The following is a 65,637-nucleotide window of genomic DNA, read 5'->3' as shown; positions in this document are numbered from 1 at the left end:
CAGCTGCTGCTGGTCGCTCGGATGGGGTGCATTAAAGTAGGAGGCTTGCTGTGCACTGCTGCTGGAGGGATGCCAACTCACACTAGAAGTGCTAAGTGAGTTTCTTCTTAGGATCTCCCATCTTCCTATTTCTTGCCAGTGTTTTCCATTGGTGGAAGCTAACTGAGAGCCAGCTGACGAGAGAGTCTGAGAAATAGGTGTGACTCCTAGCTCCAGCCTTATGGTGTGGTGTCTAAAAAAGCGGGCTTGAAGCTTGTAGGCAACAGAGAAATCACTGGCAAACGCATCGTGTGTTTAAGCATAATAAAGTAGAACTTTGGCCTTTAGGGATTTCACACCTACAGTTTCAACTGTACCATCAGCAGCCCACCACTCCGTAACATATTGTAATCTGTAGTTTTCTTTTTCTTTTCTTTTCTTTTTGTTTGAGACAGAGTTTCACTCTTTCACCCAGGCTGGAGTGCAGTGGCACAATCTCAGCTCACTGCAGCCTCTGCCTCTTGGGTTCAAACCATTCTCCTGCCTCACCCTCCCAAGTAGCAGGGACTACAGGCGTGTGCCACCATGCCCAGGTAATTTTTGTATTTTTAGTAGAGATGGGTTTCCCCATGTTGGCCAGTCTGGTCTTGAACTTCTGGCCTCAAACGATCCACCCGCCTCTGCCTCCCAAAGTGCTGGGATTACTGGTGTGAGCCACCGCCCCGGGTTAGTAATTTGTATTTTTTTTTTTTTTTTTTGAGACGGAGTCTCGCTCTGTCGCCCAGGCTGGAGTGCAGTGGCCGGATCTCCGCTCACTGCAAGCTCCGCCTCCCGGGTTTACGCTATTCTCCCGCCTCAGCCAATTTGTATTTTTCTTAAGGCACTAATTCAAATCACGTTCCATTAGGTGGATATGCTGAGTGACGTGGCTGCTAAACCCAGCACCCTTGTTCCAGTGAAGTTTTCTCTGCTCTTGTTAGCAATGCTTATGAAGTGTCTAACATTTTTGTGTGTTGGTGATGGAGGTGAGGGAGGAATGAGGAACTCCGAGAAGGTGTGGAGCAGTGGCTCAGCTCTAAAATCGGTGAGTTCACTCTACATTTCATAACAGAGCTTCCAAGAGAGTGGTTCATGGATGCGTCTGGTCAATATGATGAACTGAATTTGTTGTCATGAATTATAAATTAGAAAATTTCTCCCTAAAATTGGGATTTTAACTTTTTTTTTTTTGCCTGAAAAAATTGAAAGATTCAGTAATATTGGGCCCACATTCCCTCAAGAAAACAATTTGCTGAATCTGGTAGTGGACAGAGACACCTGTCAGCCCCCAGGGTTCCACTTTCCCTCATTTAGGCCTTTTAATCTACCTGTCTCTTCCCTTTTGATATCTAGATTGCAACCCCTACTCTACAAGTAAAAAGAAAGTGATTCATGACATTATTTTAGTGAGTACCCTGGAAAGTACAAACATTGCCTTTTCTGTTGGAAATTTTATGTTCTCAGGGGTCCATCCGTTAGGATTCCCTTGGATACAAATGATAGAAACACAATTTGAACCACCTGGGCAAAAGTGACCTAATTGGCTTTTACAACCAAAGTACCTAAAGACAGTGGTGGGAGTTGACCCCAGGGATGGCCAAAGCCAGAGACTCCAACAACTTCGTTTTCTCAGACTGGCTTCTGCACAGGGCTGGAACGATGGATGCCTGTGTTTCTCTTAAGTGGATAGAAAAAGGATCTCTCCTAGTAACATTGAGAAAAAAAAAATGCTGGAAAAAATCAATCGAATGCCCAGCTGGTGTCTTGTGCATGTCTCTGAACCAGTCTCTAGAGGGGAGGGTGGACGCCAGGACTGCCCACCTGTGTCAGTTCCTCTTCCTGGCAGGGAAGTAGGATCTACTCTTTTCAAACCAGGTGAGCAGAAGAGGGAGGAACAATTTCCTCAAATGAAGGCGTATTCGGTTACCAGAAGAAGAAGGTAGACAGTCTGGGCAATATAGCAGAACCCCATCTCTACAAACAAATTAGCTGGGCATGGTGGTGTGTGCCTGTGATCCCAGCTACTTGGGAGGTTGAGATGAGAGGATTGCTTGAGTCTGGGAGGTCTTAGGCTGCAGTGAGTCATGATTGCAGCACTGCGCTCCAGCCTGGGTGACAGAGCGAGAAAGAAAAAACAAAAAAGGAGGCAGAGATAATAAATGTCTACTCTCAGGGGTATTCAAAAATTGGAGCTGTCATGATCTGATTGTCTTCCTCGTACATTGTGCAGACCTTCCACTATGGCCACAGCCTTTGCACTATGACTGTATTCCCACCTTTTGCACTCTGACTTTGTAGCTCCTTCCATCAAGAGTGACTTGCTTTGGCCAGCAGACTGCTGTCAACAGGCAGTGAAAGTGACACCTTGCCAGTTCCAAGCCTAGCCTCAAGAAGCCTGTGCCCATCTGTTCTATCTCTTGGCAGTTTTCCCAGCTTCCAGGTGAACATGCCCCAGGCTAGACTCCTGGAGGATGAGAGACCACGTGGAGGAGAATCAAGGTGTTTCAGCTGAGGCCATGTTAGACCAGCCAGCCTCACTCAAGCTAACTCAGCAGCTTATTGAAGATGCGTGGGCATTCCCAGGCAAAATGAGGCCAGCTGAAGGAAGCCTAGCATGGCCTAGACAAGAAGAACCACCCAGTTGACCCAGAGACTCCTGAGCAATGATAAGACTACATTCTGGGAGTGTTTGCTATTCAGCAATAGCTAACTGACATGTCAAGCACTTACCCTGCTGTGTATTAAACAGCCTCTAAAAGTTGAATAGAAAAGAGAAGCAGATATTTACATTGCTTATTCTTCTGTGTGTTCAGACAGAAGCTACTGAGCATTATCATGCAAGAGAACAGACTTTTTTTTAAGGTCATGGCTACTTCTCGATAGGAACATATTCATTGAGAAATGATTTAGTGGTAAAGATAAGTGATTCTGAAATATCATAAACTACACAACATAACAATGGTAGGATACAGGTACCCAAGAGAGTAAAATTGTACCATGAGAATGGAAGAGGAAGGGCATCGCAGGGAAAAACAAGCTGTTCTTAGCTATGAGCATCTTTCCCCGAATTACCTCATTCAGTCTCTTCAAGTTTCCACCTTAAGTCATATACTGCAATACGAAGGGCTATGCACTTTGTATTAAATAGCGCCTTTTAAAAAATGCATTTCTCCTTGCTTATGCTCATAGACATTTCTTCACATGTTTCTACTTCTGCGAGGGAATAAAAGATGAGAGAGGACCTTAAAGAGAACCAGCCCATTTGGTTAAAGATTAGTAGCTCTGTGAAAGGATTAGTAGAAGGAGTCGACTTTATCTTTCACTTCAAATTTCCAAACCGCCTGTTCTCTGCTGTCTTAGTAAAGGTCACAGTTGATCATAAAAGAAAACAACCTGCAAAAAAGTTTAGGGTAATTGTGAACATGTTTCTGATATTCATCCTTACCGAAAATTTCCAATAGGCAAGATAAAGATGTAAAAAAAAAAGATCTGCTTTTTCCTCCATAGGAAGACACTTATCAGTTTCTTCTTAGATAACTGGAAACAAATGTTTTTAAAATTATTACTCTGTCTTTCGTTTTCTTGCCTCCAATGTAGGCCATCTGGGTCATGGCCCAGTTAGGTGGGTGGTTGCATGTTCTATGTTTCCTGGCCTCTCATTTCTGGAATCAAGTTGGTGTGAGTACAATTCTTTTTTTTGTTGTTTTTTTTGTTTTTTTGTTTTTTTCCATCTAGCATCACATGGATGATCTGAAGTTCTGAAGGTCATATTCTTCTAGTCCATTCTCGAGACTGAGGAAAATCCCTGCTGCTTTGAGACAATAGCCCCTAGTCAGGTTCATAGCATGGAGCGGGTACTGGGGGATGGGGTAGGCAGAGCCCTTGCCTTAAAGGAGTTAGAGATTGCCTGGCACGGAGTCAACAGGAACGCGAGCATGAATGTGCGCCACAGTGAAGTGACATAGCTTGATTAATTGTTGCTTTTATAGTACTATTTGTAGGGATGCAAGAGAGAGTAATGCCCCTACAGCTGCCCCACGGCAGAGCAGCCCTGCTTGGCCCTGTGTCTTTTCAGACAACCCAGTCCTTCCATAGCAAGGCCGTTTAGCTGATGTCTTGGACATTGTATAGAGAAGGCCAAACAGGATTTGCATGGATAATGGTAATGCAGAAATTTAGGTACGGTACTTACTTCACCAGCACGGGATGAATGGCCTCATTCCTTAGAAACAAATGGATGAAGAGAGCAGTTGACTTGCCTGGGGCGGCACAATCAGCGGGTGCTGAAGCCAGAACTTGAATTCAGGGATCTGCAACTTGAGTCCAGGTGCTGAAGCTTCGTCCCACACTGTCCCTCGACTCTCAGGAGGCTCTGTTCACACCATTCTCACATAGGGAAGTTAATAAGACAGAGCTTGTAGAAAGAGGTGACTGGTAAGTGGACCAAACAAAAAACCGAATCAAATCCAATCAAAACAAAACAAATTGCCTGGGTGCGGTGGCTCACGCCTGTAATCTCAGCACTTTGGGAGGCCAAGGTGGGCGGATCACTTGAGGTCACAAGTTGGAGACCAGCCTGGGCAACATGGTGAACAAAAATTAGCCGTGCGTGGTAGTGAGCACCTGTAGTCCCAGCTACTCAGGAGGCTGAAGTGGGAGGATCATTTGAGCCCAGGAGGTCGAGGCTGCAGTGAACCGAGATCGCTCCACTGCACTTCAGCCTGGACCACAGAGAGAGATGCTGTCTCAAAAAAGAAAAAAACAACAAACAACAAACAAACAAACACACAAACCCCAAACAAAACAAAACCAAAAAGCAAATCTAAATCAACAAAACCCCTAAGAGTCTTTCCCCCATCCACGTCAGCAGTCTCTGTGTGGTCCACCAGATGGCAGTAGCTCCACATAGTTTTTCTCTGTTCTCGTTCTGTCCTGCAGCCACTGAGTACACGGGAAGGGTTGTTTTGTGTTACAGTGTAAGGCAATCTGATCACAGTTCCCCCTCACTTCTCCATATTTTGTATTAACTTAAACTCAGAAAATCAGTTAAGGCTACATAAACGCTCTAAAAAATGATAAAACAATGACTTCTCCTTCTCCCTTGCTAGAAGGTAAGGCTGTCCCAGGTGCTCACATGAGGGCATATGTGTGCACACACACACTCTGCTACATCCGCCCCCACACCTGCCCTCTCCGTGCGTGACACACTTCTGCTCGTCCACACAGGCCCACACCAACCCACACATATCCACCCCCAGTATCCACTCCACACACCACACAACCCGCCCCATCCACCTCCCATCCACATTACACACACACACACACACCTTGCTACCCCGTGACATTACAAACCACAATCACTTCTTCAAGAAGCCCTTACAATCCCCTGAGACTATAAGGTAAGTAGAGAAGTTTTTCTGTACCTATGTCATTAGTGTCATTCCTGAAGCTTTCCTAACAATATTAAAAGCTACTGACTTTTTTTCTTCTTCTTTTTTTTTTTTGATGAAGTCTTGCTCTGTCACCTAGGCTAGAGTGCAGTGGCATGATCTCGGCTCATTGCAACCTCCGCCTCCCGGGTTCAAGCGATTCTCCTGCCTCAACCTCCCGAGTAGGTGGGATTACAGCCCACCGCCGCGCCCAGCTAATTTTTTGTATTTTTAGTAGAGACAGGGTTTCACCATACTGGCCAGGCTGGTCTCGAACTCCTGACCTCAGGCGATCCACCCCACCTTGGCCTCCCAAAGTGCTGGGATTACAGGCATGAGCCACTGTGCCCCACCTAAAAGCTTTTGGCTTTTTAAAAATAGCCACACTCCAGGACCTCCAAAACCTTAAAAAAATCTTCCCCAAAATCCACTGAAAAAGAGTACTTATCTTACCCATTCACAAACCTATGTCCACTTTCCTAAACAATTCTTCTGTTGGCATTTCTTTTATATCTACTCTTACAACTCCAGTTCCCACTGAGCTCTCAAAGTAGCTATCTATTTCTTAGTAAAAACCACATGTCAAAGTACCCAATAAATTCAAGATCTCGAACTTCAAGTATCTTCCTAGAAGCAGAATTTTCAACTTCCAGTCTTTTCTTCCTTCATGGAAGCACCATCTACTGGCTGTAGCTGGTATTGCAGCTCAGTTCTAGTTAATGCCCAACCCCCGAAGAAGCAACAGAGCTTCTTTTATAATTATATGATCAGGGTATAAAGAGTGATACTATTTTTATTACAAAAATAGGTTCTAATTTCATATTACATCATGTTCCATGAATCTAATTACACGTTTTATTTATTTGTTTAGAGATAGGGCCTCGCTCTGTCGCCCAGGCTGGAGTGCAGTGGCACAATCTTGGCTCATTGCAACCTCCACCCCTTGTGCTCAAGTGATTCTCCTATCTCAGCCTCCCGAGTAACTGAAGCTACAGGCATGTACCACCATGCCGGACCAATTGTGTGTGTGTGTGTGTGTGTGTGTGTGTGTGTGTGTGTGTTCGTAGAGACGGGGCTTCACCATATTGCCCAATCTGGTCTCCAACTCCTGAGCCCAAGTGATCCACCCACCTTGACCTCCCAAAGTGTTGGGATTACAGGCATGAGCCACTGCACCCAGCCTCTGATTACACATTTTAAGTCATTGTATTTAGCCATGGAGCGGCTTCCTTCCTGGTCACCGAGGCAGCACGTGCATGTTGGGGTGACGTTTATTGTTTCTGTAAGTTGTACCAAAACATCTACTTAACCTTTTACATTTGTGCCATTCCTTCACATAAAGACATATGGTACCCCCTCCCTATCAAATATTTATCTTACCCCACATATTTTATATTATTTAAATTGGGGCATCTCTTACACCCAAATTTTTGCTTTTATGAAACTCTGTCTTTGATAATATAATAGATGCTAATGGGGGAAATAATGTACATTTTGGTGAAAATTGTTCTAAGGTCAAATTTTCAGGATTGATCTATTTCATAATGTAGGCATTGTTTATAAGTCACAAAATAAGCCTATTTCTCTTTTTTTAGACAGAGTCTCTCTCTGTCACCCAGGCTGGAGTGTAGTGGTTCGACCTTGGCTTACTGCACCCTCCACCTCCCAGGTTCAAGCGATTCTCCTGCCTCAGCCTCCCGAGTAGCTGGGATTACAGGCACGTGTCTCCATGCCCAGCTAATTTTTGTATTTTTAGTAAAGACTGGGTTTTGCCATGTTGGCCAGGCTGGTCTCCAATTCCTGACCTCAGGTGATCCACCCACGTGATCCTCCCACCGTGGCTGGGATTACAGGCATGAATCACTGTGCCTGACTTGGCTTTTTAGGTTTGTTAAAAATTGCGACTGATCAGGGACAGTCCCAGATAGTGTTAATCCCGTGAATACCTTCATTCCATCTCTATCAATATCTGTTTCTTATATTAAAATCTTATGAGATTTTGTTCTGTAACCTTGGAAAGAGAAATAAATTTATTTTGGAGAAGAAAATCTGGGCGGAAAAGTGGGGAAAAAAGAGTTGGGAAGAAAGAGGAAGAAAAAGCAAGCAGTGTTTAATATAATGATCGCCCTGGCTTATATTTGAACTCCCCTGGAGAGAGGAATGATGACTCGAAGTTATGGAATTATTTTATAAACGCACACGTTGATAAAACCTTTCAAAAGACACTTTGTGATTCTCTTGGCATAACAGAGCTGCCTTAGTGACCAGATGTCACAAAGTGATACAGAGCCAGAGAAAGTCATTTTCATCCATGATGCAAGGAACGCAGCATTTTGACAACCCAGTTGGAAAGTGGAGCTCCCATGGAAGAAACATGTCTTCTAGAGGCTGTGTAACCACTGCATTCTCCAGATGGGCACTGGCAGTGCCGGGGCTTCCCACCCAGAAGGTCCATGTGGTGGACAAGGACAAGCGACACCCAGAGCCACGACTTGAAAGAGGGAGGCTGCTTCAGGCTGACTTCCCTCGACAGACTGGTTTATGGACACGTGCAAGGACCTCTCTTTGGGAACCGTCCGAAATGACAGGAGAGATACAAGAAGGTCAATGTCTGAAAATCCGACCAAATAGGCTTAATCCATCGTGATTTTGTTTGTTTTAAAAAAATAAATCTCTATCTATATGTGTATATATACATATTTTAAATACATATATATTTAAATACATATATATCTGTATTTAAATATATATGTATATATATGCATTATATATATACATATATGTATTTAAATACATACATATTAGATACATATATGTATTTTAAATACCTCGTTAGGTATTTAAAGTACGTACAAGTATAAAATAAATATAGGTATTTGAAATATATATAAAAGTATAAAAAACATATATGTATCTTAAATACCTAATGAGGTCTGGGATAGTTGGGCAATGTCTACTAGCTTAACTAACAGCGTCAGTGATAACCCTCGTTATCCATGGTAAGAAGCGAGTGGGTATAACACGGATAATTAGTACGTCCAGAGGAAATGGAGAGGGCATAGAACCCGCTTGAGCTTCTATATTCCAATTACTTCCGGGATTGTGTGGATAAATAACATGGCTGTAAACAGGGGAGAGGGGCTGAGAATATTTTAAAACCCATGTTTGGAGCTGACTGATTGGTTCTAGAAGTTACTAGGGCATTGATCAGGGTTAGTGGGGCGCTTGGCTGATTGCTTTTGCAAAGCACACGTTAGTTTTCACACTCGCATGTGAAACGTCTAAAGCCATATCAGAATTGAGACAGGAAATGAAAGGTGATAAAACCACAGCCCCCCACTCCAGCTCCGCTCTGCACAGCTGCTCTGCTTCTTCACACAGGCCGACTTCAATGGAAGCTCGATGCGTGCAGAACTGCCCAGGGACCTGGCCTCTTCACCTCTCATCACATTTTGAGGTGGGCAACACCAGCTTTTGAATCAGGAAGCAATTTGAAAATCAGTCATGTTTGGATCCCTCAGGCCTGGTTTCATCTGATTAATAAGCTCTGCTTTCAAAGCTCCCCCTGGACAGTCTCCCTCCCCAAACCCACTCTCTAAGTGTCTGCAAGCCGACTCCGCGGCTCCCTTTTGAGCAGGTCCGGCAGTAGGAATCGGGCAGCCTTACCCAGAAGGACTAGCCCAGCATCGGCTGACCTTGCCAGGAGGAATTTATTTCTCCAGCTTGAATTTCCTTCCTGCCTACCTTAGGCCTTTACTGCTGGCCACGCTCCCCTTTGACCACCCAGAATAAATCTCCCCTGCATCCCTGACAGCTGCCGATTTGGCTTCTTTCTTATTTTTTTTTTTTTTAATTGAAAGTAAACCTTCAAAGTGGCCCCGCCACCTGAGAAGCTGGGCTGAGCGTGGCAGCTGGGCAGTGAACCTGAAACAGCGGCGCGGCGTTTCACCAGGTCCCCTCCCGCTCAGGGCAGAAATCATGGGGCTTTGTGGGCTGCCTGGGCCGCTTAGCTTTCAATTTAGCTTTTGCATTAGAAAAAGGGAATATGGACATGGGTCAAATGATTGTGGAGTGATTTTGAAAGTAGCTATGTAACAGGCGAGAGACGGGGGCAGGGGGAGGTTTGATTTGCAGGCAGAATGCAAGTTTATTTATAAGAGAAATCTAGGGGTGTCTTTGTGCTTTCCTGTTAGACTATTGGAAGCACTTTGAAGAAGGAAATAAATTTTAAAAAGCATATTCAAATTTAACAATCAGTCTTTAACACCGGTAAGCGACAATGTACAGGATGGCACAGAGAGGATCAAGATTGCTAGAGTTTTCTTTTAGGGTCTTCTCCTTAGTTACCTTGTCATTTTAAGCTGGTCACTTCAACTCTCTATATCTTCCCCCAACACATTTGATTTTTGTTTTGGAAAGTTTTAAATATTCAGAAAAGTTGAAAAAATAATATAACAACTTCATATCCACCACCTAGTTTCAACAATGGTTAACATTTTTTTTTCCATATTTGCTTTGTTTTTATCTCTATGTGTACACACACACACACACACACACACAGACACATTTGCTCAAACATTAGAAAGTAAGTTACAGGCAGCACGATAGTGTACCCCTAATTAAATACCCTAGCATGCATTTCCTAATGCGAACATTCTCCTTAATAACCCCAACACAATGATCACACCTAAGATAATGAAAAAGAATTCCCTAATAGCATCTGATATCCAGGCCATATTAAAACCTCTTCAAGTGATTCAAAACTGTCTTTGGTAAGTATTTTTGGTTTGAACAAGGAGCCAATTAAGTTTCACCCATTACATTTGGTTGTTGTCTTTTTAATCTCTTGCTCTCTGATCTTTCATTGAGGTGGAACCTACATACAAAGGTATAACCTCAAATCTGTACCTTGATGAATTTTTACATACTTATGTAAAAATTGTGACCCCTATATGACCACCAACCAGGTTGATATGTGGAATATTTTCATTGCCCCAGAAGGTTGCCCCAAGCTGTTTCTCTTGGGGCAACCTCTGAATGCCACTGAATTGTACCCTTTAAAATGACTAAGATGGTAAATTTTGGTGTGCATATTTTACCACAGTCAATATGACCTCTTCCCCATCTCCTAGAAGAGGCAAGGATATGAAACAACTGAACCTCCCAGATCCTTTGGCTGAAAGTGCAAATTGGTTGAACCACTTAGGAAAATTGTTGACAGTATTTAAAATCCTTCAACAGATACTAATTCTATGAACCAGTAATTCCTCTCCTCAGTCTACACCGCAGAGTTGCACATGCCATCAAAGACCCTTGCAAGAATGCTTACAACAGCTTTATTCACAATGTCCCCAAGCTGGAAAAGTCACAGATATCCATCAACAATAAAATAGATAACTGAATTGTGGCATATGTATATACAAAGGAATGCTACACAGTAACAGAAGGAAAGAGATATTGCATCTTGCAATAACATAGATGAATCTCAGACATGTTGAGTGAAAGAAGCTTGATACAAGAGCACAGACTGTATGAATCCTTGTAGGTGAAGGCCAAAAAGAGGCATAAACTATCATCAACTGTGACTGAAGTCTTTAGACTCCTTTAATTAATAATCACCATGTTTTTTTCCCCCCACGATATTTTCTCTTTGGAGAAAGTAGATGAGTTGTTTTGTAGAATATGCCACATTCTGGATTTGCCTGATTATTTTCTCATTGAACTTGACCCTTCACAACTGGGGACCCATGAGAGGATTGAGGGGTATTGTCCTAAGGCACTCATTTTAGGTCGTGAAGTAACTTCTATCCCATGCAACTAGAATGGTACTAGTTATGTTCCATTCTTAGGAGAACTGACAATCATCACTCAACTCACTTTCTGTGGATCCATAGTTCAGCTGAGGAACTAGTTGAGAAAGGCTTACTGAAAGATATTAAGGCTCAATTAGAGTCAAGTCATTTTGGGCAAGATTATTTTACAGTCGGTACCATTTACTTCCTACTGTATCATGCCGGGAGGCATTTAACATCAGGTTGTTAGACCATCAGTGATGTGGTTGTGGAGTTTGATCGTTTGGTTAAGGTGGTGACCACCTCAACCACTTCACTGTAAAGAATGTTCTCCGTGGTCTCCATGGTTTAACAACCTTATTTGTCAACATGCAGCACTCATAGGTCAGTATCTCCTTTTTGATGGAATGGTTTATTCCCAGCAAATTTAACTGCAAGGTAAAATTCTTCAAAGAAAATTGTTATTTCATCTACAAGAGCTTCACTCTAAAGTAGGAATTTCATACCATAAAAACACAACCGTAATAACACATTTATAATCTTTAAGGTTTTTAGGTAACATCAAATGAATTCACTTCTTACTTGAGATAATCTGATAAATGACATTTATGACATTAAAACTGCTTAGATTTAGTGATTTTGCATTTATATACATTTAGTGTGATAAATATTATGATAAAAATAGTGTTTAAATCATTGGCAGAAACTAAATTAAAGATTTCATGTATATACGTAGATCTTGGAGCTGGAAGAGATGTATTTCAAAGCATTCTGTAGTAGAAAAAATAACTCAACTCACTCTTGTACTCTAAATTAAAGGAGGGAAAGTGGTTTAAGCATGATTATCAACAGATTTCATGGGAAGAAAATCATGTAAAGTGACTTAGATGGGTTTTAGTGCATAATAATCACACCAATCCAGAAATTTCATGGAGAAAACCAAGGATCACATCCCTGAGTAATCATAGCCAACCTATTCCAAGTCTTGACATGCTTGAGGCAGATTAAAGATGGACACAGATTGGTTGACAATCTTTCTTTCCAGAGATTGGGTCCATGTCTCCTTTCCTGGGAGATTGTAGGCCCTGTAAATGCTTTGACTGAGAGCATACATTACAGGCGAAGATGTGCGCATTCCTGCACCCAAGTCGTTAAAGACTGGGAGCTAACTCTTCCTATCTTTTGAAACACCCACTTCTGGAACCTAGCCATTGTGCTGTAGAAAGTCCCAGCAGCCCTGGGGAGGGGTCCATGTGGAGAAGAACTCAGACCCCTAACTCACATCCCTGACTGAGATCCCAGCTGATAGCTGGCACCAACTTGCCAGCCATGTGAGGGAACCATTCTTGGAAGTGGATCCTCTAGTCCTCGTTGGGCCACCTCAAATGATGCTTTGTGGAGCAGAGGTGGCCATCTCTGCCAAGCCCTGAACATAATTGCAGATCGTGGAGTAAAATAAATAAGTGTTCTTTTTCTTTCTTTTCTTTTTCTTTTTTTTTTTTTTTTGAGACTGGGTCTCGCTCTGTTGTCCAGGCTGGAGTGAAGTGGCACGATCTCAGTTCACTGCAACTCTGCTTTCGAGGCTCAAGCGATTTTTGTAGCTTAGCCTCCCAGGTAGCTGGAATTACAAGCATGCACCACCATGGCTGGCTAATTTTTGTCTTTTTAGTAGAGATGGGGTCTCACCATATTGGCAAGTCTGGTCTTGAACTCCTGATCTAAAGTGATCTGCCCACCTTGGCCTCCCAAAGTGCTGGGATTACAGGTGGGAGCCACCACGCCTGGCCAAAATGAGTATTATATCTTTACTACCTAAGTAATTTCTTAGGTAGTAAAGATAATGCAACAATCTTTATCTGTTATATGGTGATAAACCTACTTATCTTGTATACACAGAGAGGGTAAAATACAATAGCATATATAAAAGTGGTTTTCAAACTATAAAGCAATTCTATGCCAATGTAAGGTGTAAGTCTCTGCAAAAATCAATAGAATAGAAGGATTCTGTAAATATTACTGATCTGAAATTGGCATATTGCTCTAATTTCCGTGGAGCCCACCTCCTGAAGTTGGAAACAGTACCAGTCCCTTTTTTTTTCCTGTGATAAAATATGCATCACAAAATTTACCATCTTAGTCATTTTAAATGGTACAATTCAGTGGCACTCAGTCCATTCACACTTCTGTGCAACCATCACCACCATCTACCTCCAGCCATCCAGTTCCTTTTCATAACAGGAAATACATCTTCGTAACAAGTATGATTTTCCATTCTAAACTGGAAGTGAAGCTAAATCATCTCAGCATCGTGCATGAGAATGATACTTTAAAGAATGAGACCATGTACGCTAAAGACAGGTTTTCTGAGAGACTCTAAGGAATGGCAGCCCACTATCTGCAATCGAGTCTGAGAACGCTCTTCTTCTCAGAGCTGGTCCCGGACCCTGAGAGCTTCAATTACTCATGTCAGCATGGGGATGGGGGAATATTTAGAGAGAAATGAGCTCTTATTAAAAAGGGCCAAGAGAGCAAGTTTTCAAAGCTAGAACACTCCAGCAAAACCATTTCATATATAAGCAGGCCCTCTGGAGTTAGTACACATATCTGCACCTGGACCCCACCTGGACATAATTAGTTTCCCTGAGCTCAGAGCAGAGCAAACACTAAAGAAAATGATGTCAAAAAATGGAGCAATCTGTCATGATCTGTGTTGCACAATTAAAGCAGTGTGCGTTCTGTAAGAATGATGTAACACAGATGACACAGTATTCGGATAGTCAGAACTGGAAAGCCATCTGGTTATGTTCTGCTTTTTAGCGATGATGTCTGTTTCTTGAATTGTGCTGTATGCCTTGGGATGGGTATCACAGAAAGAAAAGATGAAATGCTCTTGGTTGATCTGTAGGAAGATCTTTTATCTACTTGAAAATGAACACATTCTATGGTCAAATCTTTTAAAGTCCCAAAAAGCAGAATCCTCAGTGTGTAAGAATCAAAATGTAAAGCAGCCAAGGACTGAATAGACCCGCAAGTCACAGCTGCACGGTGGTTAGTGTGCCATGAAACAAATGGGAAATGTATTCTGCAGATAAATGTAAGCCATTTCTCTCGCTCTCCTCCTGGGCCCTAAATCCCCGGGCTAGCACCCCATCTCCTCTGCGGTGTGTTCATCTTAGCAGACTCTACACCGTCGTCCTCCTGCTACGAGCACACAGATTGAAACTAGGTCAGTGTTCTCCTCACTAGATGATTTTAATATTAAGTCAGTGCTTATTGACCCACAATGGAGTGCCTAGAAATTCTAGTTTCTTGGGGTCACACAGTAATCACTAGAAATAATTTATGAACGAATCCAGAAAGATAGGTTCATGAGGCTGGGTGTGGTGGCTCACGTCTGTATTCTCAGCACTTTGAGAGGCTGAGGCAGGTGGATCACCTGATGTTGGGAGTTCAAGACCAGCCTGGCCAACATGGTGAAACCCTGTCTCTACTAAAAATATGCAAATTAGCCAGGTGTGGTGATGGGCGCCTGTAATTCCACCTACCTAGGAGGCTGAGGGAGGAGAATCACTTGAACATGGGAAGTGGAGGTTGCAGTGAGCTGAGATAGTGCCACTGCACTCCAGCCTGGGCGACAAAGTGAGACTCTACCTCAAATAAACAAAACAAAACAAAAAAAGGAAAGATAGGTTCGCAGTCAAGGTAAAGGTAAACTGATTATTAAAGTTCACTAAGGTGAGGCAGAGGGATTGGGGTGTGTGAGGCTGAGCTGCATTCATTGCGAAGCTCTCCTTCCCTTCCAGGGAGGGTACCTCACGCCCACCTCCACCACAGCACTGTTAACTGCCTGCCCCTGGGGACTGCCTTCCTGAGGGCTCAGGTTCCGTTTCCGGGAGCATTGAATGGAACTGTTACTTCCCAGCCTCCAGCTAAGTGCTTGCACAGTCCTTATTCACAACTGTGGGGGAGAACTTGAGCTCCAGTTCAGAGATAACGGGATAGGTCAAAGAGAGAACATAACGTTGATACCAGGCCAAATGATGGGACAGGACTTCAGGTGCTGGGACTTCCTGAGGGTGCTCTCCCTGGGAATCCCCCGGGAGTGAGGACACCCAGAGAAGGACGGGAAGGAGCTGAGCGAGTGAGGTCTCAGGTGGAGTCTACCTTGGCCGGCTGAGGGTGGAGGGCTGCGGAGAGGGTCTCTGGAACCCAAATCGGACTAAAGAGTTGTGCAACTTGGGCAAAGGAGTCAGGCTTTTGTACCCCAGAATTAGCCATTATCAAAAGGGGATGGGGCACTCCCGGGGTTCATGTCACCTCCCAGGCTCATAGGTCAAGAAGCTGTGAGTTAGCAAAGATCGCAGGTGAGGGCCCTTACCAAGGGGCTCTGGGTGGGGCACCCAGCGAGTCCACCAAGGCCTTGCTGCCAAGGAGTGGGGACACCTGATGTGAGCCCAGATGTACTGACGTCACTATGCCCTCCCTGATCCTCCGTCCTCCCCAAGTCTCATTGTCCTGCTATCTTCACCAATCCTGCCTCTCCCAGCCCATGTCCCAGTAACTAACCCATCAATCCATGTTTGCTCAACAACTTAGAGGGGAGACAAATAAATCTGTGCTAAATAAAGGGGCACATTTTGTGGGAATTTAGGAGAAAGAGAAATTACTTCTAACTAGAAATCGGGGGTGTGTGACACAGAAACCAGGGATGGCCTCACAAAAGAGTTGCTTTTGAAAGTTGAGCAGGTGAGGAATGGGCAAAAGAGAATGTCAGGCTGGGAAAAGGCACATGGGCAGGAGACATGGTGGCATATTTGGGAAACGATGAATAAACCTCGAGGCTTAGTTTCAGATATTTGGTAGCACCCCCTGGGAGATGGGCCTGCAGACATTGCCTGGGTCAGATCATGGAAACTTGCAACGTATTAAGGGATTAAAAGGTCATTCTTCTTCTTCTTTTTTTTTTTTGAAACAGAGTCTCACTCTGTCCCCCAGGCTGGAATGCAGTGGTACCATCTCAACTCACTGCAAGTTCCACCTCTTGGGATTCAAACAATTCTCCTGCCTCAACCGTCTGAGCAGCTGGGATTACAGGCGCCTGCCACCGTGCTCGGCTAACTTTTGTATTTTTGGTGGACATGGGGTTTCACCATGTTGGCCAGGCTGGTCTTGAACTCCTGACCTCAGGTAATCTGCCTGCCTCGGCCTCCCAAAGTGCTGGGATTACAGGTGTGAGCCACCGCAACTGGCCTAAAAGGTCATTCTTTTAAAAAATACACTTTTATTCTTAAGCTTTTCTGTATTTTCAAATTCTCTGCAAATTGAAAAAAAGAGAAATGTACATTTACGTCATAATTGGGTGAAGGTAGATGGTTGACTCTCATAGGTGTTGGTTCAGAACAGTTAAGAAGGCTCCTTCTGTACCGGAAGTGAGGCTCAAGCAGGAGTTTATTCTGAGTCAGTGGAAATCATGCAGACCTTCCAGAAGGGAATGATGTAATTGGAAAGCATTTTTAGATATTGTGTGGCAGTCGTTTGAAGAAAGAACTGGAGAGATGGGGGATGGACACCTGGGAGTACATTTTTTCAAGCAAGACATCACAGAGGGTGAGGCCCAGTGACAGAGATGACAGATATTCAAAGATGGAGTAAAAGAGGTTTAGTGATGGGATATAAGCAATGAAACAGGAAGAATCGAATTTGGGTCTGACATTTCCTGGACGCAAGATCAGGAGGATGTTGGCACCATGGCTTAGTGGGGAAACTAGGACCAATTCTGGAGGTATATTAGCATGATGAGTTTGGTTTTAGATGGGTTGCGTATGACATAGGGCTAGCAATTCAAAGTGAAGATATCTAAAGAAAGATGGAAGTGACTCAAGTTCTGAACATGATCAGCCATAAGTGCGGCATGAGGAAGACCTAGGAACAGAGGAACAGACAGATTGACTGTGGAGAAGACACAGAGCCAAGCAGGATGTGGCCTGCAGCCCAAACCCTGTGGAATCCCTACATTCAAGGACCAGGTTGAAGAGACGCCATTGACAGGAACTGAGATGAAGTAGTATTCTAGAAGTCAAGTGAGGAGGAGGATTGAGGAAGAGGTTGGTTAAAATTCCGTAAGTGAAGTATGGAGTGTGACTAGCATTGCCAGGCAAATTATAGAAAGCCCAGTTCAATTTAAATTTCAGATAAACAATGGAATTTTTTTTTAGTGTAAGTGGCATGCAATATTTGGGACATACTTATGCTGAGGATACCCTAATATTGCATGGGACATACTTATGAATAAAATATTGACAAACACAATAAAATAATGAATAAAAATTGTTTATCTTAAAGTCAAATTTAACTGGGCATCCTGCATTTTTGTTTGTTGAATCTGACAATCCTAACTATGACTTGAATTGAAGGATGTCTTTAGTGAACTCGGTAGAGTGTTCCAATGAGCTCGGTTCACCTAACCCCCTTTGTACTTATGAACAAGATGACAGGAGCCTTACAACAGGGGCCTGACTTATCACTAGTCAACTCCAGGTGCCGTTGCCAGTATGTCTGTCTACATTTCTTTCTCTATTTTGCTGCATCTTTACCCCAATGCCATCATAGCCATTCTGAGTTCATGGCTTCATTGGTCTTCCTTCTTGGTTTCTAGACCCCATTCAGCCCTGCACAGTCCTCTTTTGCTCCATGTTCCCTGTTCCAGGGGGGTTGCCCAGTGGAAACACCAGACTGCAAAGCTTTAAGAAGTCTGTATGAGATGAGCAACTGGAAAAGGTTCTTTGTGAAGAATTTGTGTGGTGAAGAGCTGGAATAGCGACTTGAGGGACAGAAGCCAGTTGAGAAAACTCAGGATGTTTGTGGCTTTGGAGGGAAGAGATAAGGGAGAAAGGATGACGAAACTAGTGCGGGCCTAGCACCTGAGAAGGGTGGAGGCAATGAGGAGAAAGGAGTTTTGAAGGAGAGGGGTACCTCCTCCAGATAGCAGGAGAGGAGGCAGGGAGAGAAGAAAGATAAAGACACATTTTGATGGGGAAGAGAGGGGTTTTTTTTTTTTTTTTTTTTGAGACAGAGTCTTGCTCTGTCACCCACGCTGGAGTGCAGTGAGTTGATCTTGGCTTACTGCAACCTCTGCCTCCCGGGTTCAAGCGATTCTCCTGCCTCAGCCTCCTGAGCAGCTGGGATTATAGGTGTGCAGCACCACTCCCAGGTAATTTTGTATTTTTAGTAGAGGCAGGGTTTTACCATGTTGGCCTGTCTGGTCTTGAACTCCTGATCCCAAGAGATCCGCCCTCCTCGGCCTCTCAAAGTGCTGGGATTACGGGCATGAGCCACTGTGCTTGACCAGGAAGAGAAAGATTTGAGGAGCCCACGTGAATTGCTTTTCTCAGTGATGGGGAAATCAACATTATTGACTCTGATATTGGGTTGGTGTGGGGTTGGGAGTTTGAAAAGGTGCACATATTTTGATTCTTCCTAGCCCCATTTCAGAGCTAGTGCTTAAGAATCCGCTCTGGTATTCATCTTCAACTTTGGGAAACTTCCTTATACATATAAAATACATTAACTGTAAGGTACTCATACTTTATTGCCACCTGTGGGTGACTCCCCAGTGCACTTGATGTTGTCCCTTAACAGGAACCAATGAGCATACTTGCAAGTGGGAAGGATCTGTTTGACCTTAGGGTCCCCAGTGCCCTCTGAACATTTCAGGGCATAATATGAGACCACTGAAAAATGTCCGTTATTAAAGTGGACCTAGATTAAGTTCCTTGAAATGTGGTGATGTCAATTTATTTTCAAATCCAAAATGGGGCCGGGCACAGTGGTTCACGCCCGTAATCCCAGAACTTTGGGAGGCCGAAGTCGGATTCTCTGAGGTCAGGGGTTCGAGACCGGCCTGGCCAATATGGTAAAACCCCGTGTCTACAAAAAAATACAAAAGTTAGCTGGGCGAAGTGGCTCATGTCTGAAGTCCCAGCTACTCAGGGGGCTGAGGTGGGAGGATCACTTGAGCCGAAGGGCAGAGGTTGCAGTGACACCAACATCGTGCCAGTGCACTCCAGCCTTTTCTTTTCTTTTTTTTTTAAAGGTTAAAATATAAGATTTCATGTTATATATATTTTACTACAATTTTTAAAAATACTGTAATAAACCAAACCCATTGAATCATACACTTTAAATGGGGGAATTGCATGGTTTGTGAATTATATCTCAATAAAGTTGCTTATACCTTCGGGACACTTTTCCTTAACTCTGTATTCAGGCCATAGGGCACCACGAAAAACCAGTTGAACTGGAAACATAATCAAGTGTGAATTATTGGGGGGAGGGAGATAAATACAGCTGAAGAGATTCAGACAATTAACTCAGAACCTCAACATGCTTAAGGGGCTGAAGGCCATGAGCTATGGCAGAGGGAGACTGCACAGTTCAGAATTGCATGAGCCCAGGAGCTGCGCACAGGGTTACTATACTGGAAGGCTGTTTATGCTAGCCTAAAGCTCTTCAGAGACAAGTCACCATGTGTAACAAATGAAATAGGCTTTGATTTGAGGCTACGGATGGCCACATTTTGGGTATCACCCTGACCTTTCGCTGGCCTGGAAAACAGCAATGTGAATCTGAGTTGAATCAGATGGGCCATTCCATCCTGCTTCTCTGAGTGAGGGTGCGTTTGGAATGGTGGGTGATTGATTTTTTTTGAAATGTGCATTTGGAGTTCCAGGAGTGGTCATCCAGAGGGCCCACAGTGTCACTGGAGAAGACAAAACCATTCATCCATTCAGCAGCCACACAAAGCAGCCTACACCAAGAAAACAACAATACGTCCCCCAAACAGATCCAACAGCTGCTCATCAATCTGGTGCAAGCTGCAGGTTGCCTGACTAAATTACTGTCGAATAGGCAGACGAGCACAATTTGTCAGTCAGCATTGAGTTTAAATGAGCAGAGATGCACATAAAGCCAGCAATGCAATTGTAATTAAGAATTATAGGCATCAAGTTTCAATGAGTGCTTTCTTAAGGTAGCAATGACCCAGCTCTAAGGAGCATATGGGAAATCCAGAGCAGAATTGATCTCAGGGAATGGTCTACCCTCTACAATTGAAACAATTCTTCATGTATGAAAGCGATGTGTAAATGATGGAGAATCTATGAGAGCTCAGGCTCTAGTTTTCCTATTTACTTTAAAAAAACGTATGCAGCCGAGCATGGTAGTCCACACCTGCAATCCCAGCACTTTGGGAGGCCGAGGCAGGCAGCCCACTTGAGGTTAGGAGTTCGAGACCAGCCTGGCCAATATGGGAAAACCCTGTCTCTGCTAAAAATACAAAAATTAGCTGGGCGTGGTGGTGCGTGCCTGTAGTCCCAGCTACTTGGGAGGCTAAGGTGGGAGGATCACTTCAACCCAGGAGGTGGAGGCTGCAGTGAGCCGAGATTGCACCACTGCACTCCAGCCTGGGCAACAGAGTGAGACTCTGTCTCAAAAAAAATTATATCAGACATATTAAAGAGTGAATAATAATAACAATAATAATAATAAAGTGAAGTGATACTTCTGAACACACCACCTAGATTAAGAAAAAGAACATTTTTTTTTTTTTTTTGAGACGGAGTCTCGCTCTGTTGCCCCGGCTGGAGTACAGTGGTGCAATCTTGGCTCACTGCAAGCTCCGCCTCCCAAATTCACGCCATTCTCCTGCCTCAGCCTCCCGAGTAGCTGGGACTACAGGCGCCCACCACCATGCCAGGCTAACTTTTTGTTGTTGTTGGTTTTTTTTTTGGTAGAGACCAGGTTTCACCGTGTTAGCCAGGACGGTCTTGATCTCCTGACCTCGTGATCTGCCCACCTCGGCCCCCAAAGGACTGGGATTACAGGTGTGAGCCACTGCGTCCAACCATGTTGATTTGTTTTAATGGTGGTTGCAATACCTGTGAGAAGTGACATCCACCTGGATGCTGACTCGAATGGAATTTCGTAACTGTTGGGTACTGACCATGAGTTGGTGTGGGGGCATACAAGGTTGAACAAGACATAGGCTTGCCTCGTAGTGTCTGCAGCCTGGAAGGGGGAAGAAACTGATAACACAAAAAGTTCCACGTCTCATGAATTCGTGGGAAGAGGAGAGGTGTCACAAGACAGGTATGCAGTGCTGCAGAGGTTTGGAGAGGTTGGATCAGGTTGGGGTGTGGAGGGTGGGGAGGGAAGGAGTTCAGAGAACCTTTCCTGAAGAAGATAGCGTCTGAGCTGCCATTAAAGGTGAGCAGAAGCTGCGTAAGCTGAGAGAGGGTGGGAAACAGGGCATTTCCAGTGGAGGGGCTTAGCGCAAGCAAAGACAACAAACCCTCAGGCCTGTAAAAGAAACAATAAATTAATTTGTCTAGAGTGTGAGAGCAGTGGAATATGAGATTCAACGACTGTCCTAGCTCTTTTTGAAAATTTTGCTTTCAGCATAGTTACTTAATAGCTGCAATCTAGAAACAACCCAAATATTCATTAACAGAAGACAGGATAAACAAATTGTGGCATATCCAGACAATAGAATGCTACTGAACAATTAAAAAAATTATAGACACAACATCAACAAACCTAAAAATAAGTATGTGTCATGAATGAAACCAGAAAAAAGAATAAATACTTCATGATTTCATTTATAAGAAAATTCTAGATAAGGCACAAACTAAGCTACAGTTAATCAGTAGTTTCCAGGGGAGTCGTTATCAGTAGTGCAGAGAGAAGAGGATTATAAGAGACGAGGTAATGTGTTGGGTGATGGATATGTTCGTTATCACAGCTATAGAGATGGTTTGAAATATATGTACATGAAAAACATATCAAACTGTATATTTGCAACATGAGTTTTATTGCATGTCAATTATACCGCAATAAAGAGTTTATAAAAGGGTTCTACGTAAAAATACATATCCACTTCTTTTAGAAAACCAGAAGTTTTGGCAACCGTATGTTTATTCTGCCATCTCTGGCCGGATTCCTTGGGAGGGGTTAACCTTTTGCAGTGGTGGCAAAAGTCAGCAGGCAATGAAGTCTATTTCCATCTGAGTCACCAGAAAGAATGGCTAGGTCATAAGCCACATTGCTGGACTCTATCTACGTCCCTGTAATCTCCACTCTTTCACCTGTGCAGCAATGGTTTAGAGGTGAACAGACCATAAAGACTATAGAAATCCAATAATCTTTAATGCATTTGCTCTGTCAGTGATATGTGCTATAGGAGAGAGAGATTTGGAAGTTATAATTTGTATACCCTGATTCCACACAGCCTTAGTCTCTGAAAATGTGTGAATGCATATTTGGAAGGGACACATTCTCCCAGTTTACTGCAATATCCTCACTCCCTATTAATTACACCCAGTGGTTAGGCCCACAATGCCTTTTAAACTTTCCCAGCAAGCCTTGTACAACAATCCAAATCAGGCTTCTCATTGTGAATTGCTTGGTGCTGGAAGAAGCCAGAGCTGACCAGTTAGCCTTTTCCAACCTTGCTGCATGGAAATGGCATCTGTCGAGTGTGAACTCTGTGGCTCTTCAACAAGATGACCCTACCCTTGTTTTTCCAGAAAGGTCTCTCTCCACTGTGCCCCTTCTGGGGCTGATGAAGGTTTGCACTGAAATTAAAGCTTCTCCCTCACGGGCCACACATGTGCAGTTTCTGTGTAGGGTGTGTTCCACAGTGCTCAGCTGGCTGTAGCATGTCTTTTGGGACCCAGCTACCCACATCACAATGGAGGGCCTTCTGAGTGGAAGCACCGGCCTTGGGAGACCTGACTTGCTTAAAAGGTACCTCCTCATCCTCTACTCCATGCCCACACTCCTCTGCAAGTAGTTTTCACTAGTCCTTGGATGTTGGTGACATTAGGTGTCTCCAGTCTCCGGAAAACCGAACTGCAACAGAGGAACTGGAGTTAGAGATGTTTCAGGTTATGTGTACCTCGCATAACACATTAAATGCAGGCCAGCTGTTGAAGAGCAATGCCCAGATGGGGTCATGCCTCTACCTTCAGGCATCCAGGACTCCTGGACCCGCTCCACTTGGGCAACTCCGTGGGATCTGAAAGATGCAATTCTTGGGGGAAAGACAGTGCTGGAGAATGGCCAACCTCCACCCAGGGCAACCCTGTGAGGCCACAATTACAAAGTTCTCATGCATCACATGGCAGTACAGGAGTGTCTAAGGCTCATCAAGGAGTCTCCACTCCTCCTCCTCCTCCTTCACCCCCACAATCTGTTCTCCACTCTGAATTCTGGGAGATTCTGTTATGTTAATATGAGTCCGATCACTTCCCTCATCTTTGGATTTGGGGCTTCCCAAATCCAAAGTCCCACAACTCAGAATAGAGACCCAAATGCTTGCCCTGCAGTTCTGGGCCCGAGTCCTGCCCCACTACTGGATAATTTACAAAGGAAAGCGGTTTAATTGACTCACAGTTCAGCATGGCTGGGGAGGCCTCAGAAAACTTACAATCATGGCAGAAGGGGAAGCAAGCATGTCCTTCTTCACATGGTGGCAGCAAGGAGAAGTGCAGGGCAAAAGGGGGAAAAGCACCTTATAAAACTGTCAGATCTCGCGAGAACTAACTATAATGAGAACAGGATGGGGGAAACCACCCCCATGATGCAATGATCTCCACCTGGTCCCACTGATGACATGTGGGGATTATGGAAACTACAATTCAAGATGAGAGTTGGGTGAGGATGCAGCCAAGCCATATCACTCTCCCTTGTATAGGGGTGGGGAGATCATGTGGCTGGGGTTCTGGACGGATGTGGGTCTGGGGCACAATCCACTCACTTGTGAGTCCATCTGCAACGCCACCGGTTGGACTCTATGAAATGAGTGGGACCCAGAGGTGAAAACAGGGCGGATCCCTCGGGCTCATTCCACTGACTACTCCCACCCTTCCTGGGCAAGTGACCTCCACTGCGTGTTGTTCCCTGAGCCTCTGTCGTCCCTATGTAAAATGAGCAAAAAGATTAGAGATCCTGTTTCTGGATACTGTGGAAACAGAGGATGGGTGCAGAGGCCCTGGAGGGCATGGGCCTGGCTGGGATCATGGCTCCTACTAAGGCGCAGAGGGGATCCTGTTCTCTTCCTGATTCTACTGAGCTCATTTTATGTATTTATGCATTTATTTTTATTTTTTGAGACAGGGTCTCATCCAGGCTCCAGTGCAGTGGCATGATCGTGGCTCACCGCAGCCTTGACCTCCCAGACTCAAGCTACTCTCCTCTCCTGCCTCAGCCTCCCAAGTAGCTGGGACAAAAGGTATGCATCACATCTGGCAAAATTTCAATTTTTTGTAGAGATGGCCGGGGGGCAGTCTCAGTTGTTCCCTCATCTCTACAAAAAATAAAAAAATTAGCCACGCGTAGTCTCAGCCTGTGTTGCTCAGGCTGGTCTTGAACTCCTGAGCTCAGAGCTCAAACAATCCTCCCAACTCAGCCTCCCAAAGTGCTGGGATAACAGGCATGAGCCACCGGGCCTGGCCTTGAGCTCACTTCTTTTAAGATTCCCAGTTCACTGGAAAACGTTCCATCCACAAAGGGCTAACTTTCCTTATTACCTAAAGACTCAGGTCGAACACACCCAGACTCAATCTCATGTAGGAGGGTGTGAGAGGGAAAATAGTTGGTTTTGGCCATTCACTATCCATTCTGTCTTCCTAACAGTACCCCACATTTATTTGGGCAAATACCTCTTCACCAATATGAGCCTATGCAATATACTAAGGGGTTGGTTCCAGTTGTTAGCTTCTAGTCATAGTTGATTGGCTCATTAAAGGCAAGTTATCTGGTTAGGCCCCATGAGAGCAAGACCCAGGGCTTTGGAGACTGTTAAGGAAGCTAAACAATTTTCCCCAGCTGGTTATAAAGCTGAGGGAAGGTAAAGGCTAGAGCTACTGCAGCCACCTTGTGATCATGGGAAGACCCTGGCTCAGAATGAAGTCAACACATTGAGGCGGGGGTCAAAATTCAAAGTATTTAATAAGGATATGCCACAGGCACTAATCAGTCAGGATGTACACAAGCTAGTATACTGTCCTGGGACTCTGTCTGTAGGAACTCATAGCTTTTGAAAAAAAAATTTTTTTTGTGATATATTATCTCAAATAAAAATACTGTCATGTAATGATATACCTATCAGTTTTATCTTTATATAACCTTGCCATATTGCTCCTAAAATATTCACAATAATTGCTTAGTATTATCTAAAACCAGGATTATCTCCAGTTTTCCCCATTTGTTTCAAAAAATTTTAAAAAATAGTTTGTTTGCTTGAATCAATATTTAAACAAAGTTATGGTATTTTATTGCTAATAAAAAGGACTCCTTATTCTGGAAACTGCTAGAAACAACAGTTTCTAACATGCATGAAGTTATGGGTTCAAATCTTTGCTCCTCCATTAGCTGTGATCTCAGACAATCCACTTAACCTTTTAACTTGCCTCAGTAATACCTAACAGTAATACCTGTTGGGAAGATTTTGTGAAATGGTGTATTCATAGACCAAAATCATCAGCCTGTGTGAGTAAATAAGGTTACTTTGTATGATGGTTAATTTTTGTGTAAACTTGGCTGGGCCATGGGATGCCTAGATATTTGGACAGACACTATTCTGTGTGTCTTTTTTTTTGGCAGAGTCTCACTGTGTTGTCCAGGTTGGAGTGCAGTGGTGTGATCTCAGCTCACTGCAACCTCTGCCTCCCAGGTTCAAGCGATTCTCATGCCTCAGCCTCCCAAGTAGCTGGGATTACAGGTGTGCACCATCACACCCAGCTAATTTTTGTATTTTTGGTAGAGACAGGGTTTCACCATGTTGGCCAGGCTGGTCTCAAACTCCCAACCTTATGTGATCTGCCCACCTTAGCCTCCCAAAATGCTAGGATTACAGGCATGAGCCACCACACCCAGCCCTGGTTTTTTTTTTTTTTTTTTGAGATGGAGTCTTGCTCTGTCTCCTAGGCTGGAGTGCAGTGGCGCTATCTTGACTCACTGCAACCTCTGCCTCCCAGGTTCAAGTGATTCTTCTACCTCAGCCTCCCAAGTAGCTGGGGTTACAGGTGTGTGCCACTATGCCCAGGTGATTTTTGTATTTTTAGTAGAGATGGGGTTTTACCATGTTGGCCAGGATGGTCTCAAACTCCTGACCTCAGGTGATCTACCTGCCTCAGCCTCCCAAAGTGCTGGGATTACAGGGGTGAGCCACCGCGCCTGGCCTGGGTACATGTGTAAGGGTGTTTTGGATGAGATTGACATTTAAGTCAGTAGACTGAGTAAAGCAGTTTATCCTTCCTGATGTGGGTGGGCCTCATCCAATCAGCCAAAGGCCTGAATAGACCAAAAAAGTTGATCCTTTCCCAAGAAAGAGAGGACTCACCCCACCTGATGGCCTTTGAACTGGAAATCAGCTTTTTCCTGCCTTAAGACATGAACTGAAACACTGACTCTTCCTAGGTCTTAAGTGCACCAGCCTTTGGACTAGAACTACACCATTGGCTCTCCTGGGTCTTCAACTTGCCTACTCACCCTGATGATCATGGGACCTGCTAGCACCCACAGTTCGGTGAGTCAGTCAATTCCTTGTGATAAATCTCTTTATTGGAGATATATATATGTATGTATATTTGGTTAGGTTTCTCTGGAGAACCCCTCAAACTTTGTAAGAAATGCCCGCATTTCTTTGGCCAGTTGTCCCCATCTGTCTAATTCTAGGACATCAGCCCTCCACCCTTTCCTTAGTCTTCCACCATTATTTCTGAGCTTCCTAAGGGAGTTTCTCACACATGTGCTCGTGAAGTCTTCTCTAAGCCCTCCACTCGTTGCTGTCTGCTTTCTGGCAAATTAAGACCTGACTGCAGGTGTTCCTGCTCTATTCCTGCTACCCAGAAGTCACAAAATCCCAATGTTCTTGAAGACTTGTTTACATCTTGTATCTCACAAAGTCCCTCAAGAAAATAGCACCTTTCATTTCTGCCTACAGCGTTGGGCTTGAACCTAGTCTTATAGGCTAGGCTCAATGCTGAGCCTCTATGGCCATGTTCATTTTGCATCCTCTCCACCTCTGCTTTGCTGAAGGTTCCATTCCTCCAGACAAAAAGATCATTGGGGCTGCTTGGTGGTCTGCCAGACCCTTAATTCCCATTTCAGCTCAATTGTGACCCTGACTCAAATCCCTTACATAGTTGGAGCTCAATGTATATATTAGTTCTCTTTTTCTTAGGTTTAGAAGTGAGGTGAGTAGAAGAGGCAGTATCAAGACAAGAATATAGTCATTCTTGCTCCTCTTAGGAGTATGTTCAAGAACTAGATCTGGTTACACCGCCCAAGGAATATTTTATTTTCTGAATGTTCTGAGCATATTTTTGGATAGAATCCTCTAACTCTATGAGAATGTAATGTAACTGTTTTATGCCATTGTATTTTCTTTTTTTTTTTTTCTTTTTTTTTTTGAGACGGAGTCTCGCTCTGTAGCCCAGGCTGGAGTGCAGTGGCCGGATCTCAGCTCACTGCAAGCTCCGCCTCCCGGGTTCACGCCATTCTCCGGCCTCAGCCTCCCGAGTAGCTGGGACTACAGGCGCCTGCCACCTCGCCCGGCTAGTTTTTTGTATTTCTTAGTAGAGACGGGGTTTCACCGTGTTATCCAGGATGGTCTCGATATCCTGACCTCGTGATCCACCCGTCTCGGCCTCCCAAAGTGCTGGGATTACAGGCTTGAGCCACCGCGCCCGGCCGCCATTGTATTTTCAAAGTGAATAGTTAGTGATATTTAAAATATAAATGAAGGCTTGACCATATGAAACTGTTTTTATAGGTAAAAAGTGGTCAAATCTTGTCAATCTCATGTGGCTCAATCTAACAGAATGATTTGTAAGTGGGCCATTTAATTCTGTCATTTCTATGAAGAAAATGAACAAGGTGGATTGAAAGCCAAATTTGTATCTAGATGCTAATTTAGGCCCTTGAGTCTTCCCTTCCCCTACCCCATAGCTCCCCCAATTTCCTGTTTTCCTCGTGCCATAATGCTGCTTTCTGAAAACCATACACAGTCATCTAATCTAAGCTCGCTCTAGCCACAGGGGTCTGAGTTCTCACAACCCACTTTACCTCTCCTTAATAGCTCAACCTTGGTCTTGGGAGGATAGCAATCTGATTAGCTCTCCTGGCTTTCTTGCACTGAGGATGTGAATGGCTGATAGCTTTGTTTAACGTTTAGTGGTATTATTAGTGCTATTCACAAATAATTGGCTTCTCCTCTTCTCCTGGACATATGGTTGGCCATTTCCCCATTCTTTTTATTTTTTTGCTTTCCTTTTGAAGCTAGATGTAGTCATGTGCGTTGCTTTAGTCAATGAAATGTGAATGGAAATGATGCATGCCACTCCTGGGGGGAAGCTTTAAGTGTGCGATTTGTGATACTTCCTTTCACCAATAGGGGAGGTTGTGAAAGTGCATGCCAAGATGATGCCTGTGTGGGCCTGGATTACTGAGTGACTAATCCGAGCAGAATCCCATGCCAACTCATCACTCCTGTCTCAGCCAATGAGGCTCAATAGATGGGAGGGGATAGTCTAATCCATACAGGCATTCAGAAACCCAAGATCCTTCTACTGAGTGATTTCCTTAGGGCAGAGTTTGGGAAACTACAGCTCATGGTCCAAATCCAGCTTGTTTTATTGGAACACAGCCACACTCATTCATTTACATATTACCAATGGCTGCTTTCCTGCTCCAGCAGCACAGTTGAGCAGTCATGGTGGAGATGGTATAGCTCCCAAAGCCTAAAATATTTACTATCCAGCCCTTTATAGGAAACGTTTGCTGGATTTTGCCCAGGACCTTGGAGTTTCCCCCTGGGTACTCTGAATCCAGCTGGCAAGTGAAGGAAGAGAGAGAGAACAAGGAGGATTGCATGAAAGGTTTTGGAGCCCAGTCCTGAAAGTAGCACTTGACAAAGACACTCTCCTTTGACCCAAACTTGAGTCAGTCTCCTCTGAGTCCTCTACCCAACTAGGCCTAACCTTGGGCTTCCCTCTCTGTCCTTGTGGGATCTAGTTTAAACAATAATCCTGCCAAGTCAGCTTAACAAAAGTCCCCCACCCTTGGTATCTGACCACCCTCAATATCTTATCATCCTGGCCTGCCTTCAACAAGAATTCTGTTGAGTTGCTCTAACAAGAATTTTCCTTACCTCTGATGTTATCTCTTAGTAACTTTGTATCCTACTGGCTCCCATCCTGCTCCTTGGCTGTAAATTCCCACTTGCCCGTCCTGTATTCAGAGTGGAGCCCAATCTCTCTCTCCCACTGCAATAGTCCCTATACCTGTCTCGATGGTTCCTACCTTGAATAGAGTCTGCCTTGCCATTTGAGCAAGTATCATGATTAATTTTTTTCTTTAATAAGTATATCACTTTTATCCACGTTCCAGTGGCCAGAACTCAGTCACCAGTCACATGTCATCACAAGGGAGGCTGAGATATATAGTCTAGTTGTGTATCTAGGAGGAAAAGGCAGAAGGTTTGGCGAACAATCCCTGCCACATCTGCCTACATGTGTGCTTCAGCTGCAGTGTATCTTCGTCAGCCCTGGTTGGGGCAATAACTGTTGACAATTAGGAGCATTTCCTCTGCTGTCCCTCTAAGCCCCCTTGCTCTGATCATCTGTGGTTCTAAAAATGCTCTGCTCACACAGTGATTATCCACACACATCAGTCTGCAGGGAGTAGTAGTGTTGGGTAGGGTCTAGCTGAACCATAGACTTCATTCTGTCTGGGGCATGCACCATTATTAGAGCAAGTTCTGCATCAGAGTGCAAGAAATTCTGACCTGGAACTGGCAATGTTTTGATCTCATACTCAGAATGCAGAACATAATGGTATCAATCTCTGAAAATCAAATGAAATCTTGTGGGAGTAGGATAGGCCCAATGAATAAAATTATATAAAACAATTTCATACTTGACATTTACTGAGAGAGGCTTAACTTTTCCTACATATTTTAGTCTGTTCAGCTGGTATTATTTATTCATATCTCTTTCCCCATTTGGTTCACAATTTATCTTTTGGGAGCCCAGAATTAAACTGTAAAAATGTATATGTGCTAGACACTGTTTTATGTTCCATCAATGGAGAAGTCATCAAAATCTCTAACAGAATAAGATTCAACCTATTATAGAGGTGATTTAGCTGAAATAAAATGTAATGCTTAACTCGGAGAAGCTGGAAAAAAATGAGATTTAGGAATATGGAATTGAATAATCAGTTGGTGAAATGACAGTGGTTTCTGTCAGTCTCCCAATTGAGAGAATATTAGGACATCAAGGTTATGAATGACCAGACCCAAATGAGGATACACGATGGCTCAGCAGGACAAGACTGGCTTCTGATTCCAACGACAACAGATTGTTCCCTAACACTCACAGAATTAAAGAAAGAAATCCATTGTCCTGTGTCAATTCCTTTGGTTGCATGATCATATGTTATGGTGTGGAAAGAATTCATGTACACCAAATTAAAAAAACAAAAACAAACCTTAAAGAACATTGCAGTTTTCTGATAAAGACCACTGTGACTAAACATTTACTCACATATTTCATAAGATACAGGGAAGTTCATGCACAAATACATGGATGAGAATCCTATGAGAGACACTGTTTGGGGAGGGAAGTTTAAAAAGGAAAGTCCATAGAGTGAATGGGAAAAGCTAAGGTGAGAGTATTAGGTTCCTAGTGCTGCTGTAACAAAGTAACACAAATGGAGTGGCTTAAAACTATGGAAGTTTATTATGTTGCAGTTCCAGAGGATAGAGGCCTGAAATGATGATGTCAGCAGGGCTGTGTTCTCTCTACATGATCTAGGGGAGGAGACCATAGGTGGTTGCTGGCAATCCTTGGCATTTTTTGCTTGCAGACACGTCACTCCAATCTCTGCCTCAGTTGTCACGTGTGTGTGTGTGTGTGTGTGCGCACATACATCTATTCTCTTCTTAGAAGGACCGTGGTCATCTTGGATTAGGGTCCACTGAAATCCAGTATGATTACACCCACAAAAACTCTATTTCCACACTGGGTCACGTTCACAGGTACTGGGGGTTAGGGACTCAACATATCTTTTTGGAGGACACAGTTCAACCTGCAACAGTCAGTCTCTGAAGTCTTCTATGATGGTATCCTGAGGTTGGCAGAACAGTCCATAGGGAGGGAGGGGCTGCCCAGCACCACTATACAACATGCAAAACAAGGTCAAAGATGGATCTTCAGTAGAAATGATAATGGCAATAACAACGAACTTATCAAATACTTAGGATGTGCCGGTTTTTCTAAGAACTTTGCAAGTGTTATCTTACTTAATTCTCGGGCTGATGCTATGATGTAGGTACTTTAGCCCCATCTTACAGATAAGGAAGTTGAGGTGATGCAGGATTTTTCTTGGCTCCTTCACGGGACTCACGGCAGAAGCGCCCCCTCTACTTGGCCCCTCGGCGCTCAACCCTTTGTGGGAGGGAGCATGTGAACAAGCGATGCAGGATCCAGCCAGCCACCCCAGGGGCCAACACAGGAACGAGCTCCATGCGGCCCGCAGCCAGACCAGGAATGTCGCCTGGAGGGCAATGCGGCAGCACCCAGGTGAGGGTGACTGCTACCCCAAAGCCCCACAGGGGGTGCTACAGTGCTCCTTTAGTTCCGCTGTCCATGGACAGTGGTTGGTTAGCAGCTCGGTTGGCCCCTTGCCTCGTCATGTAGGGTGGCTGCCTTCCCCTCTCCCCTACTCCACCGCAAGCCCAAAGCTGTGACAGCTTTTCTGATTACCTGCACTGGGTGGGTCTCGAGCTCTTGTCCAGTGTCCATGAAGAATGGGATCACACGGAGGGTTGAAGGGTGGTAACAGTGGAGAATTTTATTGAGTGATGAAAATGGTTCTCAGTGGAGAGGGGAGCTGGAGAGGGAACAGAAAGGACAGGTAATTTTCCCCAAAGTCAGGTCGTCTGGCACCAATCTTGAGAACTTTTTTCATCTTATAAAACTGAAACTTTGTATCCACTTATCAACTTCCCATTCTCCCTTCCCCCCAAACCCTAGCAATCCCATTTTACTTTCTGTTTCTATGAATTTGCCTAGTCTAGGTACCTCATGTAAGTGAAATCATACAGCATGTCTTTTTGTTACTGGATTATTTCTTTTAGCATAATGTCCTCTAGGTTCATCTATATTGTTGCAAATGGCAGGATTTTCTTCCTTCTTCTTTTTTTTCTTTTGGAGTTCAGTGGCACCATCTCGGCTCACTGCAACCTCCGCCTCCCGGATTCAAGCGATTCTCCTGCCTCAGCCTCCTGAGGAGCTGGGACTACAGGTGCCTGCCACTACGCCTGGCTAATTTTTTGAATTTTTAGTAGAGACAGGGTTTCACCCTGTTAGCCAGGATGGTCTCGATTGGTTGACCTTGTGATCCGTCCACCTCTTCCTTCTTTTTTCAGAGGCTGAGTAATATTTCATTGTATGTATACAACATGCTTTGTTTATCCATTCATCCTTCTATGGACACTTGTGTCTATGTTCATCTTTTGGTGGTGTGAATAGTCCTTTCATGACCACGAGTGTGCAAACATGTCTTTGAGATCCTGCTTTCAATTCTTCTGGAGAACGCATCGCAGAATTTTGTGCTGCCTAAGAAACAGAGTTCAAAGCATTTTTCTGCTCTGTGCCACCCGGCTACCAGGCTGTCTTTAGCGTTTTCCTTCCCTGGCACAGACGAGTAGGATATGCATGAGTGTCCCTAATGTAGGTTTCATTTCTTCTGGTTGTTTGGTTGATGTCAGGGCTTCATGAGGATGTGAACCATTGATAAAAAAGTTTTAGCTCTGTCTCTCCCAGACAAGTTGGCATTTAAAGACTGATTAGTTGTGCACCCAACAGGAATGGGGGGAAAAGCCTGATAAGTGGGTGGGAACATAGGTATCCTCCTCACTGCTTTTCTACCGTGTAGTGGAGAGCCTGCCATTGCTGCAGTGTTGAGGAGTGTCACAGTCCTGCCTGGCATTGAGTAATAAGTGGCCGGGCAAGAGCCCCAGCAGCTGAGTAAAACTGGTGCCCCTATGATGAGTTGGGATACAAGTAAAGAATGTATGGAAGGATTTCCATCACCTTCGCACCAGAAACCAACCCCCCCCGCCCAGAAGCATCTTCGAATGAGCAAAACAATCTCATATCCTAGGTGGGTTCCAGTCACCCAGTCATTCTGGTGACAGTGTGATCTGTTCTGTTGCTGGTGGCTCCACAGCTCTGGAATGTGTGGGGATGGGCTGCTGCTGTTCCATGCTGCCATTGCCACCAGGACCCAACATCTCTTCCTGAAGTCCACGATGCAGGATTTTCACTCCACCACTTGTGAACAGCCCACACCCAGTGCCCTCCCGCGCCCACCGTCTTAGTTCCTTCTCCAGGGCAGTGCACTTCTGCTGCCACAGTACCTCCTGCCGGGGAGAATTACAAACTTCTCCAAGAGGCTTCTATTCTTTCTCCACCTTCTTTAAGGGAAGGGGTAAGGGGTGAGCACTTTAGTGGTTAAGGCCCTAAATTATCAGTTGTTTCTCAAAATATTCCTTAATTGAGAAGAAGGAAGAGAGCCTCAAGTTGAAAGTGTATTTCCATTGGAAAGGTTTTAATTTTCATCTCTCCTGAGGTGTCTGGGAAGCAAGGAGGACCAAAGTTTTCCATGCAGAAGCCAAGGACAAGGATCTAGCTTTTTGCTTTACTGTGTGTGTGTGCGCGCGCATACGGGGCTGGGAAGAGGGAGGGAACATTCAGTCAATCTCATCTGTCTTTGATGTCATATGACCCACTGGCCCCCTCCACCCCCCCCGGTTTGTTTTTCTTTACTCTTTTAATTTTGACTTGCAGAAGTCAAAATTAAGTAGTAGAAGTAGAAGAAATTCCTATGCACTTTTAAGTGTAGATTTATCAATTATCTGCATTTTTTCCTATTTGCTTTATATCGTTCCTCTTCTCTCTTTCACTCTCCGTATGAAAATGAAATTTCTAAACTATTGAGAGTAAGTTAGAGACACCATGTCCCTTTACCCCAGAACACTTGAGATGGACATTGGCTTACTTAGGAACAAAACAATGATCAAAGTGAGGAAATTGAACATTGATACGATGTTATTGTCTAATCCACTATTGGTATTCAAGTTTCATCCGTTGTTCCGGTCAGTAAGGTATCTCAAAATTCTAGCTATTTTTTTCTTGGTCTAAGATCTAATGCAGCATCACATGAAAATTCTAGCTATTTTTTTCTTGGTCTAAGATCTAATGCAGCATCACATGTTGCATATAATTGTTGTGTGTCTTAGGTTGCCTTTAATCAGGAAAAAGTCCCTATCCTTTCTTTGTCTTCCTTTGCCTTGATATTTTTTGAAGGTGACAGGCAAGTTAGTTCGTAGAATGTTCTTCAGTATGGTTTTGTCTGATTATATCCACGTTATGCATTTTTGGCAGAAGTACCAGATAAGTAATATGCTTTTCTACGCATCATATCAGGCTGTCTCATTTCAAATAATGAGCCCGATAATTTGGTAGATGATGTCTCATTAGTAGTGATGACTTTGATAACTTGGGTAAGGTTTTCCCACTCTAAATCTATGTTTTTTCCCCTTTATATATATTATAAATTGTTAGTTTTCTTTATAGAGTTGGGGTCTTGCTTGCTTTCTTGCCCAGGCTAGACTGCAGTGGCCTGATTATAACTCACTGCAGCCTTGAACTTCTGAACTCAAATGATCCTCAAACCTCAGCCTTCCAAGTAGCTGGAATGACAGGTGTGAGTCACAGCACCCGACTCTTCCCTTTATAATTAATTAGACATTTGTGGTAGATATTTTGAGACCTTATACATGTGCTATTTTTCTTTAAACTATGACCACTATTTTTTGCATCATTGATGCTTTTATAACTCCATCATTCCTTCTGTATTTATTAGTTGGCCTTCTACTATTTAAAAGAAGAGCCTTTTCTCTCTCATCAGTATGACATTTTTAGAGTTTAATCTTATTTAAAGGGTTTTCATCCATTATTATCATTATTGATTTTGATGCTCAAATTGTCCCAGATTTGGCCAGGGCGAGTCCCTTCGAGTTGGTCTCTGTGTTCTTTTGACACGTCCTCATCATTGACCACCTCCTTACTTTCTGGCACAAGAAAATATTCCAGGCACATCTTTTACTTTCTCTGCCTGAGTCCCGGTATCAGATTTTCTTCGAGGAGCCCTCGTTCCTTTTAGTGGAGAATGCTGTTCAGAATCAAGATCTGGGCTCCAATCTTGTGTTTGAGTTTAGCCATGAAATCAATCTATTTCTGGTCAACGTGAATGTTTGAATTCTTTCTCTTCTTAAAGGAGTCCAACTATGGTCCTGGCCTTTCAGGAGTTATACATAAATCTTCTGGAGGCCTGTTGGTCATGGGGTTTCTCTGACCTTCTGCTGCCCCCAATTCATTCCCTCTTCTCTAGGAAAGACAGCCATCCCGGGGCATCAGCACAAAGTCTATAAAGTCCCCAAGGCTTCCCGCTGGTGTGGGCTTCAAAGGCTGCAGGATATCCCAGTGGCAGAGTAAAGGAAGAATTAATGCAAACAAAACCTCAAGCCATATGATAGAATCTCAAACTGTTGGGCAAAAATGGACTCAGAGAAGCTGCTAGAGAAGGTGTTATTAGGATAGTTTCTCTCCCTGTTTTGAAGTCACAGTCTTGAATTGAAAAGCACACTCTATTGTGCAAAATACCTAATATTTCTTAAGGATTGACTAGGTCCCAGACTGTGAGCTATGCACGTGACACAAAGGATCTCATTTAATCCATGTAGTGACATTCCACGGGGGATCTCCTGTATCCCCAGGGAGGCCCAGAGAAATGAAGTCGAAAATGATGGAATTGGGATATGTATCCCAGTAGACTGACTCCTGAAACTGTTATACTGCTGGACTCACAGTCCCATGCAGAGGGCATGATGAGGAAAAGGTGGGCACCAATCTTTCCAGCACTGAGAGGGAGATGAAATGAAATCACTTCTGGTAGGATCCTATTAGAAGACAGAAAACCATTGTGTGTGAAATGTATGATGAAGCCCTAGAAAGATGTTTCTCTGAGTCAGTCATTAGTAAATAAGGGATCCAGGGTTTGTGAGCAAGAGCGTCCAGATTTTAATTGTTATTAACCATTTTTGATGCTATAGTAAAAATATATCCCCATCTTGGGAAAACTGAAAACTATGAGGAAGTGCAGAGGAAAAGAGATGTTCTGTAATTCCACTGCACTGAGATAATTATTAATACTTTAACTTGCTTCCTATGTGTTTTTTGCATAGTTGAGATCATAGCATATAAAATTATCTGTGTTGATTTTTTTCACTAAATTTTATCACATAACCACATCCCCAGGTTGTTGAAAGCTCTTCATAAACATCATTTTAATAGCTGCATAATATTTCATTTCATGCATGTAATGTTATTTCTTTATTCCTTTAATATTGGGTATTTATGTTGTTGCCACTTCCTCATTATTAAAACAAAAGAAAAACAACGAAAAACCATTGTGGTGGATATGTATGTACTTTCTGTATTTTGGTTTATTTTCTTAAAATTGAGTCTTAGAAACAATCTCCCTGCATTGAAGTATAGATATTCTATTTTTGTTATTTAAAAATAATTTAGTAATTTGAATAATTCTAATTACTATATTTTTATGGGAAAAGTTTTAAATGTTTAGTGAAAAAGGCTTAAAGCGATGCATTATTTACATATGGATAAGAAGACATGGCAGGATCCCCAGAGCTTTTCCTGGGGTGTTTGGGGGAGAGCTATGTAAAGATAGTCCACATAAACCCCACTAAATAAAAACTGCTCCTAAATATTTCCAAACAGGAGCCCAAAATAGATGAACAGTCTCCAACTCATCTTTAGAGTAGTGGGACTGCTTCTTCGGATCAGATCAGTGGTGTTCATAGACATTGCTTCTATCTGAGTGGAATAGTACTGTTCAATGTCTCTCGGGATGCGGATGTCGGTCATTCTTGACAAAGTTAATGGCCGCACCCTTCCAGCCATATCGACCTGATCTCCCAATTCTGTGCGAGTACAATTCTGTTTTTGGGCAGGTCATAGTTAATGATGAGAGACACCTGAGGGACATCTGACCTCCCGGCCCAGACATCTGTAGAAATGAGCCCTGTGCTGGCGCTGGATGGGAACTCCTTCATGACAGACTGTGGCCCTTTCTGAGGTGTGTCTCTGTGCATTGAGGACATGGTGAGAGCGACGTCTTTCATTTTCTCCACCAGTCAGTCAGTTTTCCTTTTGGTATTACAGAAGATGACCACCTGAATGACAGTTAGCATTTTGTAGAGATCACACAGGATGTTGAGTTTCCACTCTTCTCTTTCCACTACCACAAAAAGCTGTTTGATGCCTTCCAGAGTCAATCCACCAAGATGCGGACTGGGTCCAGCATGTACTTGCTGGTCATCTCTAGGATTTCGCGAGGCAGTGTGGCACTGATGAGAACTACTTGTGTGGCTGGAGGCAAGTACCTGAACATGTCATAAATCTGATCTTTGAAACTTAAGTTTACTTGTTTATTATAAAGGATATTGCAAAGGATACAGATGAAGAGATACGTAGGGCAAGGTAGTGGGGAAGGTGCTGGGAGCTTCCAAGCCCTTCTGACTGGGCCACTCTCCAGGAACCTCCATGTGTTAAGCTCTCAGGAAGCTCCCTAATTATTTTCAATAAGTAATACAAACATGTATAAAACACAAATTCAAAAGATACATAAGGTTATACAGTGAAACCAAGCCTTCCCACTCTACCTTCCAGCCACCAAGAGTCCAGCTTCAGTTTCTTGCTTTTCCTTTCAGAGAAATCCTTTGCATTACAAGCACACGTATCTGGCAGATCATTCTGTGTCACAACATAAAGACATGCTTTATTATTTATTATTTTTATGTCACCCCGGCTGGATGGAGTGCAGTAACTATTCAAAGGCATGATCATAGTACACTACAGCCCCCAACTCCTGGGTGCAAGTGATGCTCCTGACTCAGCCTCCTGAGTAGCTGGGACCAGCATTTTTCTTTTTAATGGCTGTGTACTGTTTGAATGTACATCTCCTATGGATGGACACTTAGTTCTTCCTAATTTTTTCCTGCAATAAACAATGCCGTACTCAGTCATGCTATGTGAATCTTACTTCCACAGGATAAGATCTTAGGAGTGGAATTGATGAGTTAAAAGATACAAACATCTAACATTTTGATATATATTACAAAATTTATCCCCATAGAGATTATATCAGTTTATATTTCTATCAGTGATATGAGAAGAGAGAGCCTGTTTTTTCATATTCCCATCTACAAAGTATATTATCAAATGTATTGAAGTTTGCCAGTTTAGAAGGCTAAAGTGTTATTTCATTATAATTTTAATTACTGTTATTTTGAGTGAAGCTGAGCATTTTTTTGGAAGTCACTAATTATTTCCTTTCCTGAGCAGACTGTGTTCTTTTGCATTGTTTATTTTTTTCCTTATTAATTTGTAGGACATTCTTTACATAGTGAAGAAATTTTAGCTCTTTGGTTGTGATATCATCTGCAAGTGTGTGTTTTTGGCCTAGATTATCTTTTCAATTGTTTATGTTATTTGTTTGTTGATTTGTATGTTTTTGCCATTCAGAAATATTTTATATGTATAGTTCCATCTTTCACAATTTCTATTTTCAGGGTTCTGAGTTTTGTCACATACACAGAACGTCTTTTCTCACTTGGAGGGTTTAAATATATTTTTCTACTTTCCTTTGGTATTTTTATGGGTTTATATTTTACACTTAGATTTTTGCTCAATCTAAAATTTGTTTTTGTGTAAAGCGTGAGATAGGGATACAACTGAATATTTTTTTCACATAGCTAACCTGTATTATTTATTGTGTAAACTACCTTTCGCCTGTTATTTTGAAATGCCAACATTAACATATATTAAATTAGGCCTGGTGGCTTGCGCCTGTAATCCCAGCACTTTGGGAGGCTGAGGCAGGCAGATCACTTGAGGTCAGGAGTTTGAGACCAGCCTGGTCAACATGGTGAAACTCCGTCTCTACTAAAAATACAAAAATTAGCCAGGTGTGGTGGCACATGTCTGTAATTGCAGCTACTTGAGAGGCTGAGGCACAAAAATTGCTTGAACCTGGGAGGCAGAGGTTACAGTGAGCTGAGACTGTGCCACTGCACCCTAGCCTAGGTGACAGAGTGAAACTCCATCTTAAAAAACAAAACAAACAAACAAAAAACCCATATATTAAATTTATATTGTGTATTTGGGTCTATTTCTCAATTTTTCTGTTTTGTTCTATTGGTATTTTTTTTATGAATGGTGGTGTACTTTAAAATTATTCTAGCTTTATAACAGATGTCAATACCCAGCATTGCTCTTTTTCATTATTACTCTTTTTCTTGCTTTTATTTTCAGATAAATTCTTTACATTTTCCTGAACAGTCTTGACCACTTTTTTTTCCCCCCATAGGAACATTAGAATGGCTTTGCCTGTGTTTTTTTCTTAATTATATGTGATTTCACTAGAGTTTTTTTTTTTTTTTTTTTTTTTTTTTTTGAGACAGTCTCATCTGTCACCCAGGCTGGAGTGCAGTGGTGCCATCTCGGCTCATTGCAACCTCCACCTCCCAGGTTCAAGCAATTCTCCTGCCTCAGCCTCCCAAGGAGCAGAGATTACGGGTGCCCACCACCATGCCTGGCTAATTTTTTTGGTATTTTTAGTAGAGATGGGGTTTCACTATATTGGCCAGGCTGGTTTCGAACTCCTGACTTCAAGTGATTCGCCTGCCTCAGCCTCACAGAATGCTGGGATTACAGGTGTGAGCCACCATGCTGGGCTCACTAGAGTTGTGTTAAATTCTCTGATTAATTTGGGGAGAGATGACATCTTTATAATTTGATTTTCCTTGTTTCAGAGAATGGTTGTCTTTCCATTTATTTACTTACTATTTGCCCCTTAGTAGCATTTAAAAATTTACTTCATGTGGATTTTTCATACTTCTGGCTAAGTTCATTCCTAGATATATTATCCCCCTCAGCTTTTTTTTTTTTTTTTTTTGCTATTTCAAATCAAGTCTTTTTCTTCCATTTTACAATACAACCGGTAGTTGCCTGAACAGTAAATATGTGGTGGCTATTAATTTTATGTAACAATTTTGTTTCTGATCACACTTATGCTCGTTCTTAGTTTCAGCAATAGCTTTGCATTATTAAAACAGTTGACTTGGATTTTCTTGAGAGAGTATTACATTATTTTAAATGATGCTAATTTTACCTCTTTTCTTTCTCTCTCTCTCTTTTTTTTTTTTTTTTTTTTTTTTTTTTGAGATAGGGTCTTATTGCGTCACCCAGGCTGGAGTGCAGTGGCATGATCTCTGCTCACTGCAGCCTCTGCCTCCCAGGCTCAAGTGTTCCTCCCACCTCAGCCTCTTGAGTAGCTGGAACTACAGGGGTGCACCATCTTGCCTGGCTAATTTTTTCGTAGTTTTTATAGAGACGGGGTTTTGCCATGTTGCCCATGGTGGTCTCCAGCTCCTGAGCTCAAGTGATCTGCCCAACTTAGCCTCCCAAAGTGCTGGGATTACACGTGTGAGCCACCGTGCCCAGCCTCTTTTCTTTTTTTTATGCCTCATTTCTTTTTCTTGTTTTGTTATATTGGCTGATATCCCCATTATAATGTTATATAGTAGTTGATAAAGTGGGCATCTTTGTTTTGTTTCTCATCTTTTGAGAATATGTATAGTTTTTTCTCAGTAAGCATGATGGGAGATTGAGACAGATGTATTTTATCATGCTAAGGAAGTTTACTCATCTTTTCCTATTTTGTTAAGATAAAAAAATTAAAAGTAGATATTGAAATTTTCAAAAGCCTTTTTTTTTTTTTTTTTTTTTTGAGATGGAGTCTCACTCTGTTGCCCAGGCTGCAGTATAGTGGTGTGATCTCAGCTCACTGCAACCTCTGCCTCCTGGGTTCAAGCGATTCTCCTGCCTCAACTACCTGAGTAGCTGGGATTACAGGCACCCACCACCATGTCCAACTAATCTTTTGTATTTTTAGTAGAGATGGGGTTTCACCATGTTGGCCAGGCTTGTCTTGAACTCCTGATCTTGTGATCCTCCTACCTCAGCCTCCCAAAGTGCTGTGATTACAGGAGTGAGCCACCGCACCCAGCCTGAAATGCCTTTACAACATTTATGGAGACAATTGTATGGATTTTTGCTCTTGATCCATTAATATCAATGGGTTTCTTAGTATGTTTTGAATAATCCCAATTGTATGGATATTTCAAAGACTCTAATCCTTATTGTGACTGCCTCGTAGTATAGATTGTACGTGTTTGCTACCCCATCATAGTTGTATCAGAACACCTAGCAAATGTAGCATGGGGATGGTAATCAGTGGTCTTCTGCAGTAAAAAGTTATTATTGAAGAGATGAAGAAGATAAAAAATTAAAAAACCAGAAAGGGCTGAGAGGTGGGCAGATCTTCAATCTTAGTCCATTTCTGTGGGAAAACCATCTGTGTAAAAGCACCTTGCATCTTTGCATGATTCAGTTATAGCAACAGGAAAGTACAAAACCCACCCACGTGGAACCACTGTGCCTTCTAGCTTATGAAACACTCTTTCTGGGTACCTATGGGAAGAATCAGGTATGTTATTCAGGAAGGCTGAGAAGCAAAATTCAACTAACATGGACACAAAAGGAAATGAATTGGCTCATATAACTTGGAAATCTAAGAGGGTGGATCTGACTTTGGGTAGAGCTGCATCTATGAGTTCAAACACTATTATCAAGATTGTTCTTTGTTTTTTGGCTGTTGGCTACCTTTGTTAACTTCATGCTTAGAAAGTCATTCTTCACATCCCAACAAAATGGCCATCAGCAGTGCCAGACTTATGCTTACCTCATTCTTCATTCTTCTTGAACTAAGAAGAGACCTTATATCTTTTCCCTCCTACTATCAAAATATTTTTTTTCTCGTTTGAGTCAGAGTAGAGCCAGACTGGTCTCGAACTCCTAAGCTCAAGCAACCCGCCCACCTCGGCCTCTCAAAGTGCTGGGATTACAGGCGTGAGCCACTGCACCTGGCCTAAAATAATTCCTAAAAAAAAAAACAAACTATGGCTCTGCTATGCCACAGGTCCACCTGCTTTTTAATTGCTTTGCTCAGGAAATGGAGACATCCTGATTTTGACTTTTCTGCCTGGGTCATGTGTTTGCCTCTGCAGTGAGAAAGCAAAGTAGACAACAAGCAGTGGATGAGGTGATAGAACCAGGAAATTCAAGGAGCTTCCTGGCATTAGATCACATCTTCACCATGGATCTTGATAGAAATAAATATTTCCTCTACAAGTTATGCAAAGAGACACCATGATACTTTTTTTTTTTTTTTTTTGAGACAGAGTCTCACTCTGCACCCAGGCTAGAGTGCAGTGGTGAGATCTCAGCTCACTGCAACCTTCACCTCCTGGGTTCAAGCGATTCTCCTGCCTCAGCCTCCTGAGTAACTGGGATTACAGGCACGCCCCAACATGCCTGGCTAATTTTTGTATTTTTAGTAGGGACCAGGTTTGGCCATGTTGGCCAGATTGGTCTCGAATTCCTGACCTCAAGTGATCGGCCCGCCTTGGCCTCCCAAAGTGTTGAAATTACAGATGTGAGCCACCGCACCCAGCCAACACTATGATACTTTGAATTTAGCTGAACAGGCTCAAAAATTTAGATATTCTTATCGTTTCTCAGCCAAATCATGGGAGGCGAGCATACTGCCTATAGACTCTATTGAATATTATTTGAAAGCCCATTAAATTAAATACACAAACCCTTGGCAACATGGGATTGCCATGAATTTGACTTTTATCTCTAATGTGTCAGGAAATAGTTGATGATGTTTCCTCAAAAATGACAAAGAAAATAAATTGAAATTAATTCTTTTTAGTTGATTAACTTCATGGCAATATGCATATACTTCAGAGGTTCAGGATTTAGGGAAAATAAGCATCCAGTGAAGAAAAATTGAATAGAAAGACTTGGAAGAGGAGAACTCACAAATACAAGTGAGAGATGTTTTGACAGTAATGGGATATCAAGAGCTGAATTGGCCCTGAAATTGTGTTCATTAAGTGTTGTGTGTTTCTTTGAGGTTTATTAAGACCCTGGAGAGGAAACAAACACATTTCAACACAGAGAAATAAAAATGCTCATTTAGGACTATAACATGTCTCCCTTGAGTTTTTTTAAATGTTATTTTTGACACACTTTTTTGGCATTTTGACACGCCGTTGTTACAGATCCAGTCACAGCACAGTACTTCCATTAGACAAAAACAACAGCATTTTTATTTCTCTAAGAGAAAAAAAGTTTGAAGTGAGATTTGAACTGGCTTTCAAGAACTCTTCAGTGCAGCGAAAGAGCTGAGAAGATAAGACTGAGATGACATTTGTGTGAAGAAAGGCGGGTAGGCCCCTAGCTCCTTCTCTAGGAACCCAGTCACTGTCAGCTGAGTTACTGTGCGGGACAAAATCCCAATAGCAGCACAGCCTTGACCTTGTCCTCAGGTGCTTTGGAAAGAAAACCTCACACAGGTACTGTGCATATGTCGGAAGATGGAGGGAATTTGGCTTTTTGCCAGGCAAGTACTTTGAGTGTAGCATCTCAGGGTTGTTGTCTGGGCAACTGTAATCCAAAGTCTCTGATAAGAGCCAGGAATAGGGATGTGCCCCTGTAGTCCCAGCTACTCAGGAGGCTGAGGCAGGAGGATCGATTGAGCCCAGGAGGTTGAGGCTGCCGTGAACTGTGATCGTGACACTACACTCCAGCCTGGGTGACAGAACAAAACCCTGCCAAAAACAAACAACCAAACCAAACAAACAAACATCCCTGATAAGACCTAGGTCAGATTTTGAGGAAATTTGGAAAGCAGAGAAGCCATTTCTTCAGTGTTTCAGGGATATCCAATCTCTGAAATCAACTCTCACACTGCTCCTTAATTTCTTCTCTTCTTTTCCTTCTCCTTTCCCTTAATTTCTGCTCACCTGTAGGTGAAATAGAGTATGAGACACTGAAAGTGACTAAGAGATCCACAATACATGTCAGTCCTGGTGAGGAATCCCTGAGGCCCTTGAGCCCACTTCTACCTCTCACAGTTATACCTGGAAAATGTCTCTGACTTTCATGAGCCTCCATTTCCCAATTTATAAAACGGGGATAAAGATATCTACCTGGTGGGGTTATTGTGAGGTTTTTTGCACCTGAAACAATGTTTAGAATGAAGTAGTTGTTCAGTTGATGTTAGTTTCTCCTTTCTTTTTCCTTTACTTAGGAGACATGAGACAGAAGTATATGAAAAAGTAATTAGCCTTCATAGAATATTTGCATATACAACAATTTTTGATCTAGACCCTGTTTACCAAGGCAAACTGTGGCTTTGGAAGGTAAATGAATGATTTTCTACAGTGACACATACTCCAGTCTACTCATTAGTAGCAGAGCAAGCAATCCTTTAGAAATATATGTAAGCAGGCTGGGCATGGTGGCTCACGCCTGTTAACCCAGCGCTTTGGGAGGCCAAGGTGGGTGGATCACTTGAGGCCAGAAGTTGGAGACCAGCCGGTCAACATGGTGAAACCCTGTCTCTACTAAAAAAAAAAAAAAAAAAAAGAAAAAAAAGAAAAAAAAAATTAGCTAGGTGTGGTGGCAGGTACCTGTAATCCCAGCTACTTGGGAGGCTGAGCAGGAGAATCTCTTGAACCCGGGAGGTGGAGGTTGCAGTGAGTCAAGATTGTGCCATTGCACTGCAGCCTGGGTGACAAGAGTGAAACTCCATCTCAAAAAAAAAAAAAAAAAAAAGAAAGAAAAAAGAAAAAGAAGAAATGTATGTGTGCTGGCTAAAGAAAAAAAAATACATGTAAAAATAAATAGATAGGATTAAATAAACAAGAATGGACTAGTGTAGCAAGCTCCTGCAGTCAGATGATCTGGGCTCAAATCCTGGCGTGGCTTCACACTCTTGGGTGAGCTGTTTAACCTTCTGAGCCTCATTCTTCTCATCTGTCAATGGGGATGACCATGGGGGCTGATAAGAGGAGGAATAACTGGAGCAATGACTATAAGCCAAGTAGACAGGGCCTGGCACATGGCATGGACACTTAGTGTTAGCCATTACTAACAATACAGAATGCAATTATCAGTCAAGTTGGCTGTTTCATGTTTGTAAGGGAACAAGGATAAGGCAAAAGATCCTAACACAATTCAGGGTATTTTTCCACGTAAGTCCTGACTGTTCCACAAGGTGTTAGGGCATTTTGGAGGTTGCCATTCGAAAGGGATTTAACCAATGGCTGACATCCCTGCTTGCTCCCCGCACCTCACCGCCACACTGTAGATCAGTGCCAGCTCTGTGCATGAAGCATTACTCATACTGTCTCTTTACACAGCAGTTAACCTTACTTGTCACTGCTTCCAGTGGGAGATCAAGAGCATTGAAATTACGGAGGTGGCACCATAAATCATGGTCACTTCTTGACATGGCCAGACAAAGCAGCTGGAAGGAGCCTTGCTGCAATGTCAGCTCAATGTTGAAATGTAAAGTTTTAACATATTAATTTTCTCTCTCTTTTTATTGTCATCCTGTTTTTTCCTTGCACCCTCATGACTCAAAGGAGAGCACGGGAGATTGAACTAGCAGCTTGGTGGGTTAATCACCATGCATGGTTTTTCTTTCTTTTTTTTCCCCCCTCCAAAGGGGAACATGGTGATTTAAGAATGAAATAATTGAGCAAATCTAACTTGATGTAGTGAAAGAGCTGTTTTCACCTGTGAAACGTCAAGTTTCAGCATCTCATATTTTAAACACAAAAGCTCTTAGAATGTAAGTTCCGTGAAGGATGTATCCAAGGTCTTGCGCCCTGCCTAGGACATGCAGGCACTTATCAGATATTTGTGAAATTCATGGATGACTGCTCTGGCTTTCCGTCTCTCTCATTGCTTTAGTTTCTCCTATTCTTTTACCAAGACTTCCTCACCTGACCCCTCAAGTGCCCCCCAGGTATCAATGGTATCAATTAGGGAAACACCTCTGGGAGAATTGTTAATATGGTTTGGCTCTGTGTCCCCGCCCAAATCTCATCTTGAATCATAATACCCATGAGTCAAAGTAGGGACCTGTAATCACTACATGTCTAGGGAGGCAGGTAATTGGATCATGGCATCGGTTTCCCCTATGCTGTTCTCATAGTAGTGAGTGAGTTCTCAAGAGATCCGATGGTTTTATAAGTGTTTAGAAGTTCATCCTTTGCACTTCTCTCTCCTACTGCCTTGTGAAGAACGTGACTGATTCCCCTTCTGCCATGATTGTTAAGTTTCCTGAGGCTTCCCCAGTCATGCAAAACTGTAAGTCAATTAAACCTCTTTCCTTCATAAGCTACCCAGTCTCAGGAAAGTTCTTTATAGCAGGGCGAAAATGGACTAATGTAGTTGACTTTCTGGATTCAGTTCTTTTCCTACCCTACTTGGCTGCCATGACCTAGGACTTTAACTATAAACTTGTTCTTTCTGAGGGCTTAGGATTCTGAACTGTCTCTATTTAGTAGCCTGTTTTCTTGTTTCCTCATGTTAGGCAATTGGATTTTATGAAAGCTATGCATCTTTTCCCAGATTAATTCACATACAAATGAGGCACATGTAGTTTGGTCCATGATGTTTTTTGACCTTTTGGGGACACATTCATGAATCTAAGTCAAAGACCATGCCTTTTGTAATTGCCTGTTTAATTATCCGTAGCTGCCACCAAGCTCTTCTCTCCTTGAGGGCGGGGAATAGGTTTTCCTCAACTTCTATTCATTTCTCAACCCACTACAATTAGGCTTTCATCTCAAAACTACTCTTCAGAAGTGGGTAGAAGTGCTCTCCAGGCTGCCAACTGCCCGAGCCATCCCCGATTCCTATCGTTGGTCATTATTGCTCACTCTTGTCTTCTCTCCTTTTCTTGGCTCTCACAACACCATTCTGCCCTTGTTCTGCTAGCTCTCGGATGCTTCCTTCTACCTTTCTTCCCCGGTTTCTCTTTGTCTTCTCTACGCCTGAATGCTCATCTTCCTAAGGGCTCTATTCGCACTCCCCCTTTCCTCACATTCTACATCCCCTTTCTGAGGAAGCGCATCTCAGTTCTTGGTTTCCATCACTATGTGTCTACTGCCAATACCCAGGGCATGTCCCAGCCCAGACCTCACTCCTGAATACCCCCTCATCTCCCTCTACATTCACGTGTGGGCTGGCTCCCCTGGCTTGTGTTTGGGACCTTATGCCCAACATGTCCATTGGGAGAGAGCACATGTTCTTCACTCCTGATATTTTCTTCCACAGGGAGTCATGTGCATTAGTAAAACACTTTCATCCTCTTTGTACTCCTTCTCCACTTTGGAGAGGAGAAAACTCCCTGATTGGTGAGCTGCTCTTGGAGAACATGTTGTCTTGGTTCCTCTTGGCCTTCAGGAGGCTTAGTGGGAAAGTCCTTGCACCTACCATGGGAGGTAAAGGGCACCCATGGTGGGGAGGACCAGCAGCAGTCTAATTCGGGATTCAGCCTGCGTGAATCCACTGGCCTACAGGTATACACTGTGTTCTATAATATCAACCTTACTTTAAATAATGGGGATGTTTTAATTTCCTATTTGCTTTACTGTTTTATTTCTTTAGTGGTTCAGAAGTCAGGGCTTAGAAAAAGCACATTACTTGGCTGGGTATGGGGTAGGAGAAGGGGTGGAGAGGACTTTCAAGTGCTCATATTACCCTAAACTGAACTAATTATGTTCTCATGCTTTTTCTCTGGAATCTGCCTCTCTTCTGGTTTCTCTTATTTTTCTCAATACCAGACCTCTTTTTTCTTCCAGTGATATTTCTAGAACTTAGCTACCTGCCAGAAAATTTTTCTGAAAATGGCCTTAATTTGTGTTAATGGAAAAACAGGGAGATTTCACTCCCCATTCTGTCTCAGGAATACAAAGGGACACACAGATTCTGTTTAATGCTTATGAAGGGAAGAAAAGAAAGACTTCTTGGTCATGGCTGTCACCTGGAATTAACTGAGCCAAATTTCTCTAGCTACGATGAAACAGTCCAAAAGAGGTAGAAAATAGAGATCCTGCTCTCATGAAGTTTAGCATTTAAGGAGGAGGATTGTGTCAACAAGAGATACCTGAGATCACAAATAATGCTAAAATACTGAGATACACAGGAGAGCTACGATAACTATTTCAAATTCAATGAGAGGCCGGGCTTGCTGACTCACATCTGTAATCCCAGCACTTTGGGAGGCTGAGGCAGGCAGATCACCTGAGCTCAGAAGTTTGAGGCCATCCTGGCCAACATGATGAAACCCCATCTCTGCTAAAAATATAAAAATTAGCCCAGCATGGTGGCAGGTCCCTATAATCCTGGCTACTTGGGAGGTTGAGGCAGGAGAATCACTTGAACCCAGGAGACGGAGGTTGCAGTGAGCCGAGATTGCACCACTGCACTCCAGCCTGGGGGACAGAGTGAGACTCCATCTCAAAAAAAAAAAAAAAAAAAAAAAAAAAAAAAAAAAGAGTGCTGAAGTGATTGGATGGGATTGGCTCCTAGCACGTAGAACTACTGTTATTATCATTTATGGAGAAGATGCGTGTATTGTTGGAATAGGTCAAGAGACCTGACTCACTTTTGCCTTTTACATCCAGATAAATTGTTTTGTACTCTAAGACCTCTTAATTTAAACTCTGTCCTGCTTCTGTGCAGTTTGAGATGCCGTGGTTGGCTTATTGTATAAATATGGGCTTGGTTTCTATTCTGTTTTATTCTTTCCTAAACTTTATATACATCCTGACATAATTCTTGCAGGTGTAAATTCAGCCTGTAAGCAACAGGAAATATCACATTCTACGTTTTCTTTAAACTAATGTAAATCTGTTGCAGAGCCCCTATCCACAGGGCTGTCTAGAAATTCAATGTTGGTCATTGCTGAGGCTCCCTGTGGAATTCTACCCCTGAATGGTGCAAAGCATTTGGGCATTAGAGGCTGAGCATCAGGGATGACCATCTGGTCATCGACCACCAGCCTGTTCCTGTGACCATAAAAATTTTTAGTGTCCCCACCTTCAGATTGGGAGGCTCTGCTACTTGTGTGCCATGTCTTTGGGCCCAGGAATCCCGAAGGAGGCCGAGGCATCATTGTACTTAGGTCTGTCCTCTCTAGGTGTCTCCCAGAGCAACACCTTCAAGGTCTTATGACCTCCCTAGGCACTCCCTGAAATGGGTGTAGATATGAGCTTCCCACAGGACTTACATGCCTCTCTCTTCATTTCCCAAAATATGTTTCTCTGTGTTATGGGCTGAACTTTGGGGTCCTCCAAATTCATATGTTGAAGTACTACAGCACCTTAGAATGTGACTGTTTTTGCAGATAGGGCCTTTAAAGAGGTAATTACGTAAACATGAGGTCATCCATGTGGGCCGTAATCCAGTAAGCTCGGTGTGTTTGTAAGAAGGGGAGATTAGAACACAGAGAGAGACACCAGACAATGCAGCCCAGGGAGATGAGCATGGAACACGCAGCAAGAGTGCGGCCACCTGGCAAGCCAAGGAGACAGCCTTCAGAAGAAACCAACCCTGCCGACACCTTGACCTCAGACTTCCAGCTTCTAAAACTGTGAGAAAATAAATCCATGTTGTTTAAGCCGCCCAGTCTGTGGCACTTAGTTATAGCAGTCTTAGAAAATTGATATATTCTGTATCTTAAAAAAAAAAAACCCAACAACTCAGGTTTTTACAAAAAAGTAGCTTTAAGTAGCTTATATTTTCTCAAATTTCTGTGGCAAGAACAGTAAGAACCTTGCTATGTGGAGGGGGATGGTGCAGTGGAGGAGGAGAAGACTATTCCTTAAGAACCCAGGCAAATTGGTGTCTCAGTAAATTGTCCTTCCATAGACTGGTTTCTGTTTGTCCACTGTTCCTGCCTGGTTTTCTTTTTGTGACAGAACAGATCTCCTTGCCTTATCGACCTACCTACATACTTATCTACCTCCACCCCATCCTCTTGAAGCACCTATTTGCCTGGTGCAAAATTCCAGATATGTAACTCTCCTTTAACTGATTCATATTGACAGGATTGGAAGATTTGAGGTCAATGACACACTAGAGCCAAAAAGGACTTCTGACCACACTTGTGTCCCAGGAGGTGAGGGGGGTTTTAAAAGACTTGTCCTGAACATGACTAGTCAAAGATTGTTTCGTAGAAACATCCTCAATATTTATTGAGGCTCTGGCCGATCTGTGAACCAAGTGAGCCAACTGATTGTTGAGCCCAGTTTCCACATTCATATTAAAAGTCAATTGGAAAAGACAGGATTTCCGAGCAGCTTTATTTCCCTTCCTTTCTACCACCCCGTGATTTTGGTAACTTTATTACTCTGATTGGAAAAAATTGTTGTCTAATGATATTAAAATGTGCAGCTACTGATAAACTGTGACCAGTTCTTGGCTTTTTGCAAGAGCTGGGAATATTAGATGTCATTAAATATTTTATCTGCCTTCCTTCATGCTTTGACTTTAATGCTGTGTTCAAAGATCATTACTCAGTAATGCTGGCAAGGCTCCCCTCCTTTGAAGACATTCTTTATAAGAGCATGTAATATTCATTATTACTCTGAGTTGCCTGCTTTTTTCCATATGTCCCCTCCCCTCAAAAAAAGGTTTCACTGAGGGTGAATTATTCTAGGTAGGACTTAAGTACTATAGGAAGCTAAGAGCAAAACAATCTAGACTTTGCACATTGGCAGGGTGTATTTTAGAGCAAAACGTGTTTTTAGGGCACTGCAGGTCCTCATTCATGTGAAGGCTTCTTCAGTCTTGGGGCTGATGCTCTAAGGTTATACACAACTTTCAAAGAATGGGTTTTTAGGGTGGCTAGACCTTTATCTATATGATGGGAGAGTTAGCAAGCATGCTACAGAAAGGGGACCAAAACGCGTATAATAAAACCATAAGACACAAGGAGTAAGAAGGAGAAACGTTTGCAGCTCTATGAGTCACTGGATAGTGTCTCCAATTTTTCCTCCCTAGTGATTATTTTTAACAATGAAAACCATCCATGTCTTACTTGGGAGGGCTTAGGCGTTCCCTTGGTAAAGGTTAGGAAGATGAACAAAATGAATTCAGATGCTGTTGAGTTCCTTCCTTAGGAGGCACCACCAGAGAGATGACTCTCAGGTCTTGACATCCAACCAGGCTGCTCTTCAACAGTTTGCTTTCAGTCTCACAACGATGGTCTTTCTGTCGTCTCTTTGGCCATTAGGCAGCTTAAAGGAACACTCCAGGATCACTTCTTGTACCTGGATGGGGCCCCATGCTCTGACTGTCTGCATTCTGATCTTACCTCTGGTTTTTACTAACTTTCTATTCTCATTTGCCTTTGCCCTGATTCCTTCAACTACTTTATTCTTTTGTGATGTATATACTTTTGTAAGTTGCCTGAAATCCTATGTGGATTGAAGTGAGGGTAAATATAGACAAAGGAGGAAAATGAATTATGGAGTTTCCCTTGCACCTGACAGTTCTGTGTAATAGGATATTGGGAGTTTAGGTACGATGAGGCATGTCTCTTTCCGAAGTATTTTGTGTTTTGTTCTTATAGGCACTTGTAGGTATTTTTGGACTTTAAATTGGAACACATATTCTGAGATAGGGTCGTCTACCACAATAGCAACAAGATAGAATATTTGGAACAGGTCTGCTAAATAGAGGATGAATGGCCATATTATGAATAGATTAAATATTACATAAAGAGCAAAGGAGAATTCAGGGAAGTAAGAGAAACAATATACATATCTACAACTAAAAAGGGTTGAAATTTTATTTTACAAGCTACAGATAAAGTAATTCTAAAATTCATAACACTAAATTGCTACCCATATATTTTTTTAACCAAGGCTGAAACATGTCTTTTGGATTGGAGGAAGTTATTTATTTTTAAAAAAAATCATAATTTGTCCGGGTGAGGTGGCTCATGCCTGTTATCCCAGCACTTTGGGAGGCTGAAGCAGGTGGATCACCTGAGGTCAGGAGTTTGAGACCAGCCTGGTCAACATGACAAAACCCAGTCTCTACTAAGAGTACAAAAATTAGCTGGGTGTGGTGGTACGTGGCTGTAGTCCCAGCTGCTTGGGAGGCTGAGGTAAGAGAATTAATTGAACCTGGGAGGCAGAGGTTGCAGTGAGCCAAGATGATACCACTGCACTCCAGTCTAGGAGACAGAGTGAGTCTCCATCTCAAAGCAAACAAAAAACAAAACAAAACAAAAAAGCCCAAAACAATAATAATTTACTATTTTTCCATGCCAATCGATAGTACATTTTGAGATGTATTATATATCTATTCCTCAAACCATCGGGTCTGAAATCTGAAATTCTTAAGATCATGGCTATTCTCTGTTCAAGAACAAATTGAGGCAGGATAAATGCAACAACCCTGGATGTGATCAGTTGGATTTGACTCATGCCAGGACAGAGAGGCTGGTTTTGGCTTGCTGTTGGTGACTGGGCATTTCAGCTCTAATTTTGATTTTCATGAAGCACAAGTTATATTTCTCTTGGTTTTTGTTTTTTGACACAGATTAGAGGCAAAGGAATGCTTTTTACCACCTTACCATGCACACAGGAGACAGTGTAGTTCGATCTGCATTCCAGTGCACTGTCTCAGCCTTCTCCTGAGGGTTCTGGAGTTAATGAACTAAGTCAAAATCTCTGAGCAAAATGATTTATGTCTCTGGGGATAGAGGATGCCATGTGGGATCTGCCCAGATAGCAAACAATGATCATGTATCCCAACAGCAGAAGGGTTTGCTCAGGCTCTGAGAGAGAGCAGGTTTTGTGAAAACCTTAATGCTGAAATGTAAAAGGCTTTGCGTGCACTCTGTAGAAATGTAGCTCTCCATCCTAAGTAACATTTTAGGCAGCATATTGGCAATACAAAACATTTGAATAAAATCACTGATGGTATTAGTCACCATCCACCCCTTTCCCTGAGTCTTTAGGGATGTGCGTGCATGAAGTGCAAGCTAAAATAACCTTAATCTAATCACCTCTGGAGATTGAGAGGCGTGTGCTCATATAAATGTCAAGTTGGGACATAATTTAGCTGATCTCTGGGGTTTATCGCTATTGCCAGACTTCCTCTTTATTTGATCTGGTGAAGCAAATTAAATGTGTCTCTTTAGTTCTAAATCAGGTAAGGAAAGGAGACTAGAATTTGTGAGTTTCTTATTTGGATACAATAATCATGCAGCCAGTCCTGATTTATGGAGGCAGCAAGGTCCACTGTGTGTGCAGGAGCAGCAGAAAGGAACCAAGGGCCAATTATCTTGGCCTACCTGTTATCTACTAGTTGGAGGTTGTCTCCTTGACAACACTAGTAGATGTACTAAAGGCTGTGGAGCAGAGGTTAATTGCAAAACAAAAATAAAGCTGTACTTAAATATTAGAGGAGAAAATTCTCTTTGTGTACACCTGGCTCTGGTCATTATTCTCAGCCCTGTGAGAGCCAGACCTCCAGGTAGTGCATTTGAGATGCGTAGATAAGGAGAGCTCATCCAGAGACACCCTGACCTCCAGTAAAGACAATGGCTCTTTGCCACAGTTGAGGAATATCGGGGCTCGATCTTGATGGAATATGTAGGGCATTGTTTTCAGTTGGGGTGATTTTGCTCCCAGAGGACATTTGGCAATGTCTGCAGATATTTTTGGTTGTCACATTGGGGGGATGGTATCTAGTGAGTAGAGACCAGGGATGATGCTAAAAACCCTGCAACGCACAGGACAATTGCGCCACAACAAAGATTTACTTAGCCTAATAGATCAATAGTGCAAAGGCTGAGAAACTTAGGTCTGGTGGAACATTTATATATATTTAAACATATAGCATTTACTAAACTAAATGGATAAAAAAGAGATCTGTCTCATTTTTCTAAACAAATGCAAGTCATATGATAACTGGGTTATTAACATTCTAGATGCACCACAGAGACAAATGTTCAGCTGTGCAGTCTTTTCACTAGATCACTAAACAGCAAAGCAAAAATGTTATCTTAAAACTGCAGAACATACACATCCTTCTAATGGCATGAAAGAAATTAAAAAAAGCATACAGAGGTCCTTTTCCCAATATGAAATAGACATATCCAAAATTTCAATCTGCAGCACTCTTAATCCTATGCCCCCGAGACTACATTTTAGGTATAGTTACAAATATCTGTTCCAATCATGCCAATATTCATAAGAACATATTTCAACTTCATCTATATGTAGACCCAGAAGGGAACATTTTTAGTGTGATGCGATACTGCATAAAGCAGTTGATGCCTTGGAGGTGGATCACTCCATAAAATAGTGCTGTAAATATTTTATTCAGCACACCAAGTTTCAGTTGACAGGTCCCTACACTCCTTTGCCTCTGCTGAGGCACACACATTTCTTCTCCAGCCCCTGCCGCTGTGGCAACTACTTGCTGCATAAACAATCTCTATGTAGCATGGCAAAGACTTAAAATAACACCAACGCCTTCTAGTCATACTTATAGAGAAATGAGTCCCCTTCATATGTAATCAACTTGTATAACTGACTTCCAGAATAGAATAACTGTTTTGTTTTTCATTTATTTTGATCCCGCATTTTGGTTTCAAGAAGAGTTATTTCTATTTAGCAATGACTGCTCTGTGGTATAAACTAGATATGAATGTATGTGACTGTTCACTTTATTCTTTGATCAGTGTTGATACTTTTTAGCTATTTATTTTTTGATCCTAGCACTTGCTAGCTTAGTTTAGTTTTAAAGGCTAAGCTGGTGTGAAGTCAGCCTGGAAATCTCTGGGATGACCAGTGTTGCTTGGCATCTCACGTGGAGAGCAGCTTAACTGCATTTGCCTTTATCCTCGTGATGTGCAACAGAGCTCCCATTCCCATGAGACCTAGGGCCAATTAAGCAACTCAAACAGGGAGGCACCACAGCATAGTGATTAGATGTACTGCTTTTAGAATTGTGACTCCAACACATGGCTAATTGTGTGGATATTGAGAAAGTTACTTAGTCTATCTGAGCCTGAGTCTCTTCATAATAGAATGAGAGATCATAATACTGCATGGGTGGTCATGGGGATTAGTAAGGGCTCCATAAATGGTAGCTTTGAGATAATGAGAGATGCTATGATGTCATTCATTGGGGACCTCTCTTCTCTCACCTTCCAAGAGAGCTGGGTTCCAAGTCTTTCATAGCCTGGTCATCCCTTCCCTATATCCATTGAAGAAGTGGTCAACGTAGTCTTGTTCCACTAATCTATGTGATCTGCAAATTCTTGTGGCTGCTTTTTGCAAGAAAGCAGAAATCCCAGGCCCTTCCTGCTACCAAAGTGCTGGTGTTTCTTCATACCTCAGTTACCCCAAGACCTGAATACTCTCTTGGTGAGCTTAAATCATCACTTTCTTCTGCCAGCCTTTTGGGTTGCAAGGTTTCACCTCTGCTTACTCTGCTCACACCAGGGCCGTCCCAGGGCCTGGCCATCTTTCTCATCATGGTCACGTGGTAGGCCTTGTTTCTGGCATTATCAAGAATCTGGTGACCTTGAAAGATCTGCCGGACACCAGATTCTCCCTTGCATTTCACTCTGCACTTCGAAGGCCAGTTCTCTCTCCAATCCTTCATTCTTTTGTGGGTAAATGGTGTGGGTTGGCCCATGTTTGGATGCGATTGATAATTGGAAGCAGCTTCTCTTGTTTTCCCTTCTTTTTTCTTTTTAGAGACAGGGTTTCAGTCAAGCGATCCTCCCGCCTCAGCCTCCCAAGTAGCTGGCATGTGCTGCTGTGTGTACACGGGTGTGTGTGACGCAGGTGTGTGCCACTGTGTCTGGCTAATTTAAAAAAAATTTTTATAGTGACAGGGTCTCACTATGTTGCCCAGGCTGGTCTTGAACTCCTGGGCTCAACTCCTGGGTTCTTCTGCCTTGGTCTCACAAAGCTCTGAGATTACAAGCATGAGCCATGGTGCCCAGCAAAGAAAGCTGCTCCTCTAGTAGAAAGTTTTGGCTACCATATTACCAGTGCTGTTCTGTTAGGTCTCAGGCTCTTTCTCCTTGGTGATTGGAAAGATAGTGTGTGTCCTGTTTCCTTCATAACAAGAAGACATATCCCTGTGACATTTGACAGAAGTTTATCAGATTATGAGTTTTTTGGATAGGAACAATGTTTTCTTCATTGTTTTATACTCACAGCCAATCACATAGAAGGTGTTAAATAGATGTTTGCTAAATGAATGATGATATCTGGGAAATGTAGGTGAATGAGTCCCTTATCTTATTTTTTACTTGTTTGGGATGCTGGGTGTTCTTTGGTGGAGGTGTGGGGTAGATAGGTTGCATGAGGGAATGGCAGGAGAGAAGTATATTGTGGCCAGAGCACTATGGCCTGTGCCATATATGGCAAATAGAACCTATATGACATATAAGGCAAGTGGAATCTATGTGACAATGAGAAACCAATGCAGAGGTTTTAGCTGCAAAAAGATATCGTGTGTCTAATTATTCTAAAAGTTGTCTTGAAATCCTCAAAAAAAAAAACCTCAGAGAAAATTCATTTTAGTGGACTTGCATCCAAATCAGTTATATTCTGGATAGTGCATTTTATGTGTCATATAAGGAATGAAATGGAATCAAATAACAGGGTGTGGCTGGCATCTATAACTAAGCATGCAGATGGCCCCTTTCTTTTGTCTCAGATTATACATTTCTCTTTTCTCTGATACTTGGGCTTTTGGACCTTGAAAGGAATTACTTGTGAGAACCGAGGACTCACTTGGTTCAAGGATGCTGAGCTTGGGAAGTTGTGGGGATTATGTAACATATCAGAGGGCAAATGACACTTTGCTAATAGGAGAACCCATAGGGCAGGAAGATTGTATTGTACTCCTAATCAATCATTTCAGCAATTCTCGACTCTTACAAATCTTTATTCTAATCTAGACTGCAGCCCATCTGCACTGAAGATGCAGTAAAACCATTAAATAAATTCACATTCATACTCTTTCATTTATTATTGGTTGTAACATTGACATTATCATATTTCATGTAGGGAGAAAAGTATAATAATTGTACTAACTATTTATATACATGTGCTCTTTCAAGAATTAACAATTTTCTGGTAATGGCCAAGAATTATCTTCTTAATACAAATGTATTTCTGTTGTTATAAGACTTTCTGCTCTTTCATATTAATTATAGCTTTAAGAAGAAATTGACTTGGATTTCTCTGTGTTTTTGTGTAATTGGAATTCAGACATATTGCTTTTGCCAAGAATATAGTGTTTTATTGCGTTTTTTGCAAGGTTATAGGACGATGAATTGGAAATGATAATTTTGTCCATTTTTTACAGGTTATATAAAAATGTCATTTGATGTGGTTTAAAGAGTCTTTTAACCTTTTTTCCCCAAGGTGGATCTCGAGGACAGTGGTGTAAGATTATTTAGACAATACCTTTAAGTATTTTGCTTTGTTTGCTAGCACTGTATCAATATAATCAACCTATTTAGTAGCAAGAGCCTGTAAACAATAAATATATATTTCTAGGTAACTGACCCCCAAAATGATATTAAATAAAATATTTATATTGAATACTATTTTTCTTTAATGTCATTTTAGGGGTCAGTTATGAATATTCTATTTAAAATGAGATAAATGATCTAAGTTACAGCTTATGCAAAACCACCTAGGGCATTGGGCAAAAGGCCGTTTAGATCAGCCTCTGATAATTCTGGCTGTCAAACTATGAGCTTAGGGACTGTGGCTTGTCACAAGCTCCTGTTCCATTCTCCCAGGCCACTGCTTAGTGGGTCAGCTACAAACACCACAAACTCAGTTGGCAAATTATGTAACTCAACATGTAGATTTTCAGTGTACAAACTACACAGAGATGGGATTTATACCAATTTAGCTCCTAACACTGCTTAACCCACACAATTACCTTGTGCTGTTCCAGCCTACTTTATTCTGAGACATTTAGATCATTCAGAGACTTTCTCCTACTTGCTGGTCTCCAGATGTGACCTCAAGGTGCCACCTCCAGATCCAAACTAGGCTGGACAGACGCACCAAATCCTTAACTGGCAGATCCTTTGGGGGTATAATGCCTAGGAAATCCTCAATGCATGCATTCATTCATTCATTGAAAGAGTCAAAAATATCCGAGCCCTTGCTATGTGCTGACATTGTGCTAAGTGCCAGGGGAAAAAAAGCAAATAAGCCCAGGGCCTTACCCTAATACAGTTCTCTGTCTGAGCGCCTTCATCTGGGCTCATTCTTTCAGCTTTCTGTTCTTTGTTCCTGGTTTGACTATGGAACACCGTCTCTCTCATTTTCCTCCTGTACACATTTATGGCCATCCTCACACACTGTGCTTCCCGTGGCAACTCATTGCTGACTCCAATTTGGCAGGTAGTTTATTACCTGCTCCATTTTATAGATGAGGCAGTAGAGAGCTCTTTTTTCTACGCTTGAGCGAAGCCTGTCTGCAGACATGAATGCTACAAGCTGAAAGGCAGAGGCCAGTGTTATCTGCATTTGAAGACACAACATTTAGGCTTTTCTTGATGTTCAGAGGAGCCCAAAACTGAGTTGTTCAAAAAATAATTTTTCTGGTATAATTATTTCTAGGTTGGGGAAAAAAAAAAATCACAAACCTCATCCAGGTGTAACTTAATTGACCACTGGATGTCACCATTACTCCATATAAATACTGTGGACGGCTGCTGGGCGCTAGGATTTAGGAGCATTTGAAGGTCTGTCTGTGCATTTTTAGCACTCTTGCTTTGTCCAATTTGCATTATAGTCACCCCAGAGCTTCTGCGAAACAAGACGGGATTATAAATAAGCAACTCAACAAAGAAATCAAATTCATCTTACCAAGGAGTAAGCATGGTTAATGATCTGATTTAGGTGACAAAGGGATGCTTGGGCACTTGCAAATCATCCTCAGCAAACCTGAGTGAAAGCCATCATTTTTCCCTTTGTCTGGAAGTCTAGATTGCCAAGAGTCTGTGTCGCACAAAGATTCAGCACGGCACTCATGGAACTGAAGAGTCACATTTTAGAGGTCACCTCTTCCAACATTCTGCCCAATGCAGGAAGCTCCTTAATCCCCTGTCCCCATAGGACCCAGATGAATGGTTGCCTGCTTCTAAGTATCCCTGGAGACCAAGCTCACAGATTCACCACGCAGCACGTTCTGCCTCGGGAGTGCTGGAATAGAACTGGAAGGGATAGGGAGGTCTTTCTTCAACTCACACGTTTGCTTTTCCTTCATGGCTGCTGTGTGATGTTATATACTCATTAGTAGAGGATGTTGTGGGAGTTCAGAGGAAGGGGCTTGGCCCAGCCCAGAGGGCGTGAGAAGGAGCAACTCTGGAAGGTTCAATTCCTAGAGCAGCCTAAATGGGGCCTCTGGGGAGGCCCTGGGCCTTTTGGCCTCCCCGAGATTATATAACGGAATGGTTGCTTACTCTGGCTGGATACGGACCCTGTCCTCTTCATGTAGATGCTGCTGGTAAGTAAGCATCGAAGGAGCTCATGGAATTCAGCAGCGGTGACATTTAATTAATATGGTTCTCTCCCCCAGGGCTGTGGAGAAGGTGGAAATCTCATAATCGAATCTTGGTTTTGTACTGGAGTCTGGTCTGTAACTATAGGACCACTGCTACAGAAAGATGGCATTTAAAAAAAAAATTTTTTTTTTTTCGATGGAGTATCCCCTCTGTTGTCCAGGCTGAACTGCAGTGGCGTGATCTCGGCTCACTGCAACCTTTGCCTCCTGGGTTCAAGTGATTTTTCCGCCTCAGCCTGCAGAGTATCTGGGACTACAGGCACTTCCACCGCACCGGCTAATTTTTGTATTTTTAGTAGAGATGGGGCTTTACCATGCTGGCCAGACTGGTCTTGAACTGCTGACCTCAGGTGATCTGTCCACCTCGGCCTCCCAAAGTGCTGGGACTATAGATGTGAGCCACGGCGCCCTGTCGAAAGATGGCACTTTAAAGCCAGAGGAAAGCATGACCTGTTTAGCTGTCACGCCCACTTCGATTCTTTTAGACTGGGGCGGGAATACGTCTCCTTCTCTGCTCATTCCCTCACTTGGAAACCCAAGCAAGAGAGCTCAGAGCCCCATCTGGAGTCAGGGAAGATGGAAGAGGTGAAGGACTCCCTGCATTTTTATAAGGCCCCAAGGCCCTTGGAGACAAGATGCTTTTTATCCATTACTAACGGGCACTTGGCTTTTTCTTTGGCTCATTTCTGGTTCAGAATTTTAGTGAAATGACGAAGATCAGATGTTAGCTCTGGAATCCAACAGATGTAGACTTAACTCTTGGCTGGGCCTCCTTCTAGCTGTGTGACTCCAGGCAAATCACTTAGCTTCCTTAAACTTCAGTTTTTCCTTTTGCAGAACGAAGACAATGCTGATCATAGTATCAACCCTGAGGGACCGTGCTGAGGATTGAATGAGAATACATTCAGGCCACGGAGCACAGTGTGTATATATTACACACACTCCAAAAAGGCTAGCCGCTATTATGGAGTTGGATAAATTGACTCAAGAAAGGGCAGAAGGAACTTGATATTGTGACTGTACATTTCAGACAGACCCCAAAGAGCAAATAATCAGATCACAGCATTCACTCCCAGAATAAGCATATTCAAAAACCCTTTCTTTGTCAAGCACGATACTTGGAGGGAGACCCGTTCTGTTTCAGAAAGCTGACAGTTAAGTGGCCGAGATACACCAATAGACAACCCTAATAGATGTGGTGGATGCAACAGCAGAAATACGGCCACAGGTGTCACATTACCAGGTAGAGCTACTCAAATTTCTATGGATGCAAATGTAGTGTAAAGACACATCTAATTAATTTTTTAAAAGTTGCTGGATTCTTTTGTTGCAAAACTGGGGAATTTGGACTATGATATAGTGGTGGTTGCATAAATATGGCGTCATATGCAGTTTCTTGAGCCATTGCAAAATGTGCAGCTATTATGTAACAACACCCCTGAAAGGTGCTTTGAACAAATGTAACTTTCATGTTCCTTCACCGTATAAATGTCTATGTTCAGAGCAATACAATGAAGATTGCCAGAAAGACAATTGCCCCAAGCACATTCATATTTCCAGCTGACTATACCTTTTCCATCTGAATGTACTTCCTGTTGTTCTTGTAAGGCTTTTATATAAATTGCTTCAACGTTTAAACCAGTTTAAACTTTATATGAGTGTATACTATGTAGATTAAAACAATAGGCAGAATCAAGTTTCTTTTACTCAACTAATTATTGTAGTGGTGCTATTTAGATTGCATACTGCCAACATTGTCCCTCAGGATAAATCTTCCTTGACAAATGTTGGATGTTGAGCTATCATATTTATCTACCCCATCTAAAATGATAATTGCAGCCAAGACTTCAGAATTTATTTACCAGCAGCATATTTTTACAACTATTCATTTAACCAGCATTATTGGTACCTACAGTGTACAAGCTTATCTGACATGAACTCACAAATGGAATCCCTCTTTTCACTTAGCAAAGGTTAGCATCATATTGTTTCAGCCAACCTGTTTGCTTACCGCAATGTAGAATACCATCTGCACAGAGACAAAGGCCTTCAGTGCGGGTTCCTTAGACAGTTGCAGAAACATGTCAGTTTTACAACAAAAAGCCATTGAAATGATCCATGCTCTAATGATAGGCACCAGAAGGATCCCATCAAAAAAATGATAATGAGAAAAAGATTTTGAGCTCCCAACAAGTATACAGTGAAGAGGGAATACTTGCCTGCTGGGTACAGTCCACAGGACTTGTTGAGGAGGATGGATTTTATTTTGTGAAAGGCCCTTTTATGGGCATGGAGACATGTCTGATACACAAAGCTGAATGGAGGTGAAGTGGCTAAAGAGGGAGCTGAATCATTTCTCTGTATGACAAAGAGATTAAGAAAGGTGGGGTTTCCAAAATTGATCTGGGATGGAGGAAGCATAAGGGGGACAATCGGGATCGGGGAGAGAGGAGAGAAAACGAGGAGATACAGGAGAGGTTTATAACACCGTGTCTTGAGGGGACAAGGGAAATTCCCAGCGGGGGCAGGTCAAAGACTTATGAGAATAAGGAAGTCTACAGGTGTAAAGACCCCTTCCTTCAGCTCTCCACATGAATACCAGTGCCTTATATATATAGGTGGAGTTTTGAAGAAATGAAGGTACAGTGTCCCCACCACAAGAGTATTATAATACAAGCAGGGTGGCCTAAGCAAGACCTGGGGAGAACCATGAGCTATTCTCCATCAGGAGAAGCTCTTGCTGACCGATATACAGAAAACCCTCCTTGCCCCAGGTTTATCAATTTCACTCAACACTTGAGGTCAGCTTTGTACCTCCTCAATCCATAAAATGTAGGTTTGAATCACCTTAACCTAGAGGTTAAGGGAAAGATGAACTCACCCAGCTGATATTTGGAGGACGCAAAAAATGACAAAGATACTTGTATTAGAAAAGGTTCTCCAGAGAAATAGAACTCAATAGGATGTGTGTGTGTGTGTGTGTGTGTGTGTGTGTGTGTGTGTGTGTATTTGTATTATATTGGGTTCTACTTCTCTATGATATATATGTGTGTGTGTGTGTATATATAGAGAGAATATATATATAGCCTATATATGTATTTTGATATATAATGTATATATAGATATATATTATATATCCTATATGTGTGTATGTATATATGTATATCCATCCTGTGTGTGTATATTTATGTGTATATATACACATATATAATATATATATAAAGAAATTTACTTTAAGGAATTGGGTTATTTGGTTATGAAGGTTGAAGAGACCCAAGATTTGCAATCAGCAAGCTGGAGACCCAGGAGAACTGATGGTGTCAGTTTCAGAGGCCCAGTCTGAAGCCAGGAGCAGACCAATGTCTCAGCCCAAAGACAGTCAGGCAGAGACAGTGAGTTCTCTTACTCCACCTTTTTGTTCTATTCAGGCCTCAGTGGATTGAATGAGGCCCACTATATTGGAGAGCGCCATCTGCTTTGCTTGGCCAACTGATTCAAATGTCAATCTCATCCAGAGACACCACCACAGACATGCCCAGAATAATGTTTGACCAAATGACTGGGCACCCCATGGCCCCATTACTGTACCCCTCCATGGTAGCTTGCCTATTTAGACGCAGAGTGAGTTATAGCCAACACTTACTACAATAGCATAGAGAAATCACATGTTGGTGCAGAAATTGACCAATAAAACACTTCTGCTTACTAAATATCAATGCCTGTGGCTTTACTTCTATGGAAGCTCGGCAAAATGAAAGTCATTAAGTAAAAATTCATAAAATGGGAGAGAATTACTTTTATGTGCAATTATCTATTATAAAATATTTCTTCAAAATTTTCTTTATTATGAATTTTATACAATCATAACGTAAAAATATTTAAATAACTACAAGATATTTTATTTTTTATTTTTATTTTTTTTGAGACAGAGTCTTGCTCTGTTACGGAGGCTGCAATGCGGTGGTGTGCTCTCAGCTGACTGCAACCTCTGCCTCCTGGGTTCAAGTGAGTCTCATAGTAGCTGGAATTACAGGTGTGTGCAACCACACTTGGCTAATTATTTTAGTAGAGATGGGGTTTTGCCATGCTGGCCAGGCTGGTCTCGAACTTCTGGACTCAAGTGATCTGCCCGCCTCAGCCTCCCAAAGTGTTGGGATTACAGGTATAAACCACCACTCCCAACTAAGTAATTACACAATGTTTAAAAAAAGTTTCGTTAAATTCTCATCTATAAAGTATCTCATTGAGAGATATATTTATGTCAAGGTTAAAGGTGTGAAATGAAGCAAGGCATTATTACTTAAACAAACAAACAAACAAACAAACACAACCCAAAGCACCTGACCTGATATTCTACAAGTATTAGCTAAGACCCCACACTGGGAATTTCAAGATTCATTTTTGAATGAATAGAGAATTTAAAATAGAAGAAAGATCACCTTAATAGTGTTTATAATATCTAATAAGCAAGTTGTTTGTTTGTTTGTTTTGAGACACAGTCTTGCCCTGTCACCCAGGCTGGAGTGCAATGGTGTGATCTCAGCTCAGTGCAACCTCTGTCTTCCAGGGTCAAGTGATTCTCATGCCTTGGCCTCCTGAGTAGCTGGGACTACAGGCGCACACCACGACGCCTGGCTAATTTTTATATTGTTAGGGGAGATGGGGTTTTGCCATGTTGGCCAGGCTGGTCTCAAACTCCTGACCTCAAGTGATCTGCCCGCCTGTTAAAATGAATGTCACAATAGTTATTTTTGGGCATTACAGGCATGAGGCACTGCACCCAGAACCCAATAAGCAACTTGTTTAGGTTCTTCTGTTTCATATGAAAGAAGGTGCACATGATAAAAAGAGTTCTGGAAAAAAAAAAAAAAAAAGCTAAAATGTTTGAGTAATGTACTTGAAGAAGTAATATGTCTACATTTGCTAAGATTTGGATGCTTGTCCCCTCCAAACCTCTTGTTAAAATCTGATCACCAATATGGCAATATTGGGAGGTGTTTGGTTCATGAGGCAGAGCCCTTACGAGTGGATTAATGCCTTCCCTTGAGGGTTCTTGCTCTATGAGCTCTGGGAGAGCTGGTTGTTAAAAAGAGCCCAGCACCTCCACCCAGCACCTCCACCCAGCACCTCCACCCACCGTTTTTCTCTCTTGCCATGTGATCTCTTGGCACATACCTGCTCCCCATCTGTTTCCCACCATGAGCTGAAGCAGCCTGAGGCCCTCACCAGATGCAGTTGCCTAATCTTGAACTTTCCAGCCTGCAGAATTGTGAGCCATATAAATCTCTTTATAAACGACCCAGTTTCAAGTATTCTGTTATAGCAACTTGAAACGGACTAAGACAACACAACTATTGTTATTTTTTAAGAAGGGAAATGTTTTTTAGTTGGACTTATAACACGTAGACACATATACACTTGCACCTTGAAAGATCTGGGATGGCTACTTTTCAAAAGCACATATTCTTATTTTCCTCTCACCTGTGATGACAAATAGAAGGCAAGTGTTCTCTTCTGGAGGCAGGTGGCCTGTGTAGTTCACTCTGGTGGACAGTGAGTGGTGGACCAGGGGGCCGATTCATAAGGTTATTGCCCAACGTTTTCCCTTTGAGGGTT

General features: G+C 42.6%; 1 pseudogene; it reads right to left on the bottom strand.

Moving 5' to 3' along the window:
• Window positions 1–37,152: 37,152 nt before the first annotated feature.
• Window positions 37,153–56,109, bottom strand: LOC102146125 (eukaryotic initiation factor 4A-III-like; annotated as a pseudogene).
• Between the last annotated feature and the right edge of the window lie 9,528 nt (window positions 56,110–65,637).

This window comes from Macaca fascicularis, chromosome 18, assembly GCF_037993035.2.
Source record: "Macaca fascicularis isolate 582-1 chromosome 18, T2T-MFA8v1.1".
NCBI lineage: Eukaryota > Metazoa > Chordata > Mammalia > Primates > Cercopithecidae > Macaca > Macaca fascicularis.
Note: the sequence above shows the minus strand (reverse complement) of the source record. Positions and strands in the feature narration are given on the sequence as shown.